The 60,948-nt window shown below is 49.9% G+C and overlaps 3 protein-coding genes and 1 non-coding gene across 4 annotated transcripts; 3 read left to right on the top strand and 1 right to left on the bottom strand.

Moving 5' to 3' along the window:
* Positions 1-5,877: 5,877 nt before the first annotated feature.
* LOC119920825 (olfactory receptor-like protein OLF3) lies at positions 5,878-28,372 on the top strand. Its single transcript, XM_038741048.1, has 9 exons — positions 5,878-6,097; positions 10,368-10,524; positions 12,444-13,407; positions 18,360-18,388; positions 18,541-18,600; positions 25,416-25,474; positions 25,623-25,725; positions 26,488-26,552; positions 28,356-28,372. Exons 1-9 carry the CDS (start codon positions 5,878-5,880, stop codon positions 28,370-28,372), a joined length of 1,674 nt encoding a protein of 557 aa, XP_038596976.1.
* Positions 28,373-30,324: 1,952 nt separating this feature from the next.
* On the top strand, positions 30,325-39,546 carry TCAF2 (TRPM8 channel associated factor 2). The gene is made up of 8 exons (XM_038741387.1): positions 30,325-30,376; positions 32,873-33,525; positions 34,181-35,166; positions 35,283-35,377; positions 35,919-36,132; positions 36,974-37,213; positions 37,421-37,758; positions 38,571-39,546. The coding sequence occupies exons 2-8, from the start codon at positions 32,894-32,896 to the stop codon at positions 38,823-38,825; spliced, it is 2,760 nt and encodes a 919-aa protein (XP_038597315.1). The 5' UTR covers positions 30,325-30,376; positions 32,873-32,893; the 3' UTR covers positions 38,826-39,546.
* A 5,865-nt stretch (positions 39,547-45,411) lies between these two features.
* Positions 45,412-45,552, bottom strand: LOC119921197. The gene has a single exon (XR_005448502.1). It is a non-coding gene; the product is annotated as a small nucleolar RNA SNORA7 (small nucleolar RNA).
* A 2,330-nt stretch (positions 45,553-47,882) lies between these two features.
* On the top strand, positions 47,883-48,927 carry LOC119921141 (olfactory receptor 10AC1-like). Its single transcript, XM_038741517.1, has one exon. It carries the CDS (start codon positions 47,883-47,885, stop codon positions 48,837-48,839), a length of 957 nt encoding a protein of 318 aa, XP_038597445.1. The 3' UTR covers positions 48,840-48,927.
* The last annotated feature ends 12,021 nt before the right edge of the window (positions 48,928-60,948 follow it).

The following is a 60,948-nucleotide window of genomic DNA, read 5'->3' as shown; positions in this document are numbered from 1 at the left end:
CCAACTTTAAATGCTCCTGCGTTTTGACTAACTTCCCCCAAACCACCACCTATACACTCCACTCACAAACTGCTCCTATTATTTCTATAACTTCCCTCTCTGACAAGCCTTTTGTCAGGGTGAACTTTGAATTCTCACCAGCAATGACACTTCTTTTGGAAAGATGCAAATTGTCCATTGATACTGGAAATAATAACAATAATAATAATAATAATCACGGTATTCGTTGAACATTTACTATGTGCCAGACACTATACTAAGTGCTGGGGTGGATACAAACAAATAGTGTTGAACACAGTCCCTTTCCCACATGGGGCTCATAATCTCAATCCTCATTTTACAGATAAGGTAACTGAAGCACAGAAAAGTAAAGTGACTTGCCCAAGGTCGCCCAGTAGACAAGTGGCGGAGCTGGGATTAGAATGGCGGAGCTGGGATTAGAACCTTCTGATTCCCAAGCCCATTTTTGACTGCTTGGTTTGGGGGATTCTGGAGGTTATTTAAATTAGTTTTTAAACTTTCAAAAACTCTTTGCAGTCTTCTTTAAAATAGTCAGATTTGTACTGCTAGTGAAGGCAGCAAGGTTGAAACTTTGGGAATTAATTTAAGGAGAAATCACTATATCCATTCATCAGGGACTGTGTCTACCAACTTTATTGTATTGTACTCTCCCAAACAGTTAGTACAGTGCTCTGCACCTAGTAAGCACTCAGTAGATTCCATTAATTGATTGATTGATCAAGTTATCTGCAAAAGTTCCTCAAATTGCTCTTTGATACTTACAGTTCTTGCTTCCCCCTCCACAAGTAGAGGGATGGATAGCTTCTCATATAATTCCAAGCTTGCAGCCTCCACAGGGAGCAGGGAAACAACTCCTAGAAGGAGAGATGTTTCTGTAAAATATTCATGCTGCCATTCTTCTCCAGTGTAATAATGGCCCAGGATCCCTTCAGAAATAACACTCGGCTTTTGCCCGGCTACTAAGGAAGTTTCTTTCTGCTCTGACTGGTTTGGTGTGTTTCAGCTTTGCACAAGGAAGCAATAGAGTGAGGTGTGATATATTGTCTCATTAGAAGAAGCAACCTTTTCCTTTATGAAAATCAGAGCAAGTCAAACAATGGGGGTAATTATGGACTGTAAAGTAGCTGCATTTTGGGGAGTACAAATTAGGAAAGATGAAGTCATGAAGACTCAAGGTCAGAAAGAAATACCCAGTATGGGGGTTGTGTTCCAGCAGAACCCCACGCTAAGGAAAAGTTCAAATTGTCTAACTCACCCCTCATCCAAAGCCCAGTGCCATTTCTTCCGACTTCACGTTGTGCTATGTCCAGATGCATGTTGTCAGAAGAGCATTCCCTAATTCAATCTTTGTGTTCAAATGACAGCACATAGTGAAACTCCACATGCTGGGGGAGGGACACAGAATGACTGAGAGATGAAGAGAACCAGAGACAGAGAAAAAATTGGCAGGCAGAGAAATGGACAGAAGATGATGATAGGGATGACAGCCCTGTTCTACAGGGGAAATAGGGTCTTGGATGCTTGGGGCCTGATTGGGGGGGGGGGGGGGGCTGCTGTTAGCTTAGTGACTTGGAGCGATTTGTATGAGAATTGGGAAACACAACCTGACCCAATCAAATGGATTCACTCAACTCTCCTCTCTTCCCCAAGAGAAAACTGGATCTCTGATCCCATTAGCTTCACTCTGTTCGTGTATGGGTCAGCTGGGAAGGAAATGACACAGATGTTTGGGTGGAAATGAAATAATCAAGGGCAGATGAGAGTAGAATCATGGGACATAGAAGCCCCTGATTAGCTGGGAGAAGAAGGCTTAGTGCAGGATCTAAACATAGTAAGGTGCTCAATAAATGCAATTGATTGATTGACCTCTCCAATGGCCCATTATAATGAGTCTCTTTGGCTACTGGGGAGGGACTTCCAGGCCAGAAGGAGGGTATGGGCCAGGGGTTCATGAGAGACAGAATAAGGTAAAGTGAGTAGGCTGGCATTAGTGGAGTGAAGTGTGCTGGCTGGCTTGTAGTAAGAAATCTGCAAGGTAATGTAGAAGGGGGAGAACTGATTGAGTGTTGTAACGAATGGTAAAGAGTTTCTGTTTGATGTGGAGGTGCGTGGGCATCTATTGGAGGTTTCTGAGAAATGATGAGATGTGTACTGAACATTTTTTAGAAAAGTGATCTGGGCAGCAGCGTGAAGTTCAGACTGAAGGGACAGTAGGCAGGGAGGTCAGCAAGGAGGCTGATGCAGTAATCAAGGTTGGATATGAAAAATGCTTGGATCGGCATGGAAGCAGTTTGAATTAGGAGAATAGGGTGGATTTTATGGATGCTGAGAACAGAGAATTGACAGAACTTGGTGACAAACTGAATATGCGGTTGAATGAGAGAGATGAGTCAAGGATGATCCCAAAATTATGAGCTCGTGAAACAAGGAGGATGGTGATGAAAAAGTCATGGGGAGGACAGGATTTGGGTGGGAAGATGAGGAGTTTTGTTCAGATGTGGAGTTCTGTTTTGGACATATTAATTTTGAGGTGTTGGTGGGACATCTATGTAAAGATTTCCTAAAGGCAGAAGGAAATGTGAGATTATAGAGGAGAGAAGTAAGGGTTTGAGAAGTCAAATAGGTAATCATCAGTGTACGGATGGTAGTTGAAACCTTGGGGTCAAATAAGTTCTCAAAGGGAGTGGGTGTAGATGGAGAATAGAAGGAACCTGAACTGAGCTATGAGGGACTCCTTCAATTAGGAAGGCGAGAGGCAGAGGAAGAGCTACTGAAAGACACTGCGACAAAGCCTCCAGTGAGAGAGGAGGGGAACCAGGAGAGGACAGTGTCTTTGAAGCCAAGGTTATCTAATGTTTCCAGGAGAATAGGGTGGTCCACAGTGGCAAAGGCAGCTGAGAGGTCAAGGAGGGTTAGGGTAGAGTAGAGACCATTGGATTTGGCAAGAAAGAGGTCATTGGTGACCTTAGAGAAGGCAGTTTCCATGGAGTGGAGGGGGATGGAAGCCAGATTGGAGGGAGTCAAGGAAAGAATTGGAGGAGAGGAAATGAAGGTGTAGACAACTCACTTGAGGAGTTTGTAAAGGAAGGAAGGAAATGGGGCAGTAACTGGCAGAACTGTGGGGCCAGGGGAGGTTTTTTTAGGATGGGGGTACATCAGCATGTTTGAAAACAGAGGGGAAGGAGTGACTGGAAAATGAGTGATTGAATATAGTGATCGGAAAGGGAGGGAAGGAAGGAAGGAGCAAATGTTCTGATAAAGTGTGAAGAGAAGGGGTCAGCATCATGGATGGAGGGGAAATGATTTTAAGAGGAGGAAGGAGATTTTCTCTTGAGATACTAATGGGAAGGATGGGAGAATTAAAGAAAGGGTAGGAGGAGGATGGGATAGTACAGGTTCAAGGGAGATTCTGGACAGATCACACCTGATGGTTTCAATTTTATCAGTGAAATCAATCAATCCTATTTATTGAGCTTTTACTGTGTGCAAAGCACTGTACTAAGCCCTTGGGAGAGTACACTATATCAGAGTTAACAGACACGTTCAGCGCTCATGATGAGTTTACAGTATAGAGGAGATGCTTGAGGAAACTTACTATGAAATAGGTGGTAAAGTCAATAAGGGCAATAAATTCAGGGTGGGGGAGCAGGGGGTTTGAGGAGGAAGTTAAAAGTCTGAAAAAGTTGGCCTGGACAAGAGGCATGGGAGTCAAAAGGATGAGGTATTGCTTTTGGGCACAGAAGAAGAAAGAGTTAGAGTAGATGGGGATGAAATTGAAATAGATGAGATCAGCCTGATGTCTGGATTTCTGCCAGCAGCACTCTGCGACTGGAGCTCAAGAGCTGGGGAAGCATACTGTGGAGGTGATCCAGGGCTGCGGGTTGGTAATACGAGATCTACCGAAGGACAGGGGAATGAGAGAGTTGAGTTTAATGGAGAGGCAGTGCTGAGGGTGTGGATTTTTGCATTAAGAAAAGGTGGGTTGGATATGGAGACCAAATTAGACAAGGCGTCTTTGGAAAATTGGAGAGGATCGAGATAATCAGAGGTCTTTGTGGGGAACAGCATAGATTTATGGGGAGGGTTGGATGGGAGTGAGCTGATAGGGATGTAGGGAGGTGACAGGTAAAAGCGACAGGAATGGGGTGATTAGAGGGAGGGGATTGAGGGGACATGGTGAGGTCAGATCTGTTTAAGAAAGAATTTTGGGGGCAGTAGCAGCTTAATCTGGAGTTTCTGAAGATTAAATGCAGGTTCTTCAGGTGACTGGAAAGGAACACACCCAGCAGTTCCAAGACAGAGAGATCTTTCAAAGGGGGAAAATCTTGATGAGCTATTAGTTGAATGTGTAAACTGTCAGCTGTCACCCCTGTGATAGATTGCTCCTCGCACCCCACCCCTCCCCACATTATCAAATGTGTATTCAGGCAGGGCAAGTTCTACACTAAAGTGTCAACTCGTGGGCGGGGAAAGTGTTTGTTATGTCGTTATATTGTACTTTCCCAAATGCTTAGTATAGTGCTCTGCACATAGTAAGTGATTAGTTAGTGCTATTGATTGGTAGGGAGAAGCCATTGTCCTCTGAGAACAATAATGATAATATTTGCTCTGCACACAGTAAGCGCTCAATAAATACGATTGAATGAATAATGATTGTGGTATTTTTTAAGTGTTTATGATATGCCAAGCACTGTACTAAGTGCTGGGGTAGATACAAGACAATGAGTTTACAGTCTAGAGGAGGAGACAGACATTAATATGAATAAATAATTGATAGTAAATAACTTAAAGATATGTACATAAGTGCAGTGAGGTTGGGAGTGAAGTGAATATCAAATGCCCAAAGGTCACAAATCCAAGTGCATAGATGAGGTGGAAGGAAAACCTTTCCTCATCTAGGAAAAAGAGGGCTTAATCAGAGAAGGCCTCCTGGAGGAGACGTGACCTCCACTGCACTTCATTGGCCACCGGTCCCTTCCTGAGCTGCAAACGCACAGGTGGGGGCTTGATGATTCTCCTCATCCTCTGTGGCCTGCACTGGCCATGGCGACTTCGGTCAGGACACTGGAGAAGCAGTGTGACCTGGTGGAAAGAACCGAGGCTTAGGAGACAGAGGACCTGGATTCTAATCCCGGCTCCACCACAAGTCTGTTGTATGACCTTGGGCACACCTCTGTGCCTCAGTTCCCTCACTCTTACAATGGGGATCGAGACTGTGAACCTCATTTGAGAGACAGACTGTGCCCAAACTGATTAGATTGTGTCTACTCTATACTCTAGCACTTAGAACAGCCTGGCACAGAGTAAGCACTTAACAGATACCATTAAAAAAGCAAAAAGAGCAGAGTTCTGAGCCAGTATTGAGAAGGGAGCCTGGTAGCACACAAGGCATGGTTATTAAAGAGTCGTCTTCATTCTGTGGATCTTGGGGATGGGTCTGAGCTCCTTGAGGAACCTATTCCCACTTTGGAACAAGGTTTCCTTTGTCCTGAGCTGTGCAACAACTGGAGGGTTAGGTCGGCTTTCCCCACCAGCCTGGAATGGGGCACGGGGGAAATTGATGAGCCCTCCATCACCCTTTGCTGTTCTGGCTAGGCCTGAGCCTGGCAGATCTTTTATCTCATGGGGTTTGTGCTAGGTGAATGCCACCTGTTTCTTATCACTGGATTGGCACCTCTAGACTGTAAGCTCCTTGTGGGCAGGGAACATATCTACCAACACGGAGAAGCGGCATGGCCTAGTGGAAAGAGCACAGGCCTGAGAGTCAGTTCAAATCCCAGCTCTGCCAAATGCTTGCTGTGTGACCTGGGGCAAGTCATTTAATTTCTCTGAGGCCCCCTGGACTCGCTGAGCCAGATGGCGATTACCTTCCGGTTCCCCGTGGGCCTCAGCAACAGCATGGACCACATCGCCTGTGAACTACTGGCTGTGGTCCGGCTGGCCGGTGTGGACACCTCCACCAATGAGGAGGCCATCACGGCGTCCAGCGTCATCTTGCTCGTGACTTCCAGCAGACTGGTTCTGCTGTCCTGTGTCCAGATTGCTGCCAATATCCTGAAGATCTGGTTCCCTGAGGGTCCGGCGGAAGGCCTTCAACTCGTTGTGCAGCCCACCTGACCTTGATGGCCCTGTGCTATGAGACGGCCTTCTTCCTCTATAGCCAGCCCTACTCCAGATGAGGCCCCTCAGTTGTGCATGCATGCACTCCTGATGCCCGTGCTGAATCCCGTGACCTACAGCCTGAGGAACAAGGAGACTGTAAGTCCACTGTGGGTAGGGAAGGTGCCTGCCAACTCCGTTGTATTGTACTTTCCCAAGCACTTTGTATAGTACTCTACTCAAAGTAAAGCAACATGGGAAGCAGCATGGCCTAGTGGATTAAGCACTGGCCAGGAAGCCAAAGGACCTGGGTTCTAATTCCCCGCTCCACCTCTTCCCTGCTGTGTGACCTTAGGCAAGTGGCACACTTCTCTGTGCCTCAGTTTCCTCAACTGCAAAATGGGGGTTCAATACCTGTTCACCCTCCTGTGAGCTCCAGGTGGGGCCTGATCAACTTGTATCTACCCTAGCATTTAGAACAGTGCTTGGCGCATAATAAGCACTTATCAAGTAGCCTTAAAAATTAAGTGCTCAATAAATGTGATTCAGCAATTGATGAAAGCGGTCAGAAAGAAGCTGCTGAGATGATTCCAGGAGCTGAGGTCAAAGCTGATTCTTCCCTGAGTCTCTGTCGAGTGTTGGCCCACTGAACTTTACCTTTCCCGGCCTCTTCCTCCCCATCCCCAGGAGACTTAGAGCACTGGGAAAGATCTCCCTGGGGTTTCTGGGACAGAAACCTCAGGAACTGTGAAATATCAGCGCACAAAGCCCACCTCCCAATTCAATTTCGTCCTGTTGTCAATACTCTCTGTCCTTTCCTGAAGAAGTAAATCCTCTCTTACCATTTTCCTTTGGCACGCATAACCCTGCTCCATGCCTTTAAGTTTTAATCGTCCATTGGCCTTTATGATGGCTAATGCCTCATTGAAATTCCATAGTGATAACATCAAACATTCCCTGAAATAAAATATTGTCAGTCCAAACAGGAAGGGATTATAGAGAAGGGTAAAAGTCAATATTTGAAGTCAGTGCTGACCTGTTTCAAACCAACTTTCCCATCTCTACCATCATCAACCCTCTACCTCCCCAAGATCGCTTTGAAAGCCACACAGATGTGCTGCCTCTGATCCTGGCAGAAAGCCTAAACACACATCCCTTTTTCCCTACCCCATTCGAGGAAAATCTCCCTGGAGTTTCTGGGACAGGAACTTCAGAGACCGTGAAGCATCAGCACACAATACCTGCCTCCCGATTCAATACTATGTTTGCTGTCAATATTCTCTGTCCTTTTGTGAGGAAACAAATCTTCTCTCACCATTTTCCTTTGGCACACATAGGTCTACTTCATGGTCCATGCCCAGATGGCAGTAGGGAATCACTCCAGACAGTGGTTCTGGCTAAAAAAACCCAAGTGCCTTCCTGGGAATCTTTTCCTGAGTCATGAGTCATGTAAAGTAACTGTCTATACTGCCCTCCTCCCAAACATCCATCTCACATAGGTCAGAAGGACAGGACAAGTGATGAGTAGGACAGGAATTGAATTAGGAATATTTGGCTTGGCAAATCAAAGGAATAAGTGGTCCCTGTAAACCAAGAAGCAGCATGGCTCAGGGGAAAAAGGCCAGGCTTGGGAGTCAGAGGTCGTGGGTTCTAATTCTGGCTCCACCACTTGTCCGCTGTGTGACCTTGGGCAAGTCACTTAACTTCTCTGGGCCTCAGTTCCCTAATCTGTAAAATAGCGATTAAGACTGTGAGCCCTGCGTGGGACAACCTGATGACCTTGTATCTACCCTAGCACTTAGAACAGTGCTTGGCACATGGTAAGCGCTTAACAAATACCATAATTGTTATTATTATATTCATCGAGTGCTAACTATGTGCAGAGCACTATATTAAGTGCTTGGGAGAGTACGATACATCAGAGTTGGTAGACATGTTCCCTACCCGCAAGAAGCTTATAGTCTAGAGCCAACTAACAGTCCCTTCCACCTTGAAACTGAGTAAAAGTCTCATACTCTCTGACCCTGGGACATATTGGAATCCCAGACCAGGACAACAACATTCTCTCCTTTGAGATAAAAATGATCTTAATTCTCACTTTTCCAGATCCCGGTTGATTCCTGATTGGGATTCCTGATTCCTAGTTGCGCTGGTGATGCTGATTATCCAGTTTCATTTTTTTTAAACCAATCAATCGATCAATCAGTGGAATTTATTGAGTGCTTACTGTAAGCAGAGCACTGTACTAAGCTCTTGGGGCAGTAAAATGCAGTAGTCTTGGTAGACAAGTTCCCTGCCCACAAGGAGATCACAGTCTAGTGAGGCCATCCAGTGGGGAAACAGGGGACTCTAGTAATGGGAACATTCAATGAGTGCTAGTAATGGGAACATTTAATGAGTGTCTGCTTAGTGCAGTGCTGTGCAGTGGGAAGTACAGAATAAAGAAGTGATGTGATCCTTTCCCACAAACAGCTTTCACTCTAATGAGGGAGACAAACATAAAAATGGTTATGGTCAGAGTATTTGAAATAAATCATTGCTTTCACATATGGAAATGACTGCTGAGTTCATAAGTGCTGGGATTAGTCCAATGACCTCCTGAGGTTTCCCCTTCAGTTCATCAATTTTCTTCTCAGTGAGTGCCAAGTCAAAAGAAAGTGGGAACCATGAATTTGGTGGGGGGGAAGACATTTATTATTAATAATAGTGATAATAATAATAATTGTGGCATTTGTTAAGGGTTTTCTATGTGCCAAGCACTGAGTTAAGCAATGGGGTAGATACAAAATAATCACACTGGACACAGTCCCTATCGCACAGTGGGCTCACAGACTAAGTATGTAGGAGGATAGACATTGAAACAATGCTATTTATTGAGCACTTACCATGTACAGAGCACAGTACTAAGTACTTTGGAGAGTATGATATAAAGAGTTAGTAGACATGATCCTGGCCCTCAAGGAATTTACAATCCCCATTTTACAGATGAAGAAACGGAGGCACAAAGAAGTGCAGCGGCTTGCCCAAGGTGACACAGCAGGCAAGTGAAGAAGCTTGGGTTAGAACCCAAGTCCTCTGACTCTCGGGACTGGGGTCTTTGTACCAGGCCACGCTGCTAAAATATCTTCGTTCTTGGGAAGCTGGACAAGGGACAGAGAAGCCCAAGGAAGTCTCTTTGTGGATGAGAGGGTTCCGTCAAAGAGCTCTGCCTGGGGGGTAGTATTTTAGCAACTTAAAGTGGGCCCAGGCCTGGAGGCCGATTAAAACCCAGAGCCTCCTTCCAACATGTGCGGTGAAGCCATGGAACCAACGGGTCTGAACAATAACATCTCAACGCAGCCCATAATTACTCTCCCGGGGCTCCAAAGGCCTCCAGGGATGATTTCCTGGTAGAATAATGACATCCAGTCCTTCCCGAGTACTTAAATATTTCCTGCGGGCTGCTTCCCTTTTGCTGTGAGTTGGGGATACTCCTCTCCAAAATGTGGGCTACTCCTCGGGGCTAATTGTGCCCCGAGAATAACAACTCCTGCCTGATCCTTCCTGGCGGGCACACCCTGCCCTGGTGGGGTTGGGCCAGGCTCTGGGGAGGCATCCTGCGTCCGTGGCTTATCGGGTGGGGAAAATCCCACCTCCCCCAGTCCTCAGATTTCTTTAGGCTCTCCTAGGAGCCCGGGGCTATCCTCCGATCACAGGGCCAGCCCCAAGGTGGCTGACCACCCAGAGCCTGGGATGGGTTAGGAAAGGGGGGAAGAGGCAGCCAGAGGGTGGGAAGGCCATCTCAGCTGAAGAAATGAGCGAGTGAGGTGGCTCTTCTTCAGACACAAACCTAGCCCCTTCAGCGTCGCCTGAGGAAGAAGGATGGTGTTTGACTTTATCTTGTCCAATGTCAAGGGCTGCCATGGGACTCTGGGGCCTTTGGTTTTGAGGGGTGGAATCCTGCCGCCTGCAGTGGTCAGTTCCTTCCTTTCTTCAGGAAATTCTCTCCTTAAGAAGGACAAGGACCCCACGTCCCCCTTCCCTACCCCAACAACTGTTCCAGAAAGCTAGCAGAGGATCAAAGTGAGAGAGGGGACGAGGCTTTCTAATTCCTGGGCATCCAATCTTGTCTTTGGGTGGGATACAGAGCCCCTGAGAAGGGTAAGGGATGAGTTGATCGTTTTGAACATGCTTGAAGGGGTGGACTTGGTGTCCCAGGATTGTGGACCGTTCCCGATACTGCCACCTTGTCCCTTGGCTCTGCACAGGAATGGAGAGCACGACCACTCAAGCCAATGTGTGTGTCAGCCCCGAGTTCCCTCCCCCATCGCCCCCTGAGGAGAGCAACAGAGAAAATCTGCTTCAGTTTCCTCTCAGAGAGGAACCCCTGACCCCCACCTGTCCTGATTTTTCCCTCGAACGCCTGTCAGATTTCAGAGGCTGGGCTGTGCGTGACTCACAAAAGGCAGCAGGGTGGCTCCAGAAATAATTCTTTTCGCGCACAACCTGCCCTCCTCCTCAGCCTCTCCGTGGGCTTTAAGAGCCAGAGCTGGAGTTTGGCGTGCCAGATGGAGAGCTGAGGGAAAAGCTGCCAAACTCAATCAGGGACAGACACCAAATCCTCACTTGGCGTGACCAAGGGAGGATTCTGGGAGTGCTAACCTTGGGCATCGTCTCACAGCCCTCCAAACAGGGGCTTGAGGTGCTTCTAAGGGATCTGCCTTATCCTCTGGGGCCAAAATAGGAAACAAAAACTCAATTTGAAAAAAACAAGGTGAAAATGGACCCGAGACGGAGCCTCATGGGACGAGAAGACCGGCTGAGGTGGGGGTCCCACCGAGAGAGAGGCTTGAAATGGAGCCTTGTTTGTGCTCGTCTTCTCTGCCTCACCAGTCAATGGTACTAGAGACAGGAAACCTAGACCAACAAGGAGGTGCCTTTCTCCTGTGTGGATTTGTTGCCTGGTGGAAAGTGTGTGTCTCCTCTGCCTGAGCCTGCCAGGTCCTTTAAGACAGGTCCAGACTCTCTCTGTTTCTATCCTGGGTGTGGTGCCTGCCCTCTTGGGTCCAGGGAGAGTGAGGAAGAAAGGAGAAGTTTGGTTCCTTCTCTCATTCCACTCGCCTTGTATGAGCTGACTCAGAGCCAGGTTCCCAAACCCTTCTGCCTGTGGGGCCTGCCAATATGTGGGTAAGGCCCGGAGTTGCATGGGGCTTTACAGAGAATGTTATCTACAGTGCTCTGCACATAGTAAGCGCTCAATAAATACGATTGATTGATTGATTGATTGATCTACAGAGGTGGTGAGGGTCAAGGGAGGGCCATAGGAAGCTCCACGGGAACTGGATAATTTCAGAATCCAAACCCATTCCTTGGAGACAGCCCAAGATGGTTGGGATTATGGAGGTGGGATTATGGATATGTGTATTCCCCGAAAAGAAAAACTCATTTTGACCTAGTGACAAATAGGGAGAGAGAATGGTCTAGGGAGAGCTGGTCTTGGTTTAGAAGTAGTACATATAAAGCATCCACTTGGTGTTATGGTCTGAATATTATTCCCGATTCAATATCCCTTTCCCTGGTGGGCATGGATTTACACCCCGCTGAAACTACCCCTCCCTTCTTCCTGCAGCAAGAAGTCTTAGATATTAAGATTCAGTTTTGAGGGATAGTTTTAAAGTAGGGACACAGGATTAGGGAGTTAGCCATCACTGCCATGCCATTAGGAACAGAGTCTGTGGAAGCAAAAGACGCATAAAAGACATGACATAATGTTGGGCTATTGGATGATCCAGAAATTACTTATCACTGAGGCTAGGGAGAGTCAAGGAGAGAACCATGGATTGCGGGGGAGGATAATGATCAGCCTGGCACTGCCCAACTCATCAGAGAAATCTAATCTGTTGGCATCTTCTATGTTTCTGGGGGAGCCATGGACCTGCATAATAGAAGAGCAGAGTCAATCTACAATAGCCCACCTCCTAATAATAATTTTGGTATTTGTCCAGCACTTTGAACAGTGCTTTTCACATAGTAAGCGCTTAATAAATGCCAATCATATATATTTACTATGTGCCACGCACTGTACTAAGTGAGAGATAGATACAAGATAATCAGGCCAGACACAATTCCTAACCCAAATGGAGATCACTGCCTAAATAGGTGGGAGAACAGGTAACAAATCCCCATTTGATAGATGAGGAAACAGAGCAACAGGGAAGTTAAATGATTTGCCCAAGGTCACCCAGCAGGCAGTTGGCAGAGCCAGGTTTAGAACCCAAGTCCAGGTCCAGGCTCTTTCCACTGAAACTCAATGCCTCTCACTCTCTCTCTCCTCGTGTATGCAGGGAGACCTACGGGCTCGTAGGAATGCCCAACCAGACATGGGGGGCGGAATTCATACTGCTGGGGCTCTCCAGGGACTGGAGGACCCAGGCTTCTCTCTTCGTGCTATTCCTGGTCATGTACATGCTGACTCTGATGGCAAACTTTCTCATCCTGGTCCTCATCTGGCTGGACTCCCGGCTCCACTCCCCTATGTACTTCTTCCTGGGCCATCTGTCCCTCATCGACGTCTGCTATGCCTCCAGTGTCATCCCCCAGCTGCTCGCCCACCTGCTTGTAGTGAGGAAGGCCATTCCCTACCTGCGCTGTGCCACTCAGCTCTACTTCTCCCTCGCCCTGGGTGGGATTGAGTTCCTGCTCCTGGCCGTGATGGCATTTGATCGGTATGCAGCCGTTTGCCGGCCGCTGCGCTACCCAGCCATAGTGACCAGGGGTCTCTGCACCTGGCTGGCGGCTGCTTGCTGGGTAGGGGGCTCCCTGAACTCGCTGCTGCAGACAACAATCACCTTTCGGCTCCCCATGGGCCACAGCAACAGAATCGACCACATCTCCTGTGAACTCCTGGCCGTAGTCCGGCTGGCTGGCATGGACACCTCCGCCAATGAGGCGGCCATCGTGGCATCCAGCGTCGTCTTGCTCGTGACACCCTGCGGGCTGGTCCTGCTGTCCTACATCCGGATCGCCACCGCGGTCCTGAAGATCCGGTCCCCCAAGGGCCGGCAGAAGGCCTTCAACACATGCGCGGCCCACCTGACCGTGGTGGCCCTGTGTTACGGGATGGCCATCTTCCTCTATAGCCAGCCCCACTCCGGACGCGGCCTCTCGGCTCTGCGTGAGAAGCTCATCTCTCTGTTCTATGCCCTCCTGACGCCTGTACTGAACCCTGTGATCTACAGCCTGAGAAACGAGGAGATGAAGGCGGCTGGACGGAAACTGCTGGGACGATGTCGAGAGCTGAGGTCAAAGGTAACACTTCCCTGAGTCTCTGCTGAATGGTGGCCTGCCGGCCATCACCTCCTCCGGCCTCTTCCCTCTGGACCCCAAACCACTTAGAGCAGTGGGCTAAATCTCCCTGGGATTTCTGAGACAAAAACCTCAGAGATAAGGAGAGCAGTAATACCATTCTCTTTCCAGTTAACACCCAACCAGAATGTCATTCTTGGTTTAAAAAAAGTCCATATTCAGACTCTGAAAAGAAATCAGCAATTTTGTACTTGGACATACAGCCCTGCTCCATACCTAAGACTCAGCCATCATGCGTGGCTCAGTGGAAGGAGCACGGGCTTTGGAGTCAGAGGTCATGGGTTCAAGTCCCGGCTTCACCAACTGTCAGCTGTGTGACTTTGGGCAAGTCACTTCACTTCTCTGTGCCTTTGTTACCTCATCTGTAAAATGGGGATGAAAACTGTGAGCCCCCTGTGGGACAACCTGATCACCTTGTAACCTCCCCAGCGCTTAGAACAGTGTTTTGCACATAGTAAGTGCTTAACAAATACCATTATTATTATTATTATTATTATTTGCCCTTTCCACTTTCTCCATCCAGACACTGCAGATACCAATCTCACAGTATTCATTATCGTCTTTCACCAAAGAAGGAAAATTATCCTTCCCATTAAAGAAGGGAAGACTGTACAACTATCTCCTTGAGGGCAGGGATCATGTCTCCCAGTTCTATTGTGTTTTACTCTCCCAAGTGCCTAGTATAGTGCTCTGCGCACAGTAAACACTTAATAAATACCATTGATTGAAGTAGCTCCTGTAGATAGTGATAGTAATGAAGTTGGGGTGAATTTGTGTCCACAGGCTACTCTTGGCTAAGAGGGGAAGTGGGTATGCTCTTGGTTCTGGGCATGTGGGCTCTTCCTGGGGACCAATAGATGTTCCAGATGAAAACTTTCAAAGTAGGTGTGCTCCCCTAGACCCTGGCCATAAGCTCTATGTTTATTTGAGCTCATTGTCTCCACTTCTTCACTAGCCAGCAAACCACCTCTAGTCCAGACTGGGCTGGTCTGGGCCACACTGTTATCTAGTGGAAAGTGCATGGGTCCTGAAGTCAGAGGGTCTGGGTTCTAATCTCGGTTCTGTCACTTGCCTGCTCTGCGACCTCAGGCTGATCACTTCACTGCTCTGTGCCACGGTTTTCTCATCTATAAAATGGAATTCGGTACCTGTTTTCCCTCCTGTTTAGACTGGAAGCCCCATCTGGGACTGAGATTGTATTTGACCTGATTTTCTTGTATCTCCCTCAGCACTTAGGATAGTGCTAAGCATATAATAAGTCCTTAACAAATGCCACAATTATCATTATTGTAATTATTATTTTTCTGTGAGGCCACCACTCCAACCTTATTCTCAAGAATGACTGGGATTCCCTACCTTCAAAGTGGATGCTTACAAGCTATACCCAATCAGACCCAAGGGAGGGTGGGACATTCATTTGCTTAAAGCAATAGGCAAGAGACTCCAGAGCAGCAGCTCATCCTCTTCACAAGTCAGGCTCATGACTCTTCCCTTCCCTCGGACTTTGAGGGTTGCAAAGAGACAACTTTGGTCAGAATTCACTCCGCTGATGATGGTGTTTATTAAGTGCTTACTGTGTACCAAGCACTCTGCTAAGGACTGGGGCTGATACGAGTTAATTGGTTTGGGCACAGCTCCTATCCCACATGGGCCTCACAGTTTAAGACGGAGGGAGTGCAGGTATTTTATCCTTCTTCAATAGATGAGGAAACTGAGGCACAGAGAAGGTCCCAGGTCATACCTCAGCCAGAATAGAATTGAGACTAGAACCTGTGCCTCTGGCCTCAAAGCCCCAGGCTCTTTGCATTAGGTCACGATGCCTCCTAATGCAACTTCAGCTTAGTCTCCATAGGCAGAGCACAGAGATTCATGAGAGTCCTTTTCACATTAACCCTACAGAAAAGACTTCCCCTTCAAAGACCCCTTTCTGGAAACACTAAAGAGCCCCATGTCCATGCTGAACCATCTCATTTTCTTCTCAAAAAAAGAAAAGGAAACAATGTCTTTCTCCTCATTTTCACACCTCATTTCTCCAGCTGCATCTTGGTACTCCAGGCCACAGGATGGATTTGCCAGTCACCACTCTTAGGGGTTAGTAGACCCATCTATTTTCCCCCTATTTGGACAGTGAGCCCCGTGTGGGACAGGGACTGTGTAATTAACTTGTCCCTTCCCCAGCGCTTAGAACAGTGTTTGACACATAGTAAGTGCTTAACAAGCATCATAAAGAAATTTCTCTGATTGGTTTCATGTCATGTCCTTTTCCAAAGAGCAAAGATCCTGGCTTCTGGTGGCATTTCTAAGCCTGAGATGGCCTTACTTAAAATTCCTGGAGAATAAGGAGAAGTGAGCAGCTGACCTCAGAGCACCTGGACACAGTTGCCTCTCCCACACCATGGAAACAAGCTTGGATTCTAAAAACAATTCCTCCTCATTGCAGAGCAAGACTTAGGTATCTGCTGCTTTCATTCCTTAAATTCAAGCTCATGGCTTAACATCCATGGCCAAATTACTCAGAATGGTGCTCACATTGTGCTAAGTGCATGTGGGAACTCAGAAGCAGCCTAGGAGTCAGAGGACCTGGGTTCTAATCCCTGCTCTGCCACTCACCGGCTGAGGGACCTTGGGTAAATCATTTAATTTCTCTGGGCCGCAGTTTCCTTATCTGTAAAATGGAGATTCAATCCTTGTTATCCCTCCTACTTAGACTGTGAGCTGCATGTTGGACAGGGGCTGTATCTGACCCGATTATCTCACCACTTTTCACAGTGCCTGGCACTTAGTAGGTGCTTAACAAGTACCAGTTATTCTCTGTAGCAGCATTCGCTGAGAACCCTTATTTCTGACTCTATTCACCAGAGATTCCGTTAAGGTTAGGAAGTAAACATTAATGTGTTTTCCCAAAATGGGAAAGTCAGATTAGGGAAAATATTTTTACTCATCTTAAAATGTTTCCAAAATTCCCTGCAGCTTTCAGTGAATAACATTTTGGGGTCTGGATAGAATTCAATGGAGTTTTCTGGATAAATTTAATTTATCTGGTTCCATTTCACACTTTGTCATAGTACATAACAAGTGCTTAATTATTGCCAAGCGCTATACTAAGCACTGGGATAAGTACAAATATAACAGATCAGACACAATCCTGCCTCACATGAGGTTCCCAATCCAGTAGATTTGATATTCTCCTCTTCAGGGAATTCTACAAAAGAAAATATTTCCTAGAGTACTGTTGATTGTCTGTGAACATCCTAGAACTCCATTATTTGTAGGTTGTTCTGCCCAGGGAGAGGAGGTTGGACTAGATGACCTCTTGAGGTCCCTTCCATCACCTGACTTCTCAAGTCAGTGTGATTCAAGTCAAAGAGAAGAGGAGGCAGGGGTGAACAACTTCCAGAGGACTGGAGAGTTTAGTAATTTAGGCCAAATAACATACTATTTACGCAACCTGGACTCATCCACAACTGATCAGTCTTCAATTTTGGAAGACTAGTAGTAGTAGTACTGAATACAGTGCACTGTACTAAGCACTTGAGAAGTCCAAAAAATGTATGAAACATGTTCTTTGCTTATAAGGAGCTTCTACTTCAGTTGGGTAGGTAGACATGGAAATATTTATAGGCAGTAGAACCAGCTAACTGGCAGGTCCTTTTTTTTCCCCTGAGTCTTGGTTCTCTAGACCAGTTCTGAACCCAGAACGAATCTGCATTGGGGTGAGTGATTGAAGAGACTAGGCTTGGATCATAGACTGGGCCCCCTCAGTCCGTGGTGTTCAAACCTCAGGGAGAGAGCAAGGAGTGAGATTTCCAGAAATCAGAACCCCCATAGGGTAAAAACCCATTTCCCCCAATCTTTTTCTGCCTCTGGAAAGGACTGGAAATTCTGGAAAATATGGAAATGGAGGTCATACTTATTTTCTTTCAGCTCTTTATGACTTTAAAAACATGCAATGTATTAAGAATTCCTAACGATACACAACATAGTAACTTTAAAATTGGAGATTTTATGGCTTTGTCCATATCTTAAATGTAAATACAGGAGTATTTTTCATTAGGATCTGTCATTAAGCTTGAGATGCTGGTATGGACTTTCTGGACTCACCTTTTTCCCATCCTGTTTCTCAGAGTATCTGCATGCGCTTGTGTGTGTGCGCTTATATGTGTGTGTGTGTGTGTGTGTGTGTGTTTGCAATTTCGTTCATATGTTTGAATGCATGTGCATGTGTTCGCATGCGTGTGTGTTTGGGTGTTTGTAACATGCACAGCCTTATCATCATCATCAATCATATTTATTGAGCGCTTACTGTGTGCAGAGCACTGTACTAAGCGCTTGGGAAGTACAAGTTGGCAACATATAGAGACAGCCATATGTGTGTGTGAGCATGTTTGTGCATATGTGTTTGTGCATATGTTTGTGTGTGCATGCAGGGGTATGCATACACATCTATGCATGTGTGTGTGTGTGTGTGTGTGTGTGTGTGTGCATACGTCCTCTAGACGGTGAGCTCATGGTGGGCAGGGAATGTGTCTGTTCACTGTTATATTGTACTCTCCCAAGCTGTTAGTACAGCGCTTTGCACACAATAGGTCCTCAATAAATATGACTGAATTGAAATGAATGTGTGGAACCAGATCCTTCCCACAGGAAAACTCCCTGATGTGGGTTCCCAGGGCTCTTCTGTATGGGAGAGACCTGGCTCTGGTTTTCTCCGAGATGTTTTGTGGAAGAGCCCCCAAGCTGGGTTCCAGCCACTGGCAGCCATCGGCCCTCCCTGCCTTACACAGTGAACCCTCAGGCCTGAGACAGTCGAGACTCCCCAGGGCCTTTCCCGGTCTCCCCACCTCCCAACAAGATCCCCAGACATTAGCCCTGTCTTCCTATCGCCATCCCGCCAGGAGTCCTTCCAAGCCAGCAAAGCTCAGGAGTGAGGAGTGTCCAAAATCCTCAGAGGGTCATCTCGTCCCTACCCCTGACTCCAGCCAGACTGATCCCAGACAGCCCAGAGACTCTCCCCGACCCCTGTCAACCCCAAAAAGGTCTCAAGTGCTCACCCCCTCTTCTCCCCCACCACTGCAGGATGACGCAGAAGCCACAAGCTGCATTTTTCCAACACTCTCCTCCCCGGAGGGAGTGGAGGTGAGTCAGCTTCCTATTTACTTCGGGAATTGGGCTCAGCTCTTCAGCGCTGTCCTTCCCTCTTCGTAAATATTTGATTAGATGGCCAAGGAGAGGCAGAGTTCCCCTGTTTGTCAGGGAAGACAAGGCCCAGGGCTGGGCAGGAGAGTTGCTGCAGTGGATGAGAACGTTTTGAGGCTGAGAGAAGGAGAAGGAGCAGCAGGAGGGAGAGGGGCAGCAGCCGAGGTCAACTCCTGTATATATGCATAAATGTCTGTACATATCTGTTACTCTATTATTTATTTATTTATTTTACTTGTACATATCTATTCTATTTATTTTATTTTGTTAGTATGTTTGGTTTTGTTCTCTGTCTCCCCCTTTTAGACTGTGAGCCCACTGCTGGGTAGGGACTAGCTCTATATGTTGCCAACTTGTACTTCCCAAGCGCTTAGTACAGTGCTCTGCACACAGTAAGCGCTCAATAAATACGATTGATGATTGATGATGAACTCCACCCCTCATATAGAGGGACCAACATGTCGGGGAGGTGGGGAGGAGGAGAACAGGGATTGGAAACAGTGTGGCCTAGTGGACTGAGCACTGGGCCAGGAGTCAGGACGCCTGGGTTCTCTTTCCAGTTCCACCACCTTCCTACTGTGTGACCTTGGGAAAATCATTAAACTTCTCTGTGCCGGTTTCCTCTCCTGCAGAATGTTGGTTAAATATCTGATCTCCGTCCCCCTTAGACTGTGAGCCCCCTGTGGGACATGGACTGTGTCTGATCTGACTACATCGAGTCTACCCTAATGCTTAGCACAGTGTTGGGCATATAGTAAGTGCTTAACAAATGCCTTATGAGGAAGGAACAGAGCACTGAGTGAAAGCAACTGATATCCTAGAATATAATCTCTTCCTCTCCCTCCCAACCCGTGCCTCGGCCTCCCTCTCATTATCCAATCACCCCTATGGTCCCTACCTTCCAGGGCTCAGATCAAACGTTTCAAAAAATCATCAATCGTATTTATTGAGCACTTACTGTGTGCAGAGCACTGTACTAAGCGCTTGGGAAGTACAAGTTGGCAACATATAGATACAGTCCCTACCCAACAGTGGGCTCACAGTCTAAAAGTCTAAAAAATCACAGTCACATAGCTGTTCTGTGCTTATCCAGCCTGCCCAGGTCACCTATTTTTTTTAAGGAATTTGTTAAGCACTCACTATATGCCAGGCACTGTACTAAGCAATGAGGTAGTTACAACTTAATCAGGTCGGACACAGCCCCTGTCCCAGATGGGGCTCGCAGTCTTCATCTCTATTTTACAAATGAGGTAACAGGCACCGGTAAGTGAAGTGACTTGTCCAAGGTCGACTGAACTCACCCAAGCCCTTAGTACAGTGCTCTATACACAGTAAGTGCTCAATAAATACTACTGACTGCTAGATTGTAAGCTCCTTGAGGTCAGGGATCATGTCTACTAAATCAATTTCCAAGCACTTACTACAGTGCTCTGCACACAGTAAGTGCACAATAAATACGGTTGAATGAATGAATTGGACTCTCCCATGCTCCTAGTGCCATGCTCTGCATGCAGTAGGTGCTCAATAAGTAATGACAAGGTGCATGGCTCAGTGGAAAGAGCCCGGGCTTGGGAGTCAGAGGTCATGGGTTCTAATCTCAGCACTGCCTCTTGTCAGCTGTGTGACTGGGCAAGTCACTTTACTTCTCTGTGCCTCAGTTCCCTTATCTGTAACGGGATGAAGACTATGAGCCCCATGTGAGACAACCTGACTGCCTTGTATCTTCCCCAGAGCTTAGAACAGTGTTTCACAGATAGTAAGCACTTAACAAATGCCATTATTATTATTATTATTATTATTATTATTATTATTATTGATTAGTTGAAGAACATGGCCTGGATTTGGATTGGATATCAGGGCAGGGAACACGGGTCATGCTTCTGCTACATTTTCATAAGTGCCTAAAACGGAGCTTCATATTCAGTAGAGAAGCAGCATGGCTCAGTGGAAAGAGCATGGCCTTTGGAGTCAGAGGTCATGGGTTCGAATGCCGGCTCCATCACATGTCTGCTGTGTGACCTTGGGCAAGTCACTTAACTTCTCGGAGCCTCAGTTACCTCATCTGTAAAATGGGGATGAAGAGTGTGAGCCCCACCGTGGGACAACCTGATCACCCTGTATCCCCCCCAGTGCTTAGAACAGTGCTTTGCACATAGTAAGCGCTTAACAAATGCCATCATTATTATTAGTAGTAGTACTAGTTACAGCATGGCTCAGTGGAAAAGAGCCCGGGCTTTGGAGTCAGAGGTCATGGGTTCAAACCCCGGCTCCTCCAGTGGTCAGCTGTGTGACTAGAGAAGCAGCGTGGCTCAGTGGAAGGAGCACGGGCTTTGGAGTCAGAGGTCATGGGTTCAAATCCCAGCTCCGCCAACTGTCAGCTGTGTGACTTTGGGCAAGTCACTCAACTTCTCTGTGCCTGTTACCTCATCTGTAAAAGGGGGATTAAAACTGTGAGCCTCCCGTGGGACAATGTGATCACCTTGTTACCTTCCCAGCGCTTAGAACAGTGTTTTGCACATAGTAAGCGCTTAACAAATACCATTATTATTATTATTAAGTCACTTCACTTCTCTGGGCCTCAGTTACCTCATCTGTATAATGGGGATTAAGACTTTGACCCCCACGTGGGACAACCTGATCACCTTGTAACCTCCCTAGCGCTTAGAACAGTGCTTTGCATATAGTAAGCGCTTAATAAATGCCTTTATTATTATTATTATTATTGAGGGATTGACACCTGCAGGGTCAAAGCCTTGAATCCCTGCGGAAAAAAATTGGCTGTGGCGTCGGACTGTTTACAAGGACTCATCACGAGAGATTTCTGGCCCTCTGGCTTTAGGCATTAATCTACAATCAGGGGGAAAGCTTATTAAGTCAGATTGCCATTTCACTTTGCCATGGAGATGACGAGGAACGATCATCAGTTCTTGCCTACTTCCCAACAGTAACCACTAGGGGGCAGCCGCTTGTCACTGACAGCTACCAGAGGGTTGCTTCATCACACTTTGACCACAAGGGGGCGACTGAATCATTGCACACCTCGTGTTGATCTAATAATAATAATAATAATAATAATAATAATAATAATAATAATGGCATTTATTAAGCTCTTACTATGTGCAAAGCGCTGTTCTAAGCGCTGGGGAGGTTACAGGGTGATCAAGTTGTCCCACGGACGGAGAAGCAGCGTGGCTCGGTGGAAAGAGCCAGGGCTTTGGAGTCAGAGGTCGTGGGTTCAAATCCCGGCTCTGCCGCTTATCAGCTGTGTGACTTTGAGCAAGTCACTTAACTTCTCTGTGCCTCCATTACCTCATCTGTAAAATGGGAATTAAGATTGTGAGCCTCACGTGGGACAACCTGATCACCTTGTATCCTCCCCAGCGCTTAGAACAGTGCTTTGCACATAGTAAGCACTTAACAAATGTCATTATTATTATTATTATTATTATTATTATTAATCCCCATTTTACAGATGAGGTAACTGAGGCACAGAGAAGTTAAGTGACTTGCCCAAAGTCACCCAGCTGACAATTGGTGGAGTCGGAATTTGAACCCATGACCTCTGACTCCAAGGCCCGGGCTCTTTCCACTGAGCCTTTTTTTATTTTTTGGTATTTGTTAAGCACTTAGTATATGCCAGGCGCCGTACTAAGCTACTCAGGTCAGATACAATCCATGTCCCTCACAGGGCTCACAGTCTTAATCCCCATTTTTACAGATGAGGTAACTGAGGCACAGAGAAGTGAAGTCACTTGCCCGGTCACACAGCAGACAAGTGCCAGAGCTGGATTAGAACCCAAGTCATCTGACACCCAGGCCCATGTTCCATCCACTTCATCCTAAGAAGCAGCGTGGCTTAGTGGAAAGAGTACGGACTTGTGAGTCAGAGGTTGTGAGTTTTAATCGCGGTTCCACCACTTGTCTGCTGTGTGATCTTGGGCAAGTCACTTAACTTCTCTGTGCCTCAGTTACCTCATCTATAAAATGGGGATTAAGACTGTGAGCCCCACGTGGGACAACCTGATTACCTTGTGTCTACCCCAGCATTTAGAACAGTGCTTGACACATAGTAAGTGCTTAACAAATACCATAATTACTATTATTATTAGGTCACTCTGCTTCTCACAGTGCTTTGCTCTTCAGGGTGCCACGGTCTTTAGAGAAACCCTAAGAGCCTCAAGTTCTTAGTACAGTGCTCTACAATCAATAAGTGCTCAATAAATATCATTGACTGATTGAGTCAAGGCAATCCGGAGGGAGGAGAAGATGAGGGCGGCAGGATTTTCCCTTCCTATATATACCCTGTGGGTAGATAGCCTATTGATCAGGATGTCACTGTTAAATGGCACGCTGTTAAACTCCTATTAGTTTTTGAAATCCATGGGGCTTCCTCATAGAGGAGATGTCAGGAGAGGTCAGGACAGGGACGGCCTAGGGAGAGAATTTAATATTAGGTTTTCCCTCTACCAGCAGCCCCAGCACCTAAAAGTTGAAAAACTCTGCTGAGGAATGGCCCCTCTGAGGGTCTGCACTGACAATATGAACTAGGAAGGGGGACCTACATTGCTGCATTCATCCATCCATCCATCCATTCACTCTTTCAATCATTCATGAGTGCTGCCACCCTTCAGGCCCACACGATGATGGTCCTTTTAGTGGCCGAATAGTCTGCCTCCAAGTTCCCCTGTCTTTTCCCCTGCCCTCTCCCCTGTTTCTGTCCTTGCCCTGCTCATTCATTCAATAATAATAATAATAATAATAATAATAATAATGGCATTTATTAAGCGCTTACTATGTGGAAAGCACTGTTCGAAGCACTGGGGTAGATACAAGGTAATCAAGTTGAACCACGTGGGGCTCACAGACTTAATCCCCAGTTTACAGATGAGGTAACTGAGGCACAGAGAAGTTAAGTGTCTTGCCCAAAGTCACACAGATGACAAGTGGCGGAGCCAGGCTTTGAACCCATGACCTCGGACTCCAAAGCCCGGGCTCTTTCCACTGAGCCACGCTGCTTATTGAGCACTTACTGTGCGCACAGCACTGTACTAAGAGCTTGGGAAAGTACAATACAGCAATAAAGAGAGACAATCCCGGCCCCCAACGAGCTCATAGTCTAGAGCAGGAGAGACGGACAGCATTACAAGTAAACAGTCATCAATATAAATAAAGGCGTCCTGTTGAGTCCCCCTTAGGGCCCAGCCCACCCACCCAATTCCCACCCGGGAGCCACCTCTGAGGCTAAGGAATGCTCAGGAGTGACCCAGATGGAGTCATATACATGGAGTACGTGTGCGTCTATGTGTGTGTATACATTTATATATAAATACATACACTATATATATGGTCAATATCTAGAAGGAGATTCTTTTTGGTGGTATTTGTTAAGCGCTTACTATGTGCCAGGCATTGTAGACTGTAAGATTGTCCTCTAGACTGTAAGCTCGTTATGGTCAGGGAATGTGTCTGTTTATTGTTATAGTGTACTCTCCCAAGTGCTTTGTACAGTGTTCTGCCCACAGTAAGTGCTCAATAAATTTGACTGACTTCATACTGACAGTACGAAGCGCTGGGGTAGATACAAGATAATCAAATTGGACACAGTTCGTGTCCCACATAGGACTCACAGTTTTAATCCCCACTTTACAGTTGAGGTAACTGAGGCACAAGGAAGTGAAATGCCTTGCCCAAGGTGATTAGGGTCCATGTCCTTCGGACTCCCGGTCTGTGCTCTATCCTCTAGGCAACGCTGCTTCTCAGGTTCTGTGGAAAAGATAGGATTTCAACTTGTTTCATAGCTGCCTGCACTCTGTACTTTTCTACTGAGAGGAATCAATCAATCAATCATATTTATTGAGCGCTTACTGTGTGCAGAGCACTGTACTAAGCGCTTGGGAAATACAAGTTGGCAACATAAGAGGAAGCTAGTCCCTGCCCTTGCTCTTGAGGAGCTAATGGGAGGAGGAGGAGGCAAACAAAACTTGTTTCCAACTGGGTATATCAACAACAGAAACACATACAAGTTAAGCACAGAGCTGAACCAAAATGCTGGAGGTTACTGGTGTGAAAGGTGATAAGGAAACAGAATGGCCTAGTGGAATGAATACCGGCCCAAGAGTTAGAGAACCTGGGTTCTAATCCTGCTGTTACTTGCTGTGTGAACTTGGGCAAGTCACGTCACTGCTCTGTGCCTCAGTTTACTCATCTGAAAAATGGGGATTCAGTACCTGTTCTCTCTCTTACTCAGACTGTGAGCCCCTCCTACTCAGACTGTGAGCCCCTCCTACTCAGACCGTGAGCCCCACATAGGTCAGCGGTAATATCCGACTTGATTTTCTTGTATCTACCCAGTACTTGGTACAGAAAGAAACTGAGGCACAGGTAAATTAAGTGACCTGTCTAAGGTCACACAGCAGACAAGTGGTGGGGTCAGGATTAGAACTCAGGTCTCTTGAGTCCCAGTCCTGTGCTCTTCCCACTAGACCATGCTGCAATTGTGTCAGTTCCACAATGGCTGGAGTTTTAAGTTTCCAGAGGAGGCAGAAATGAGACCAGCTAGCAGGAGATGAGGTGATCAAGGCAACCCCCTGGGCAGATTTGAGTGGGAAATATCCCTTCATTAGTCCAGTAGTAAGGTTCTTCAGGAAGCAGCAAAGCTAGAACCAGAGATCATGATTCACAGGGCGAGAGAGCAAAATTCTTCCACCCCTCCCTCTTTCCCTTTATCCCTCCTTCCGCTTCCCTGTAATCCCCAGGCCTTATTCCTCCACCGCACTGGACACCTCCACTATAAACCACCATCCACATGGATCAGGTAAGTGCCCACCAGTGCCTTCAACAACAACAACAATCGTATTTATTGAGCGCTTACTATGTGCAGAGCACTGTACTAAGCGCTTGGGAAGTACAAATTGGCAACATAAGCATTTTGATTTTGAGTATTATTCTCCGTATCTTCTCAGACAGTGATTACTTTTCCATTCTATGTGTGCTTCGAGAGGGCCTGCCGCCCTTTTTCTTAGGTGGATTCGACAACTTTTCCTGGGGCCCCAGCTCGGATCTTCAGTAGGAGTCGTGGGGAAAGGTCGGTTCCAAATGTGGGGCTTTAGCAGGCAGAGGCCTTCTCAGGACAGAGCCTAGGCTCTACGTGCAGGGCTGGCTGAAGCAGGGAAACCTGCTTTCCTGAAAGAAGCCATCTCCCTCAGGCTCCTTTTCATACACCCTTGGACTGGGGAAGTCATTCATTCATTCAATCGTATTTATTAAAAATAATAATAATGGCATTTATTAAGCACTTACTATGTGCAAAGCACTGTTCTAAGTGCTGGGGAGGTTACAAGGTGATCAGGTTGTCCCATGTGGGACTCACAGTCTTTATCCCCATTTTACAGATGAGGTATCTGAGGCCCAGAGAATTTAAGTGACTTGCCCGAAGTCACACAGCTGACAAGTGGCGGAGCCAGGATTTGTACCCATGACCTCTGACTCCAAAGCCCGTGCTCTTTCCACTGAGCCACGCTGTATTTATTGAGTGCTTGCAGTGTGCAAAGCACTGAACTAAGTAGATGCAAGATAGTCAGGTCCTAACGGGGCTCATGGTCTAAGTAGGAGGGAGAACGGGTATTGAATCCCCATTTTGCAGAGGAGGAAACTGAAGCCCAGAGAACCCAGGTCCATTAGGCCATGCTGCTTCTTGATACATACCCATACAATCTGTCTCCCTCTCTCTCTCACACACACACATACGTATTGTCAGAGAGCGGGTTCAGCCACGTGGCACCAGTGCCCGGGTTTACCTTATTATGCCCCCAGCTTGTTTGGCTGTAGCACAGAGGAGCCTTTGTGCCCCCCACCCGCCAAGGCTGCTGTGTCCTGGTTGGTGGCTGGGGAAGGTAGGGCCAGGTGAAACCAGCCAGAGCAGAACCTTATCCATTATATCTGCTCTGCCTCCTGCCTAGGCCAGAACCCAGAGAGCCATGCTGAGCCCAGCATGGTTACTCCCTTTGCTGATAGCACGGACCTTTGATGGGGAATCTGGTCTTCCTACAACCCAGCCTACACACTTTGCTCTTCCAGTGCCAACCTTCTCACGGTACCTCAGTCTCGTCTATCTCACTGCCAACCTCTTGCCCACATCCTGCCTCTGGCCTGGAACGCCCTCTCTCCTCATATCTGACAGACAATTACTTTCCCCTTTTTCAAAACCTTACTGAAGTCCAGTCTCCTCCAAGAGGCCTTCCCTGACTAAGCCCTCTTCTCTTTTTCCTTAACTCCCTACTGCATCACTTAATTAATTAATGATGGCGTTTATGAAGTGCTTACTATGGGCAAAGCACTGTTCTAAGCACTGGGGAGGTTACAAGGTGATCAGGTTGTCCCACAGGGAGCTCAGAGTCTTTAATCACCATTTTACAGATGAAGTCACTGAGGCCCAGAGAAGTGACGTGACTTGTCCAAAGTCACCCAGCTGACAATTGGCGGAGCTGGGATTTGAACCCATGACCTCTGATTCCAAAGCCCGGGCTCTTTCCACTTAGCCACGCTGCTTCTCTATCATGCTTGACTTGCTTCCTTTATTCAACCCCCGTCCCAGCCCCGCAGCACTTATGCACATATCAGTGACATTTATTTATTTTAATGTTCGTCTCCCCCTCTAGGCTGTAAGCTCGTTGTGGGCAGAGAATGTGTCTGCTATATTGTTATATTGTACTCTCCTAAGTGCTTAGTACAGTGCTCTGCACACAGTAAGTTCTCAATAAATAGGACTGACTGACTGATTGACATCCCACTCCCCCAACCAATCAACCAATGACATTTATTGAGTATTTAATGTGGGCAGAGAACTGTACTAAGCGCTTGGGAGATTACAGAACAATAGGGTTGGTAAATGCAATCCCTGCCCACAAGGAGCTTACAGTACATAGGGGAAGACAGGTATTAAAATATATTACAGAAAAGGGAAAATAGAGAGTAATAATGATAATTATAATGATATTTGTTATGCACTTACTATGTGCCGAGCACTGTTCTGTGCTCTTCCCCCAGGGCAAAGCGGCCCCAAAACTGCTGTCATTGGGAAGCAAACAAAAGAGAGCCAAAGCGACCTGTTGGCATCCCTCTTCAGAGGAAGGGGGGGCAATTGCTGCTGAGGGCACCATTTGGGCAGGGGTAGGTCCCAAGATTCAGGACAGCTTCAGTAGGAACTGATCATGGCCTAGTGGGCGGAGCCCAATCTCACCTCTGCCGTGGGACTTGACCAAGTCACTTAAGTTCTCTGTGCCTCTGTTTCCTCCTCTGTGAAATGAGTGTTCATTGCCTGTTCTCCCTCCCCCTTATTGTAGTGGATTGCGCACTGTGGTTGGCACATAGTAAGCACTTAAATTCCATTTATTATGCTTCCACTTAATAGCATCCTTGGCCTCGGGAGAAGCCCCCACCCCCAGATCTCAGGCTGGAGGATGACTGGTTCTGCTGCCCGCTTTCATCCCAGGGTCTGTTCGCCTCCTCTGCCGCCAAGCCTGAGTTCCACTTCTTCTCTGGGCTCTGGATTCCCCATGGGGCTTTTCCTGTCTCTGACATTCTCGCCTCCGGCCTTCCCCTGGCTTATCCAGAACTTCCACTGGGAGAGGGGGAGCAGCCACCGCAGGACCCTGGCCCACCCTGCCCTCATGGCCGCCCCACCCCGTCTCCTGCAGGATTGTCTCGGAAATAGCCCCGAGAGCTTATAGAGTGATCTTGGGCTGATGGCCAAAGAGGAAACTAGGCCGAGCCTGGAGCTCCCAGCTCTCTGGGGCTCAGAGTTCTGTACGGTTGGTGTTGTCGAGAGCAACGAGAATGGCATCAAACCAGACCTCAGGGCTGGGGCGGGGCTGGAGGCTGAAAATACCAGTTTGGCCGCACCACTCTTGCTCCGATTCACGGTCCCGTGGGAGAGAGCCTTCCCCGGAACCCTGACGTGGGAGCGGCTCAGTGTCATTCCCCCTAGACTGAAAGCTCTTCAAGGGTAGGGATCCTGTCGATGAACTCTTTTCTCCTTTACAGTGCTGAGCCTTTAGGAGATGCCCGATAAATACCTGGGGGGAGGGGGAGGGCTGTAATAATAACAATAATTGTGGTATTCATTTAGTGCTTCTATGTGCCAAGAACTGTACTAAGGGCTGGGCACATAGTAAGAGTATATACTAAGAGTCAAGATCATCAGAGTCCCCATGATGCTCCCAGTCTAAGGAGGAGTGAGAATGGGTATTGAATCCCCATTCTGCAGATGAGGGAATTGAAGTACAGAGAAGTGAAGCGACTTGCCCAGGGTCCCGGAGCAGACAAGTGGAGGAGCCAGGATTAGATCCCAGGTCCTCTGATTCCCAGGCTTGGGTTCTTTCCATTAGGCCACTCTGCTTCCCTATAGGTCGAGGTAGGAGTTTTTAGGGTGTTTTAGGGAATCTATCTGGAAGTCTTCCTGTTCAGACTGGGCCAGGCCAGGCAAGAAGGACTACGGTGTCCTCAGCTGAGGGGAGGTGTGGCTCTCTGGGGATTTGGTGCTGAATTCGTCCACTTCCTAGAGGGTTATCCAGGTCTCCAGGCTGGGCAGAGTGCTTCCCGCTGTTGTGGATGGAGCATGGGCCTAGGAGTCATAAGGTTGTGGATTCTAATTCCGCTTCTCTGCTGCGTGACCTTGGGCAAGTCACTGAACTTCTCTGTGCCTCAGTTACCTCATCTGTAAAAGGGGGATTGAGACTGTGAGCCCCAAAACAACAATAATAATAATAATGGCATTTGTTAAGTGCTTACTATGTGCTGAGCACTGTTCTAAGCACTGGGGGGAGGGATACAAGGTGATCAGGTTGTCCCACGTGGGGCTCACAGTCTTAATCCCCATTTTTACAGATGAGGTCACTGAGGCTTAGAGAAGTGAAGCGACTTGCCCAAGGTCACACAGCAGACATGTGGCAAAGTCGGGATTCGAGCCCATGACCTCTGACTCCAAAGCCCGGGCTCTTTCCACTGAGCCACGCTGCTTCTCTAAGGGACAGGGTCTGCGTCCAACTCGATTTGCTTCTGTCGAACGCCCGGGCTCTTTCCACTGAGCTACACTGCTTCTCTAAAGGACAGGGTCTGCGTCCAACTCGATTTGCTGCTATCCACTCCAGAGCTCAGTACAGTGCCTGGCACACAGTAAGCACTGTAACAAATGCCATTATTATTATTATTATTATTATTATTATTATTATCATTATCCCCACTTCTCTCCTAATTCCGGAGGACGCAGGGGAGCAGGATGAGGTGGATTGGGGGGCAGGGGGCTGCCTGAAGGAGGGCCTTCTCCCGGCAGCTCGGGCCGTCTTGTTGGGTAGGGCCTGTCTCTATATGTTGCCAACTTGTACTTCCCAAGCGCTTAGTCCAGTGCTCTGCACACAGTAAGCGCTCAATAAATACTATTGATTGATTGATTGATTCCAAGCCACCCCGGAGAGCCGGGACTCCGGGGTTCCCGGGATGGAAGCAGTGACACGATCGGAGGGCGGAGCTCAGATTCCCAGCTTGGGGTGGGAATGAGCCCGGACCCGTCCCGCCCCATCGCAGCCCCGGGCCGAAGAGAAACGGAGGCAGGGGATTTCTGTCCCTGCCCTGATTCCCTCCTCCCCCTCTGCTGTCCACCCTCCGGCCAGGCCCGGCCCGGAGCCTCCAAAGTGCAGCTTCTCTGCCCACTGTCGGAGAGGTGGGTGTGGGGGCTCCGGGGTCCTGGAGGTGGGGGCGAGTTGTCAGTGTGTGTTTGTGTGTCTTTATGTGTGTGTCGTCCGCCGCGGACTTCCTGGCTGCCCCCTCCTCCCTCCCCTCCTTCCTCTCCCCTCCTCCCTCCCCGGACTCTCGTTCCCATTACTAAGCGCAGGACTGGGCCAAGATCCCCAGCTTAGTCCAGTGCTCTGCACACAGTAAGCGCTCAATAAATACGATTGAATGAATGAACCCCCCTTCCCAAAGATGTGTTGCGGAGTGAACAAGATTTTTAAACTGGGGGTGCGGGGAAACGCCCGAAATTGAGATCACCCCGTTCTTCCTCAGGCACATACAAACCAAACACGCAGGCAGGGAAATTCCCCTTTCGGGAATTTCACAGTGGTCACTGCAGTTTGCAGGCACCGCCCTCTTCTCCATGTGCACTCACGCACGTGCCCACCTACACACCCACACAGCCCCACATAGTAAGCGCTTAACAAATACCATATTATTATTATTATTATCATTATTATTATTATTATTATTATAACACACTGCAAAGTCTGTGAAATTTACAGGACCAATCAGCTGTAAGCTCGCTGTGGGCAGGGAATGTGTCTGCTATATTGTAATAATAATGATGGCATTTATTAAGCGCTTACTATGTGCAAAACACTGTTCTAAGCACTGGGGAGGCTACAAGGTGATGAGGTTGTCCCACGGGGGGCTCACAGTCTTAATCCCCATTTTACAGATCAGGGAACTGAGGCACAGAGAAGTTAAGTGACTTGCCCAAGGCACCCAAGCCCAAGGCACCCAGCAAGGGGCTTTGGGACGCAAACCCCACCCAGGCCCGAGCCAGAATTAGCAGCAAAAAGCCATTCTAGGCTGCCCTGAGTGTAGCCGACTGGCCATCTTCATTCATTTATTCATTCAGTCGTATTTATTGAGGGTTTACTGTGTGCAGAGCACTGTACTAAGCGCTTGGGAGAGAAGCAGCGTGGCTCAGTGGAAAGAGCACGGGCTTTGGAGTCAGTGGTCATGGGTTCAAATCCCGACTCCGCCAATTGTCAGCTGTGAGACTTTGGGCAAATGACTTCACTTCTCTGGGCCTCAGTTCCCTCATCTGTAAAATGGGGATTAAGACTGTAAGCCCCCCGTGGGACAACCTCATCACCTTGTAGCCTCCCTAGTGCTTAGAACAGTGCTTTGCACATTACTCTATCATTATTATTATTATTATTACTCTATTTTATTTGTACATATCTATTCTATTTATTTTATTTTGTTAATATGTTTGGTTTTGTTCTCTGTCTCCCCCTTCTAGACTGTGAGCCCACTGTTGGGTAGGGACCGTCTCTATATGTTGCCAACTTGTAATTCCCAAGCACTTAGTACAGTGCTCTGCACACAGTAAGCGCTCAATAAATACGATTGAATGAATGAATAAATGAATAGTAAGTGCTTAATAAATGCCATCATTATTATTACAATATAGCAGACACATTCCCTGCCCACAACGAGCTTACAGCTGATTGGCCCTGTAAATTTCACAGACTTTGCAGTGTGTTAACAATAATAATGATAATAATAATAATAATGGTATTTGTTAAGTGCTTACTATGTGCAAAGCACTGTTCTAAGCTCTGGGGGGATACAAGATGATCAGGTTGTCCCACATGGGGCTCACCATCTTCATCCCCACTTTCCAGATCAGGGAACTGAGGCCCAGAGAAGTGAAGTGACTTGCCCAAAGTCACACAGCTGACAAGTGGCGGAGCTGGGATTAGAACCCATGACCCTCTGACTCTCAAAAGGGCTCTTGCCACTGAGCCATGCTGCTTCTCTAGAGGGTAAAACTTTCTATAAAGGGTGAAACTTTGAACACTTCTCTATAGTGTTCACAAAGGTAGGACAGAAACAAGTTTTTTACTAATAGAAATTCTTTTCAGATTAGTAGGAAGTGGTGGTTGACAGTCAGCATTTCCTCTACTAATCAAGGCCGACTCAACCTGAACGTGATAACAGAGTTTCTTTATCTAGAGTTGGTACAGCATCCTAGCTTCACACTTGAATGAAGAGCACAGTTCATTCATTCATTCAGTCATATTTATTGAGTGCTTACTGTGTGCTGAGCACTGTACTAAGCGCTTGGGAAGTACAAGTTGGCAACATATGGAGACGGTCCCTACCCAACAACGGGCTCACAGTCTAGAAGACTGTATATTGTATATGCCTTAATACAAACAGCAGCAAATTCTGCCTGAGGTAATTATGGGGCCCTGCCTGGCTCTCTCCATTATAAGGATCTGGTGGGCAAACTTAGGGAAGTAGTGTGGCGTAGTGGATAGAGCACAGGCCTGGGAGTTAGAAGGATGTGAGTTCTAATTCCGGCTCTGTCACTTGTCTGCTGTGTGACCTTGGGTAAGTCACTTCCACATGCAAAACAGGGCAAGGCCTCTGCTTCCCCTTCCTGAATCTGCTTTCCCTCCTGCAGCCAAGGGCCGGAGTGGAGGTGATGAGTCCCCAGGATATGGAGCCCTCGGCCATCTTCGCGACGTTGGTGGATGGGCTGGAGCGCTGGGACCTCCCCGGGCACTGTACCCCTTGCGAGCTGCTGCTGGTGGGCGAGGTGGCCCTCCCGGTGCTGGTGAACGTCTGGGGCCAGGTCCTCGTCGCCGCCTCCCGTTACGGCCGGGGTCGCCTGCTGGTCGTGGCCCATGAGGGCTACCTGCGGGAAGCCCGGCTCGCCCGCTTCCTCCACAACGCCGTGCGCTGGCTCCGCTCCTCGCCGAGGGCCGCGGTCGGGATCGGCAGGGGCCTGGAGCCCCTGGCTGAGATCCTCCGGGGCGCTGGGGTGGAGGTGCAGCCTGGGGGGGCCCTTGGTGATACCCTGGGGGTCCACTGCACCAACGCCTACGGGCTGGAGAAGCCGGAGGAACTGGTCCGGTTCCTGAAGGCCGGAGGGGGCCTGCTCGTCGGGGGCCAGGCCTGGCACTGGGCCAGCCAGCACGGCCCAGACAGGGTGCTTTCCGACTTCCCTGGCAACCGGGTGACCGGCGTAGCCGGTGTCTTCTTCACTGCTGCGCCCGCGGAAGCGGGCCTCCTCAAAGTGTCCAAGAAGGTCCCTAAGATCCCACTGACAGTGCGGTAAGTGTGTGTGTGTGTCTGTGTGTGCACACATGCACACACGATTCTGTCCCCACCTCCCCGCATTGCCTCCCCCACTTCTGGGCATGACTGTGAGACATGGGGCAGGGGGAGCCTTCATCCTGACCATAGGAGGAGGGAAGACTCTGTTGGGGGGCTGTAAGGGGTGGAGAGGCGGGAAGAGGAAAGCCAACACCCCTCCCTAGGAGGATGTTGGAAGAGACTCCCTGCCATCCGGCTGGGGAGGGGCAGCAACTCATGGAGGCCTTGGCCAAGACAGTGTGACCATAGGATTGACCCAACCTTTCCAGTGAGAGCAGGGCCATTCTGTCACCGATCTAATAATAATAATAACAATGATAATGACATTCCCAAGCGCTTAGTACAGTACTCTGCACACAGTAAGCACTCAATAAATACGATTGATTGATTGATTGATTGATTAAGTACTTACTATGTGCAAAGCACTGTTCTGAACAGGAAATCCACCTGGGGGCATGACTGGGATCCCCCGGCCCAGGCAGAAGGCCTCTCTGACTTGAAGGTGTAGCTCAGGGTCCCCTGTGCCATCAGTCCCACAGCACAGCCAACATGGAGCCGGTGCTGCCCGCCTCAGGCAGCCAGGACCCACTCTGTCACACCCCTTTCTCTTCAGGCACACCCAGGACTTCACCGGGGACCAGCGGCAAATCCTGGCCGGTCTGTCGGAGCTGGATATCAAGACCGGAGGCCTTCCCTCGCAGCTGCTGGTGCACGGGGCCCTGGCCTTCCCCCTGGGGCTGGACCCCGCCCTCGGCTGCTTCCTGGCCGCAGCCCGCTCTGGCCGGGGCCGCGTGGTCGTGGCGGCCCACGAGGGCCTGCTGACGGCCCCGCGGCTTGCTCCCCTACTGATCAATGCCGTGCGCTGGCTGGATGGCGGGAGGGGCGGCCACGTCGGGGTCGCCTCCGGCCTGGAGGGCCTGTGTCCCCTGCTGGCCCCCACTGGGCTGGCCTGCGGGCCGGGGCGGCTGGATGAAGGCCTGAGTGTCTTCGTGTGCAAAGCCTACAATGACGAGGCGGCCCCCAAGATCCTGGAATTTGTGGCAGAGGGAGGGGGCTTGCTGATCGGGGGCCAGGCCTGGTGGTGGGCATCGCAGAACCCCGGCCAAGATGCCGTGGCCGGTTACCCCGGCAACCACATCCTCAACCCCTTGGGCATCTCCATCCTGGGCCAGAGCCTGGAGGCCGGGCGATTCCCGGTGGCCGACCATGGCCCGGGGCAGTACCACTTCCGCCAGGCGCTGGCTCAGTTTCAGGGGGAGCTGGAGGGGCAGCAGGCCCTAGCAGAAGGCTGGCGCCAGAAGCTGGGGCGGGACTGCGCGGCATTCCTGCGACTCCCGGCCCAGGAGGTGCCCGCCTACGCCTCCCTGCACCGCATCCTGCGCAAGGTGGTCCGGCGGACGGGACTCCCGGCCGTCAGCCGCCAGCATCCCGTGCTCAGCGACTCCAAGGAGGGGGCCTTGCTCCGCTTGGCTACAGAACTGGCGCACTCGGGTGCAGACTGCTCAGCGCTGGCCCAGGGGCCAGGGGGTGGAAGCTGCCTTGCCAGGCTCGGGCCGCCAGGACCCCTTGTCACCGTGGAGATCGATGGCACCAACCCAGGTGAGGAAAGGGGGTGCCCTGCCTACTCCCACCCTTTGAGGGGGAGGTGTCTGGGTGAGTGGGGGCGGGGTTGGCAGAGCCAAGACTGGAGCTCAACCTTCCCACGTGTCTTGCAGGCGACCCAGTGTGGGTGAGCACGGGGTTGTATCTCCCCGGGGGCAACACCTTGACCATCACCCTCCCCTGTGACATCACGGGAGCTGGCCTGGAGGTAATTCCTTCATGCCCCAGCCCCTTCCCAACTTCCAACGCGGCCCACCATTGTTTGTTTGTTTGTTTATAGTATTTGTAAGTGCTTACTGTGTGCCAGGCCCTAAACGAATCACGCGGTTAAACGCAAGATAATCAAGTTGGACACAGTCCGTGTTCCGCGTGGGGCTCACAGTCTCAATCCCCGTTGTACAGATGAGGCACGGAGAAGTGAAGTGACTTGCCCAAGGTCACACAGCAGACAAGCGGCAAAGCCTGGATTAGAACCCAAGTCCTCTGCTTCCCAGGCCTGTGCTCTTTCCACTAGGCTATGCTGCTTCCTTCAACTGTTTCTGGTTCCTCCCAACCACTGAGGGCCTGGGCTGCTCTTGGGATGGGGTAGCGGGGCTTAGGCAATGGCCAGCTTACTGAGCAGAGAAAAGATGCATAGAGGTGGGAAGAGAGCAGGAGCCCCGAACCAGGCCGACCCTCGGCAGCCTCAGCCCGAATCACCCCCCGGGGGGCACCGAATCCATGCCCACATCCATGCCCACCATCCACAGGTGCAGATCGGCTGCCACTCTGACGACCTGAGCGGAGCCCAGGAGCTGCACCGGGCCCCGGTAGTGATCCACCGCTGCTGTGTAGACAAGCAGGAGCGCGCCGTCCCCTGCCTCTGGGGCGGGCTCATCTACATCATCGTGCCCAAGGGCAGCAAGCTGGGCAAGGTGCCCATCACGGTCGAGGGGGCCCTGCCCGCCCCGTACTTCAAACTGGGTGAGATAACAGTCGGCACAGGGACTAAAGGAGGGAGGGGTCACTGATGGGTCTAAAGGAGAGAGGGTCATCAGGGTCATTTAGGGTGACGTGGGCTGAGGAGGGGGAGCGGGCTGCAGCTTCCTTCCATATGGGAAGATGGTGATTGACTCTTTTTTGTATCTGCCGAGGACAAAATCCAAGGAAATGGACTGCAGCAGGAGGGTTTTAGGTTAAACTAAAACTACAGCAGGAGGACTGATAAACACCAGGATGACTGCCCCTGTCTCCAGCTCCGTGTCCAGGGAAGACTGAGTCCTCCCTCAGACAAGCCCATTGAGGCTGCCTTGGGGGTCAGAGTAGAAGACAGGGAATAGAGCGTGGAGGACCATGGTGGGTGGGGCAGGGTGAAAGCTCCCCCTGGGGAAAAGGGCAAGCTCAGTAAAGCCTGTGTCATTGTTATCGGCAGCAAATCAGTGTTGAGAATCCAGGTTTCCTCGGCCTTACAAGTTGTCAATAGGAAGTACACATGGGGTGTAAGGGAGGTAGAACAGATGCAGAAAATCTGTTCCAGACACAGAAAGTGAAAGAGAACAGTTGAGACGGGTTGCTGTGATCTCTAGAGAGTGGGTGGTGGTAATCGAGGAAAGCTTCCTTTAGGAGTGTTTTTGCAGTGTGATTTGCCATGGAGTGGGATGGAAATATATCGAATGCCAGAGGTTCAGGTCAGAAAGAAGAGAGAGGGAGGGACTAAGTCCTCATCCACCTGCGTGGGGCGGTATCCCTTTTGGGGTTTCATTCCTGATGGGAAATGAGGAGATAGCAGACCCCGGAGCCAGCATGACCCCATCCCCTCCCTCAGGAGAGACATCGCGGGAGGAGTGGGAGGCCAGCATCTGTCACCGGCCCACCCCCTGGGGAGAGCTGGCGACCAACAACATCATCCTGACGCTGCCGTCTGAGAGCCTGAGGGGCCTCACGGACCCGGAGCCGCTGCTGAGCCTCTGGGACCAGATGATGGAGGCTGTGGCCAAGCTGGGAGCGGTGCCCTTCCCCTTCCTCAGGCCTGAGAGGATCGTCACCGACGTGCAGATCTCTGCCGGTGAGCCTCCGGGGCCGGGGGGTACGGCTGGGCTGGAAGAGGGTCGGTCACCCGACTGATCTGGCCCTGGGGTCATGGGCTGCCCTGGGGGGTCCCGGGCTGGGCCGGCCCCCACTTCTGTCTCCCAGGATTCAGTGGGAAACTCTCTGGGTTCAGGGGTCTGTGACGCTCACAATCGGTACCCCTCCTCTTCCCGCTCCCCTGCAGGCTGGATGCACTCGGGTTACCCCATCATGGGCCACGTGGAGTCCGTGCAGGAGATGGTCAGTGAGAAGGGCATGAGAAGCCAGGGCCTATGGGGCCCCATCCACGAGCTGGGCCACAACCAGCAGCGCTCGGGCTGGGAGTTCCCCCCGCACACCACCGAGGCCACTTGCAACCTCTGGTCCGTCTACGTGAGCGAGTCGGTGCTGGGCATCCCCCGGGCCCGGGCCCACCCGGCCCTGCGGCCCACGGAGAGGAAGGAGAGGATCCGGAACTACCTGGAGAAGGGGGCCCCCCTGGAGGAGTGGAGCGTGTGGACGGCGCTGGAGACCTACCTGCAGGTCCTGGGGGTCTGGGGGGGTGGGCCTTCGGCACTGAGATGGGGGAGGGGCCACACACCTGGGATTGGCCACAGCCCGGGGGGGTTCCAGAAATGCCAGGACAGTTCAGACAGTCCTCAGGGACAAGGAAGGCGTCACTGTCGGCAACTTCTGCATGGCAGCTTTGGCTGGGCCAGTCATGGGCCCTGTCTTCGAGGAGCTCCCCGTCTAATGGTGGAGTCGGGGCAACCCAAATATGTAATAATGATAATAGCTGTGGCATTTCTTAAGCTCTTGTTATGTGCCCAGCACTGAACTAAGGGCTGGTATAGACAGGATATCAGCAGATCAGATGCAATCCCTGTTCCACATGGGGCTCACATTCTAAGAGGGAGGGAGAACAGGTATTTTGTACCCATTTTACAGCTGAGGAAACTGAGGCCCCGAGAAGTTCACAAGGCTGGCAAGTGGTGGAGTCAGGATTAGAACCCGAGTCCCCTTACTCCCAAGACAGGGCTTTCTAGTTAATGAAAATCGACACCAAGCATGGTTGAAAGAGGCAAAAAATGATGTTGATGATCCCAAAACAGTAGAACCACCTAATTGCCTAAATAGCCATCTTTCTGTCTAGCTCTTCAGTGTGCAGGTCTGGAAGGTGGGAGGGCAGTGGAGAGAACCCCAGTGCCAGGGGCTGGGATGGGGGTGACCATAAACCCCCCATCCTGGAGGGTCGGGGCGGGAGATTCCAAATTTGGAGACCGATGGGGGCCGGGAATCCCTCCCCCAAAGTGGGTGCTAAGACCCGGCCACCTCTGTTCCCCTTCTCCTCACAGCTTCAGGAGGCCTTCGGATGGGAGCCCTTCATCGCCCTCTTTGCCCAGTACCAGGGTCCGGCAAAGGTGCCCGGGGACAACGCAGCCAAGATGAACCTGTGGGCAGAGAAGTTCTCCCACCAGGTACAGAGGAACCTGGCCCCTTTCTTCGAGGCGTGGGGCTGGCCCATCCGGAAGGACGTAGCCGCCACTCTGGCCCCCCTGCCCCCCTGGGAGGACAATCCCATGCGGCTGTACCTGTTCACCACCAACTGAATGCTGGATGGGCCGTGAGGGGTCCCCGCTTCTCACCATGGGGATCTGCAGGCAGGGTGTTAACCAAGCACCGTACTGAGCACTTAGGAAAGTACCACAGAGCACAAGACACGTTCCCTGCCTCAGGAAACCTCCGCTCTAACAGAAGCCAGGATGTCTCCCCCACTCATGACTCTGCCACTGGTGCTTCTTTGGGAAGCTTAGAATGGGCGGGGAGAGAAGATCCAGGCATGGCCTACGGGAACAACCTACCAACCCTTTGGGAGCGGCTGCCGTTGGAGAGAAAACGAGGTGGGGAATCCGATGATGAGGGTCCAGCCTGGTGGGCTCTGCCTCCTCCGGATTTGCCTAGTGGGGGATTCCGGCTGGCAGCCCATGGAGACCCAGCCTGGAAATCTGGCTGTGCTTCTGCCCAGCCATTCCCACACTGTATAACCGGGCCACTGGCCGAGTCCTTTCCTGGCCCCACCCCTACACCATGCAACCGGGCCACCAGCTGCGGTCTCTCCTGGCCACCACCTCCACAGAGCTGGTGGATTGTTTATTCTGAAATCATCAAGGTGAGTGGGATTGAAGGCAGTAGGTCACTGGGGTCCCTGGTCTGCTGAGGCCAATTGCCCCTTCCCTGCACCCCAGTTTGGCAGTGGGCCTGAACTTCGTCCCCAGGCGCTCAGTGCTGGCTCTGCCACTCAACTTCTGTGGGCCTCAGTTTCCTCATCTGTAAAATGGAATTTAATACCTGTTCTCCCTGTTCTTAGATTGTGAGCCCCATGGGGGGTAAGGCCCGTGTCTAACCAGATTAACTTGTATCTACCCCAGTGCTTAGAACAGTGCTTGACACTAGTGTCGAGTAGACTGTAAGCTTGTTGTGGATAGGGAATGTGTCTGTTTATTGTTATACTGCACTCTCCCAAGGGCTTAGTACAGTGCTTTGCACACAGTAAGTGCTCAATAAATTTGATTGAATGAATGAGTGAATAGTAAGTGCTTAACAAATACCATAAAAAAAAGGAGTGGCCAGGCCGTGGCTAGCCAAGAAGAATGACCATTCTGGGGGATTGCTGTGTCCTCTGCCAAAGCCCCCGCTGGGGAGGGAGGTTGGGCCATTCCTTACTTTGATGTCTTCAAGAATCAGTGTTGTAATGGCAACTTTCCAGTTAGCTCAGGACAGGAGGTGCACTTTTTTGAAAGAGAGAATAATCAGGAAGCTGGCTGGACCAGGGGGCCTGGTCACCCCAGGCCTGGGGCAGGGGCAGGGAGAGGTGATGGGCAAGGGGAGGGTGGGACTTGGGGGGGTGCTGCAGGAGGATATGTGTAAGAGAACAAACTTCCACGTTGAGAAGCAGCATGGCCTAGCAGAAAGAGCATGGAACTGGAAGTCAGAGGTTCTTCTCTTGCCTCTGCCGCTTGCCTGCTGTTTGAACTGGGGCATGTTTCTTATCATCTCTGTGCCTCAGTTTCCTCATCTGTAAAATGAGGATTCAACACCTCTCCTCCTTCTCACAGGCTGTGAGCCCTATATGGGACAGGCTGCGTCCTACCTGATTAATTTGTACCTACTCCAGTTCTTAATAATAATGGCATTTATTAAGCGCTCACTGTGTGCAAAGCGCTGGGGAGGTTACAAGGTGATCAGGTTGTCCCACGGGGGCCTCACAGTTTTAATCCCCATTTTACAGATGAGGTGACTGAGGCACAGAGAAGTTAAGTGACTTGCCTAAAGTCACACAGCTGACAATTGGCGGAGCTGGGATTTGAACCCGTGACCTCTAACTCCAAAGCCCGGACTCTTTCCACTGAGCCACACTGCTTCTTAGTACCACGCATCAAATAAAGAGAGAACTACCTGCCTTGCTGCGCTTTCTAATGTGCTTTCCCAGCAACCCCACAGTGTCCCTGTGAAAAAGGACCTGCTGGGACACTTCCCATTTATAGATGGGGAAACTAAGTAATTGTGAGGGAAGGGTCTTGCCTAAGGCCCTCACCCCAGGGAAGCAGGGTCTTTCTCCTCATGCCCCCTCAGCACTTTCCACTGGTCCCTTGCAGGTGTGGCTGTGTGTATTGCCTCTCTTAGCTCCAGACTTCGGCCAGAATCCAACACTGTCTCCTCAGCTCCCTGCCTACCAGCCACTCCCCAAGCGGAAGGGAAATGGTTGCTGTGAGGGAGTGATGATCGTTTTTCCCCGAGAAAACATGACATCTCCAGGTCAAACTTGGTGATTCAAACCCCAGTTGGGTTTTAATGAAGCCCAGCTGGCTCCTCCCAGGGGCCACTACATGTGAGCCAGCCCTGCTCCTCTTCCTCCTCTCCCTCTAGCCCTCCTGGGGCGGTAGGTGGGGGGGCAGAGGAGGCAGTTGCTCTAATAAGCCACCCGTCCCTTGGGTCTCCTAGTGCTAAACGAGACCAGGCAGTGTGCAGGTGAGGCCACCACCTTGGTGGTGAACTTTTTAATGAGGACCACAGAGGTTTCATGAGAGTCATAATTACTGTTCACCACAGTGCCGGGCAGAGCCTCCTCTCCCCTGCCTGACCCTACCGGTTGATGCCCTGGCTCATTCTTTCCACAGTCTCCGGCCTTGGCTGCCGCTGTAGGACCCCGGTTGTGCTGGGGAGGGGTAAACTCCAGACCCCACTCCACAGCTTTGGCCCTCTGAAAATGGTCCCTCCTTCCTCAACCCCTCACTGCGTCCCCTCCTCTCAGCACAGGACCAGGGGGCTGCATGGTCACCCGAAGTCCTGCAGAAACAGGGTCAGGATGACAGAAGAGAGATGTCTGGTCTTCTCCCCTCAGCCTTTGTCAGTGAAGCAAGCAGACTTCATTGGTATTGGCTGGGGAAGCATGAGTTTCTGGGCTCCAAGCGGGATGAGTAAGAGTCCAGAGATCTTTGAGGTAGAGGGGATGTGCCTTAGGCCTCTTGTTAGAGACTGACGAGATCTTAGTCTGTACTGAGCAGCAGTAACTGTGTCAGAGGCCTGCCCTGGGCATCAAGGAAATGGCCATGCGTGGACTTCTGTGCCAGTAAGTCAATCGTATTTATTGAGCGCTTTATTGAGTGTTTGTGGAGCACTGTACTAAGCACTTGGGAGAGTACAATATAACAGAGTTGGAAGACATTCCCTGGCCACAAGGAACTTACAATCTAGAGGACTTTACAGGGACACAGTGCAGGCAGACAGTTGGACTAGTAGGTCTAAAGCACAAATAATAATAGTGTCTACTCTGAGCAGATACAAGGTAACCAGATCAGACCCAGATCTGAGGCTCAGTCAAAGAGGTGGGGACAGTAGGTATCTAATCCCCATTTGGCAGATGAGGAAAGTGAAGCCCAGAGAGATTAATGACTTGTCCAAAGTCATACAGAGGAAACCAATCTGTCTGTCTATCTTTCTCGCCCTCTGGACTGTAAGTTCATTGTGGACAGGGAATGTGTCTACCTATTATGTTATACTGTACTCTTCCAAGCTCTTAGTACTCTCTAAGCTCTGCACACAGTAAGTGCTCAATAAATATGATTGATTGATTGATTGGTTGATTGGTGAGCAGTTCCTCTGGCAGGATAAAGCTCCAAAGCAGGCATGTAGGAAGCTGCCAGTTTCCCAATGCTCACAAGATAATAATAATATTAATTGTGGTATTTTCTAAGTGCTTACTATGCGCCAAAGACTGTACTAAGTGCTGAGGCCGATGCAAGATAATCAGGTCCCACATGGGGTTCACAGACCAAGTAGGAGGGAGGACAGGTTTTGAATCCCCTTTTTTCAGATGAGGAAACTGAGGCACAGAGAAGTGATTTTTCCAAGGTCACACAACCGACAGGTGGTGGAGTTAGGATTAGAACATAGATGGTCTGACTCTCAAGCCTGGGACCATTCCATTAAGCCACAAGATAAATCACAAGACAATTCCTACTTCTCTCAAACTATATTAACATTCAAAGCAAACTCCGCCACCGAGCCCCATCTGCTGGGTTCCTTCCTCCCAGAGCATACACCTATGGATAAAGCCTGATTCTTCCATTCTCCTAATGATGATGAAAAGAATAATAGCAATAATAACAATTGCGGTATTTGCTAAGTGCTTACTGTATGTCAAGCGCTGTACTAAGCACTGGAGTTGATACAAGGTGATCTAGTCACACACAGTCCCTTTCCCAAGTCAGGCTCACAATCTAGTCGAATCCAAATTTTACAGATGAGGAAACTGAAGTGCAGTGGAGTGAAATGATTTGCCCAGGGTTACAGAGCAAGCAAGTAGCAGAGCTAGGATTAGAACCCAGATCCTCCAACTCCCCAGCCTGTCCACTTTCTACTAGGTTTCCCTCCTCCAGCCTGAGTGCAGAGAGATGTGTCGTCTGCTCCCTCATCACCATCACCACTACCAAAGGGGCCTCCTTCAGCCTAACCAGCTTCTTCTCAGAGCCTCCTGGCATCCCACCACCAGCTCTGCCTGGGGCTTGGCGAAGAGTCTGCTGAGCAGAGACCCTCTCATCCATCCATTCCTACCCCAGGAGGGGCGGGGGGAAGGGGAGGAGAGTTGATGCTGCCAGAGTCATCATTAGAATCAATTAATCAATCAATCAATCAATTTATTGAGCGCTTACTGTGTGCAGAGCACTGTACTAAGCGCTTGGGAAGTACAAGTTGGCAACATATAGAGACGGTCCCTACCCAACAGTGGCCTCACAGTCTAGAAGGGGGCTCACAGTCTAGAAGGGGAACATGTTAGAAAACAACATCCTTCTTTATGAACAACCTCTGTGGGTATCGTGAGCCAACTAGGTCCTTCCCAAAATCCTCTGCCCTCAACTTCTCAGCCCTTGGGGCCCCAGTGAGCATTTTGTCCCATTTCAAGGGAGGTGGCAGAGCCTGGGCCTTGTCCGATCAGAGGTGCCAATTTCAAGGGGGCAAAGGGGCTGACCACCTCTCAATGGACTTGGGAGGACATTTCCTTAACCCCAACTGATCTGGGTACAGTTAACCGTGAATTCGACTGCCAGCTTCTTAAAGGCAGGGATCGTGTCCTCTAATTCTATTGTACTCTCCCTCCTGTTTAGCACAATGCTCTGCACATTGTACCATTGACGGAAACATTTCCTTTTTAAATGCAAGAAATCTGACTGAGGTGGTGTTTGAAAACAACCTCCAGTCTTCCGGGGGTTCTCCACTTACAGAGGGGGTCAGCACTCAATAAATACGAATGAATGAATGAATGAATGAATTTTACTTGTACATATTTACTATTCTATTTATTTTGTTAATATATTTTGTTTTGTTATCTGTCTCCCCCTTCTAGACTGTGAGCCCACTGTTGGGTAGGGACCATCTCTATATGTTGCCAACTTGTACTTCCCAAGTGCTTGATACAGTGTTCTGCACACAGTAAGCACTCAATAAATACGAATGAATGAATGAATGAATGGGTAACAGTGAATTTAATTGCCCAGATAGCCAGCCTCAGCCATGGTTAGATGGAAGAAGTAGAGCTGGCTTAACTCCCCACCTGTTTCCACCTTATGCAGACTTTACATTCTCCCCTTCTAGACTGTAAGCTCATTGTAGGCAGAGAATTTGTCTGTTATATTTTTATATTGACTCTACCAAGCGCTTAGTATAGTGCTCTGCACACGGTAAGCACTCAGTAAATATGATTGACTGACTGTAGGCAGCCAATCCACTGCTCTGATAGCCTGACCACCATCCCACAGGAGTAAGATTCATTCATTGTCAGTCATATTTATTGAGTGCTTACTGTGTGCAGAGCAATGTACTAAGTGCTTGGGAAGTACAAGTCGGTAACGTATAGATACGGTCCCTAACCAACAACGGGCTCACAGTGTAGAAGGGGGCCAGAGAGGGAAGATTAATAGCCAGGGGCCTGAAGCGTTGGTGAAGATGCTTTGATTCATTCATTCAATCATATTTATTGAGCGCTTACTGTGTGCAGAGCACTGTACTAAGCGCTTGGTAAGTGCAAGTTGGCAACATATAGAGACAGTCCCTACCCAACAGCAGGCTCACAGTTCAGATGAAAAATTATGGTACTTGTAAGCACTTGTAACGTGCCAAGCACTGTACTAAGCTCTGGAATAGATGCAAGATTATCAATTAGGTTGGGTACAGTCCTCGTCCCATATGGGGCTAAGAGTCTAAGTAGAAGCGAGAACAATTATTAAATCCCCACAGTGAGTCTTCTTGTCCCAGTTGATGGAGTTACCAGTATATTTCAGTTAGGTTACCTGTGTGGGTAGAGAAGCAGTTCATTCAGTCGTATTTATTGAGCACTTATTGTGTGCAAAGCATTGTACTAAGCGCTTAGCAGTGTGGCCTAGTGGAAAAAGCATGGACCTTGGAGCCAGAGGATGTTGTTGTTGTTGTAGTCTTATGCCATCGAGTCGTGTCTGACCCGTAGTAATGCCGTAGACACAGCTCTCCCAGAACGCCCCACTTCCTTCCCACTTCTGCAGTCGTTCTGGTAGTGTATCCACAGAGTTCTCTTGCTAAAAATACCAAAGTGTTTTAGCAGTAAACGAGTCTCTGCCCTTGACTTTCTACTATGCAGCTTCTGCCCAGCACAGGTGAGTTTTGACTTGTAGCAGATTGCCTTCCACTCACTAGCCACTGCCCAAGCTAGGAATGGAATGGGTATGCCTCTACTTGACTCTCCCTCCTGTCTCCCTCTTGACTGGTAGAGTACCGGAAACTCTCCAGGTGCGACCCTGAGAGTGGGAAGCCAGAAGACCTGGTACTAATCTTGGCTCCACCACTTTCCTGTTTTGTGACCTTGGACAAGTCACCTTCTCTGTGCATCAGTTCTCTCACCTGTAAAATGGGGATCCAATACCTGTTCTCCCACCTTCCTAGACTGTGAGCCCCATGTGGGACATGGACTGTGTCTAGCCTGATTGCCTTGTATCTACCCCAGCACTTAATAAAGTGCCTGAAACTTGGGAAGCATTTAATGAATGCCATTAAAAGAAAGAGGAAACTGAGGCCAAGAGAAACTGGAGTCCCACAACAGGCAAGTGACAGAGCTGGGATTGGAACCCAGGGCTTCTAATGCTAGTGCTTTTCCCACTAGGCCACGCCCCCTCGAAGATCTGAGGGTTTTCCCAAGATCATTAGTGGTGAATTAATCACCTGCTCCCCTTTTCACCTCTCACCCTGGAAGAACCCATCCCCTAGAGGGCTATAAAGTTAAAGCCAAGACAGACTGCACCACAACCCTGCCACCACGGGCTAATCTCTATCTTCCTGTCTTTCTTCCTCAGCATCTCTGTCTCTTTCTACCCCAGCTATCCCCTCCTCTCCCCTTCTGATCCAAGCTGGACTTGGTGTTTGTGGTTTAACTGAAGGATCCTCACCTCATCCCTCCTGTTCCCAACAGCAGGATCCCAGACACCCCACAACTCTGTTCGGTTCCCCCCTGCCCATCTCCGTGCTCTGAGGTGAGCCTCCCTTTTGCCAGTGGAGACTCGATCTACTTTCTGAATCCAGGTAAGAAGGAGGCCGGGGGAGTTGCAGTGGGAGAGGGGGACTTACAGGTGTAAGGACAGCAGGATTCCAAGCCTTTCTTTTCCCACCCCAAAATCTTAGCCATGGGAGAAACAATGTGGGATGGGCTTCTGGCATCCACAGCATCCACCCAATCAAACCTTCCCGGGACAGAAGAGCCGAGGCCACTGGAGATAGTGGGGACCCAGTTCCCCAACCTGATTGGGTGCGGCCTGGATCCCATTAGATTCCTGTGTTCTGCTCCCAAATTTCCTCTAGTCCATGGGTCAAATCCATCCTGGAACGAGTCTGCTTCTTTTTGCCTCAGTCTCCCATTCAGAAATTGGGGAAAAGGTGGAATTTCCAAGGGGTCCAGAGAGCCTCCAAGGGAGTAGGAGAAGCTGAAGTTTGTTGAGAATAGTAATATATAATTTTTAGATTATATAATAATATATTGATATACAATATAATATGATTGTATATAATATATTATACAATGATATATTATATAATAATATTGTTATATGATCTATAGTTGTATGTAATAATAATATTATTATGGTATTTGTTAAGCACTTACTATGTGCCAAGCACTGTTCTATGCGTTGGGGTAGATACAGGATAATCAGGTTGTCCCACGTGGGGCTCACAGTCTTAATCCCCATTTTACAGATGAGGTAACTGAGGCACAGAGGAGTTAAGTGGCTTGCCCAAGGTCACACAGTCTGTTAACCTGAGTGTGGAGCTTAGTGATTTGCAATCCATCAGCGCTTAGTAAATACCATACCCTCCCAAGGACCTCCCGGCCTTTTCTGTCCAGTCTCACACCCTATTATTTTTTAAATGATATTTGTTAAGTACTTGTTATGTACAAAGAGAAGCTGCATGGCTCAGTGAAAAGAGCACGGGCTTGGGAGTCAGAGGTCATGGGTTCTAATCCCGGCTTCGCCGCTTGTCTGCTGTGTGACCTTGGGCAAGTCACTTAACTTCTCTGAGCCTCAGTTACCTCATCTGTAAAATGGGGACTAAGACTGTGAGCCCCACGTGGGACAACCTGATCACCTTGTATCCACCCAGTGCTTAGAACAGTGCTTTGCACATAGTAAGCGATTAACAAATGCCATCATTATTTATTACAAAGCACTGAGGTAGATTGGAAACAGTCCCTGTCCCATGCCTGGGCTCACAGTCCAGGAGGGAGGGAGAACAGATATTTTATCCCCATTTTATGGATGAGGAGCCTGAGGCCCAGAAAACAGCAGACAAGTGGTGGACCTGAGATTGGAACCCAGGTCTCCTGACTCCCAGTCCTGTGTTCTTTCCTCTAGGCCACGTTGCCAGATTTGCTCTGCCCTGAACTCAGAACTGGAGCCTTTCCCAGTCTCTGGGTGGGAAACAAAAAAGGCCAGACACAGCTCCCGGGATGGGGATGGGGAGGGCAGGTGGTCTCCCTGGGCTTAATCGGGACCAGAGACCTCTGAACTCTTCCCATCTGCCGCTTCTCTGTCTTCCCCCAGCAGGTACCTGGCGGTGGCCCAGAGCACAGGGCGAAGTGGCCAGGGTGTATGGATGGCAAGAACCAGACAACGGGCTTCCTCCTACAGGGCTTCTCTGAGCTGCCACGGTTCCGGCCCCTCCTCTTTGTGCTGCTGCTGGTAGGGCATCTGGCCACCCTGACTGGCAACTTGAGCATCCTGGTGGCCGTGGCCTCGGCCCCACAGCGGCCGCCCATGCTGCTCTTCCTGGGCCAGCTGTCGGGCATCGAGCTGGGCTATGCCTTGGTGGTGGGGCCTCGGTTGCTGGCGGACCTGGCGGGCCCCGCATCCCCAGCTGGGCGTCCCATCTCCTTCCTGGGCTGTGCCGCACAGATGCAGATGTTCGTGGCTCTGGGTGGGGCCGAGTGCTTCCTGCTGGCATCCATGGCATTCGACCGCTACATGGCTGTGTGCCTCCCACTGCGCTACCCGGCGGTGGTCACCCCGGCGCTGTGTGCCCGCCTGGCGGTCGGCTGCGGCCTGGGAGCCCTGGCCGTGTCCCTGGGGCTGACGGTGACCGTGGCCCGCCTACCCTTCTGCCGTTCGCGCCTCCTGCCGCACTTCTTCTGTGATGTCACAGCGTTGCTGCAAGTGGCCTGCACCCAGGGCCGAGTCGACGAGCTGCCGCTGCTGGCCGCCAGCGTGCTGCTGCTGCTGCTGCCCTCACTGCTCATCCTGGCCTCCTACGGGGCCGTGGTGGCCGCCGTGCTGAGGGTGCCTGCTGCCGCTGGCCGCCACAAGGCTTTCTCCACCTGTGCCTCACACCTGACGGTCACCGTGCTTCACTACGGCTGCGCCGCCTTCACGTATGTGAGGCCCAAGGCCAGCTACCGGCCTCGGCGGGACAAGGTGCTGTCCCTGGTTTACACCAACCTCACACCCCTGCTCTACCCGCTCATCTACAGCCTGCGCAACCGTGAGGTCACCGGGGCCATCCGGAAGAGGCTGGGGCCTAGGAGGGCTGGCCAGACTCTGAGCCGCCCGTGAGCAGCCCAGGAAAGGGACCGGAGGTGCATGGTTCCCGGGGTCCTCTGCCTCCAGGACGAGGGTGCCCAAGGATGAGTGGGATGGGTCTTCATGCTGCACAGTCCTCCCTGATAGAGGTTTTCCAGACTCCTTGGTTGACCTGTTCTGTGTCTGATCATCCCACCAGACAGGAAGTTCTTCATTGTGTCTGACCCAGCCCTCTCCTGTTGCTATTCAGTCCCTTAGAGTCCTAGGGAGCAGGGGCTCTCTCCTCCACCAGGATCCCCCCAGAGACCCTTGGTTCTGAGGAACGGAGCAGACACCCCACAGACCCTGACGGCACAATTTTCAGGACAGAAGAGCAGACATGGGCCTGGCCCGTAACCCTTTGCCCCTCCCCTTCCTGACTCCAGCCGGCCTGGTGAGCTAGTGACACCTTCTGTAATCCCTTTTCCACCCCATCTAGGTGGCGGAAGCACCTTGGGAGTCAGGGAAATGGAATCTTGTCACGCAAGTAAGCAGCAGGCAGGGTCAATGGGGAGCAGGGTGGTTGGGGTGTGCTCTGAGGGCCAAAGGGGATAAGCTACACAGCGTCCTGGCCTCTGGCCCTATGCACTGCCCTCCGTGGCCCCGGCCCCTCAAACAGCCCTCACTGGCCACCACCTCACACTAGTTTCCATACTCTCCTGGCTAGCCAGTTTAGGCCCACTTTGCCCACAGAGAGTGGCGGGCTGGGCCACCTGTTAGGCGGGTGATAAGTCTCTGGCTGCTCTTTGCTGGACGGCTTGGTCTCAGACGCGAACCTCTAGTGGCAGTCGGGAGCCCCCGGCTCTCCTCCCCAAGGCTCCTGGGGTACCCCACCTGCAGCCTGGGAGAAACCAGTCAGGGTATGACACTCAGATTCGTTAATCTGACAATTTCAGGGAACTGAATTGCTGCTTCTAGTTGACTCACAAAATTAAGACGGGAGGACCAGGAGGGCGTGTATTAGTTGGCCACAGCCTGGGGCAGAAGGCCGAGATGGTAGCAGATTTGTCCAGAGCCCTGGGACGGCCAGCTTAAAAAGTTGGGGAAAGAGTCTAGGATACGGGGCCCAGTGTGGAGTTTAGTCCAGGGCTGGCCTGGTCCAGGAGGAAGCAGGAGGGTCCCAGTTTGATGAACCCCACCCTACCACACTTTAGACCCCAGCCCCCTCCTACCCTCCAACCCCCGGTCACCCTCTGCCACACAGAAACTCCAGGAGCCACACCCAGGCACACCCCACTCCCTGTGTCTCTCCAGCAGTGACCCTTCCCCTGTGGGCAACCTCACAACAGGAGCCCCATAACAGTACTGGACACTCAGGGCCTTGAGTCCAGCAAGAAGCCCTTTGGAAAAGCAGAAGGAAAACCTGGTTCTCCTGAGGCTGTCTTGTTGTTGGAGAGACAACGGGAGGTGGAGGAAAGATCAGGGGTTTGGGAGATGGAAGACCCAGGTCGAATCCCAGCTCCATCATTGGCCCTGCTGAGTGACCTGGGACAAGTCACTTAACCTCTCTGGGCCCCAGTTTTCACATCTGTAAAATGGGGGTGAGAATGTGAGCCTCTGAAGTGGGACAGACACTGCGTCCAATCTGATAATCTTGTTTCTATCCCAGTGCTTTAGCATGTAGTAAAGCATGCAATAAAGGCCATAATTCATAATTAATGAGAACCACAGGACTTTTGAGTCAAGCTGTAGACTTGGGCTACTAGAGCTAGATAGAGTTATCTCTACTTTTGAGTCAGGCTGCAGACTGGGGCCACAAGAGCTAGATAGATTTATCTCTTGCTTCCTGGCCCTATGACCTTCCAGATCAGCAACGGAATTGACTGAGGACCTCTCACAAGCTGAGCTACAGATGAGACATTCAGGAGCAGACACAAGGTAAACACATGATTCCTACCCACAAGGAGCTTACAATCTAATATGGAAATCGGCAGACATAAACTGACCAGCACACCCCTGTAAAGAGTGAGAAATTGTTGTGGATCCAGCAACAATCAAAAGGTTTTAGTGGACTCTTACTCTGTGCAAAGCATTGTTCTAGGCACTTGGGAAAGTACAATAGAGTTAGGAAACATGATCCCTACCCTCAAGGAGCTTACAATTTAATAAGGAAATCAGCAGTCATAAACTGACAAAGACACCCCTGTAAAGAGGAAGAAATTGTTATAGCTCAATCAATCAAAGGCTTTATTGAGCTTTTACTTGGTACACAGCACTGTACTGGGTGCTTACGAGAGTACAATAATGTTAGTAGACATGATTCCTGACCTCAAGGGGCTAACAGTCTATCAGGGGAGATGTAAAATAAAATAAATATAGGTAAGGGGAAGCAACAAAGTTTAGATATGCAAGTAAATACTACCTTCGGAGAGGAAGAGGGAGATAACCAAGTGCTTCATATAGATACCAAGGAATAAGTAAATAGAAGAGTGCTGAGGTGGCTGAAAGAAAGCTATTGCAAGGAGGAGGGAAAATTAGTCAGGGAAAGGCCTCCTGGGTGAAGGGACCATGAAAGGGTTTTAAAGGAGAAGCCTGAAGAGGTTGGGAGTAGCTGAAGAAGAGGTCATTCAAGGGAAAGGGAAGGGCATGACCCAGTTGGGTCGGAGGTGGGAAGGTTAAGAAAGAGCTTTGCTTGGGAGGAGCAAAGAGCCTGAGGTGGTGGAGTAGCTGGAGAACATATGTTTCTTTCTTTCTCCATGGTATTTATTGATCACCTTCTGTGTGCAAAGCATTGTACTAAGCACGAGGGAAGAATGGAATCCACTGGGCTGGGTGGCGGGGGGACACTCTATCCTCCCACCTGCCATTGATGAATTCATCACTAAGAGTCTTTTGGTGGATAACAGAGTGCCGACATTGAAGAGGATGGTACTGACCAAAACCAACAGAGTCTAGCAACAGCTGGGGCATCCTGTAGGTCAGTCAGTCAGTCAATCAATCTTATTTATTGAGTGCTTACTGTATGCACAGCACTGTACTAAGTGCTTGGGAGAATACAGTATAACAATAAACAGATACATTCCCTTCTCATAATGAGTTTACAGTCTAGAGGGGCACCTCCTGGACCTCCTGGACACCAGCCACTTGAGCCAGAAGAAGGCAAGGTGAGTGAAGGTGAAGATCCTGGAGCGGTAGAAGAACCAAGACAGGTATTGACTGCAAAGAAATGGAAGGAGGCTCCAGACAGGAAGACCTTCAGAGAGGGGAAGTAAAACTCACTGTCTTTCACCCTGACTCCCCTGTAGGAAGAAACAAGAGGTGCCCAGGACGGTGAGGATGAAATCACACGGTGACAAGGTCCCTCGTCTACTCCAGACCAGCACCATAGCCATAAACCCATTCCCCGGCACCCCAGCCAGTGTCAGAAGGATGAAGAGAGCCAAGGCCACAGTGGCAAGGGTTGCCATCTTCTCTCTTTCCCGACACTGTCACGCTCAGGTCTAGGTGATCCTGAAAAGATCTCTGGACCGTAAGCTCATTGCAGGCATGGAATGTATCTGTTCACTGTTATACTGTACTCTCCCAAGCATTTAGTACAGTGTGCTGCACACAGTAAGCACTTAATAAATGCGACTGACTGACTGATTCTTGCCTCCTGTTGGGAGGTTTGGCTGGGATCTGAGAGAGAGGCCTGGCCCTCTGCCTCTCAGAGCACACAGGCACAGATCTGTACCACAGCTGGAGGTTTATTCATTTGCAGCTCTGGTCCAACGTATGTAAATTCCCCCCAGGCTCAGGTACCACTGTTGTTTCTGCATCTCTTCTATTTCTACTCTTAGAATTTGACCAATTCCTGCCAGTGCCTACAAACCCTCTGAGTCCATCACCACCTGCTGGTCCCCGCTACCTCCGTGCAAACCGTCTATTCTCCCTGCTCTCTCCCCACACAGTCACCTCATAAGAACATAAAACCACCAGCCATAAAACTGCCCGTTCAGCGTTTGGTCTCTGTCAGTGGCAACGTGATCCCCAAGGTGGCAAGGGATGGTGACTCCTCCTGGCAACCACAGTTTTGGGGTTGTTCCCTCAGGTCCAGGACATGCCACCTCTCATGCAGCATCAGGCAGGCACCATGCAGGGAAAGAAATCTCCCTCTAGGGAAGGTAGTAGAGGTATTTATTGAGCCCCCAGTGGCTGGAGGGGCCTGGGAAAGTACAACAGAAGCATGAGTCATGTTCCCAGCCTAAAAGGGACTTTCATGGCTAATGACCCTCGAGGAACAGTTCGGAATTCCCTAGGGCTAGAAGCAGAGGAAGAATGGCTATAAGCCACAAGATCACTTACCACATCACAGCCTGAATGTCCACTGGGGCTCTGGGAACTCGGTTGCCACGGTCACGGTCACCCAGTCATCAGTCCAGAAGTGTTGTTACAGGGATATGGCTAATATAGAGACCAGAGGGCCACTTTGGCTGGTGACATACTTAGTCTAATATCAAGATAGGGAAATGAACCTAAGAGGATGGAAGAGGAACATCTCAGACTCACGCAGGATTCCCTGGATTCCAGGAGTCCCTGGGCCGTGGTTGTTTGGTCCATTTCTTCTCAGCTCTACCACCAGGCCAGGCCCTTCCCTGAACTTCCAGACTGTGAGGCCGAAGATGAGTATGCTGTGATATGGGGCAAAGTTTATTGACTGACAATGTTGAGCTGCAGCCATGGTGGCAGCAAGAGGGCTGGGGGAGATTTCTGCAGTTTCCCTGTCTCTTCCATGGCTACTCAGAGAGCTGAGGTGGAGTGGGAGAGAAGCAAAGAGAGAGTTGACTCAATCAGAAGCCATTCTCCTAATAGTAATAATAATAAGGGTATTTGTTAAGCACTTACTATGTGTCAAGCACTGTATGAAGCACTGTGAAGGAACAAGGTAATGAAGTCTTGCATAATAATAATAATAATAATAATGGCATTTGTTAAGCGCTTACTATGTGCAAAGCACTGTTCTAAGCGCTGGGGGGGGTTACAAGGTGATCAGGTTGTCCCATGGGGGGCTCACAGTCTTAATCCCCATTTTACAGATGAGGGAACTGAGGCCCAGAGAAGTTAAATGTCTTGTCCAAAGTCACACAGCTGACAACTGGCAGAGCCGGGGTTTGAACCCACGACCTCTGACTCCAAAGCCCGGGCTCTTTCCATTGAGCCACACTGCTTCAGTTACCATCTCTATGCAGATAATTCGCAAACCTATACCTCCAGCCCTGACTTCTCTCCCTCTCTGCAATCTCACATCTCCTCCTGTCTTCAAGACATATCTACTTGGATGTCCTGCCGACAACTCAAATTTCACATGTCTAAAACTGTATTCCTTATCTTCACACCCAAACCTTATCCTCCCTGTCTTTCCCACTACGGCACACACCAATCAATCAATCAATCAATCAATCGTATTTATTGAGCGCTTACTATGTGCAGAGCACTGTACTAACCGCTTGGGAAGTACAAATTGGCAACACATAGAGACAGTCCCTACCCAACAGTGGGCTCACAGTCTAAAAGGGGGAGACAGAGAACAGAACCAAACATACCAACAAAATAAAATAAATAGGATAGAAATGTACAAGTAAGATAAATAAATAAATAAATAAATAGAGTAATAAATATGTACAACCATATATACATATATACAGGTGCTGTGGGGAAGGGAAGGAGGTAAGATGGGGGGTTGGAGGGGAGACGAGGGGGAGAGGAAGGAAGGGGCTCAGTCTGGGAAGGCCTCCTGGAGGAGGTGAGCTCTCATCAGGGCCTTGAAGGGAGGAAGAGAGCTAGCTTGGCGGAGGGGCAGAGGGAGGGCATTCCAGGCCCGGGGGATGACGTGGGCCGGGGGTCGACGGCGGGAGAGGCGAGAACGAGGTACAGTGAGGAGATTAGCGGTGGAGGAGCGGAGGTTGCGGGCTGGGCAGTAGAAGGAGAGAAGGGAGGTGAGGTAGGAGGGGGCGAGGTGATGGAGAGCCTTGAAGCCCAGGGTGAGGAGTTTCTGCCTGATGCGCAGATTGATTGGTAGCCACTGGAGATTTTTGAGGAGGGGAGTAATATGCCCAGAGCGTTTCTGGACAAAGATAATCCGGGCAGCAGCATGAAGTATGGATTGAAGTGGAGAGAGACACGAGGATGGGAGATCAGAGAGAAGGCTGGTGCAGTAGTCCAGACGGGATAGGATGAGAGCTTGAATGAGCAGGGTAGCAGTTTGGATGGAGAGGAAAGGGCGGATCTTGGCAATGTTGCGGAGCTGAGACCGGCAGGTTTTGGTGATGGCTTGGATGTGACACCACCTCACAGTCTAAGTCAGAGGGATAATTGGTATTGAATGCCCCCAAATAAGTTAAATTACTTGCCCAAGGTCACACAGTAGGTATTTGGAGGAGCTGGGACTAGACCCCAGATCCTCTGACTCCCCATGCCCATGCTGTTTCCAGTAGGCCCCGCTGCTCCTCTGGAAAGAGGCTAATTGTTTCTTCTGTCCTAGAGGCCCAGCAAAGCAGGAGGAGGTGAATGGTGCTACAGTAGGTACTCCATGTTGTTTGGGTCCCTGAAAGATGTTGGCCAGGACACCTGGAGCAGTTCTGATTCCAGATTATCTTTCCTTTCATGCTGGGAGCAGGCAAACCCTGGGCAGGCAAATCAGAAACAAATGAGCGAAACGAAAGTAACAGAGCCCACAGAGATTTACGTCCATTTTCCCTGCACAGAATTTACAGCCCCTCCCTCCTGCTCCAGTTGACTGGGGCAGATCCCAGAATACCCTCCGCCCTGCCCCCCGCCCCACAGCTGTCCGGCAGGCACCTCTGCTCACTCATCAGAATCTCAGGGAGCCGAAGGGGAGCGGGACCGGAGCTGGGGATATGGTGGCCCCACTGACCGTCTTCTTTTTCAGCCTTTACCTGCTGGTGCTGCTGGTGGGGATCCTGGGTGACGGACTGTTGGGCAGAGAATGGGTCCGACGCAGGAAGCAGTCTCCGTGTGACATGATCGTGGCCAGTCTGGGAGCCTCCAGGTTTTTCATGCTGTGGATGTCGGTGCTGAATGGGATCTGTATTTATTTTATTTATTTTACTTGTACATATCTATTCTATTTATTTTATTTTGTTAATATGTTTGGTTTTATTCTCTGTCTCTCCCTTCTAGACTGTGAGCCCACTGTTGGGTAGGGACTGTCTCTATATGTTGCCAACTTGTACTTCCCAAGCGCTTAGTACAGTGCTCTGCACACAGTAAGTGCTCAATAAATACGATTGATTGATTGATCTGCATCCAGATCTCCCCCAGATCAAAGTGCTCCATTTATGTCTTCTATAGCGGGTTCCTCTGGGTCCTTCTGAACTTGTTCTCCTTCTGGTTTGCTGCCAGGCTCAGCGTCTTTTACTGCTTGAAGATTGCCTTCTTCACCCAGCCACTCTTCCTCTGGCTGAAGCGAAAGATCTCAGGGCTGGTGCCCTGGCTCCTCTTGTGTTCTGTATTGGTTTCCTGTGTCTCCACTCTCCTCTTCATTATCCATTACAGCACTAATGCCACCTGGAAGAATAAATCAAGGAACAGCACCGAGACTGTGGCGAAGACCTTCCAGTCACTCAAAATCCTGACCTTGGTCTTCATCCCATTGTGTGTCCCGTTCCTCCTGCTCCTCATCTCCTCCATCCTGCTGACCACCTCCCTCCTGTGACACCTGAGGATCATGCAGCATCACGGCCCCAGCCAGTAGGACTTTAGCACCAAGGCTCACACCCGTGTGCTCGCAATACTGGCCTCCTTCTTCTCCTTCTACATTTGGAACTTCATCTCTCTGATCAACTCGACCTTGACCATTCCATTTGGCAGCCCCTGGTTACAGCTGTTCCAGATGATAACTTTCTTGGGAACAACGGGCCACCCTCTCTTGCTGATGTGGAGCAACCCCAAAATCGGGGGAGCCCTAGGGAGGGGACTGCATTACATCCCAGCCTGCCAGACACCATGTGGGACAGCACAAACTTTTCTCCAAGTAAGACTGGATTTAGTATGGTCTGGATTACCCAGAATCTCGTGGTTTTTCAGTTAGGGAACAGGGAGGCAGCGCGGCCCAGTGGGAAGAGAACAGGCCTGTGTGTCAGAGGATGTGGATTCTAATCCTGACTCTGCCATTTCATTCATTCATTCAATCGTATTTATTGAGCGCTTACTGTGTGCAGAGCACTGTACCAAGCGCTTGGGAAATGCAAGTTGGCAACATATAGAGATGGTTCCTACCCAACGGTGAGCTCACAGTCTAGAACAGTGGGCTCACAGTCATCTGCTGTGTGACCTTGGGCAAGTCACTTAATTTCTCTGTGCCTCAGTTCCCTCATTTGCAAAATGGGGATTAAGACTGTGGGACATGTGGGACAGGGACTGTGTTCAACCCAATTATTTTGTATTTACCCCAGCACTCAGAACAGTGCTTGGCATGCAGTAAGTGCTTTAGAAATACCACAATTATTATTATTATTTTGTCTATTTGTCCAGATTGTCTGGTTTGCAGCTAGCCTCTCCCCTGCCCAGTGCCATGGAGGGATGTAGTTCTGGTGTTGGGTATTTGCTAAATGACACCAATGACCAACCTATTTATCAGCACAATTTTTCCTGTCTTTTCTGACTCTCATGCTGAAAATGATTATGATGTGAGATGAGGACTTGTTAGGTGGCCGGTATTCTTGAGCTGCAACCATGCTGGTAACTGGGGGAGATTTCTTCAGGACCCTCGTCCCCTCCCCGGTGGCTGAGCAAGCTGGGGTAGAGTGGGAGAAGAGTGAGGATGAGCAGCGGGCAGAGAGCTGATTCAATCAGAAGCCATGTTCCTGGAAAGAGGTCAATCATCACCTTTCTCCTCAGGGTCCAGCCCAGGGTGGGGAGTTGGGTGGTGCTGGAGGAGAGACTCCCTGTTGCTCATGACCCTGGGAGATCTTGGCCAGGACAACTGGAGCAGTCCTGAACCCAGATCTTCTTTCCTGGGTCCTCTTTCAACCCGGAGCAGGCAAATCTCAGACAAGCAAATGGGAAACTAATGAGAGAAACAGCAGTAACTGAGCCATCCCAGAGATATTTTGCTTCAGCCAAAGGAAGAGGGGGTGGGTGAAGGAGGAGTATGTATGAGCAGCTGGGAAAGATGAGGAGCCGTTCTCCTGGGAAAAGGTCGATCATCACTTCTCCCCTCATGGTCCATCCCGACACGGAGGGGAAGATGGTGCTGGAGAAGGGACTCCATGATCTCAGATCATTGTCCCTGGTCAACTTTCATGCCAGGCACAGGAAAATCCCAGACAGGCAAATCGAGAACTAATGAGGAGAGCTGTAGTAGCTGAGCCCATTGAGTTTTACATCCATCCTCCCCAACTCCTGAGCCTGTAGCCCCTCCCTCCTGCTCCAGGTGACTGGGCAGAATCCAGAACACCCCCCATTTAGCTGCTCATTAAATCTGTTCTCTTGTTCAGAGCTCGGGGAGCCGAAGGAGAGCGGGACTGGAGCCGGGGATATGGCGGCCCCACTGACAGTCTTCTTTTTCAGCCTTTACCTGCTGGAGCTGCTGGTGGGGATTTTGGGTGATGGATTCATCGCGGGGCTGTTGGGCAGTGAGTGGGTCCGATGCAGGAAGCTCCCTCCGTGCGACATGATCGTGGCCAGTCTGAGAGCCTCCAGGTTTTTCATGCTGTGGGTGTGGTGCTGAATGGGATCTGCACCCTGGTCTTCCCCAGATTTTATTATTCCCCCATTATCTTCTATAGCAGTTTTGTCTGGGCCCTTTTGAACTTGTTCTCCTTCTGGTGTGCAGCCAGGCTCGGCGTCTTCTACTGCTTGAAGATCGCCACCTACACCCACCCCCTCTTCCTCTGGCTAAAGCAAAAGATTTCCGGGATGGTGCCCTGGCTCCTCACAGGTTCCATGTCCTGTTTCCTGTGTCTCGATTATCCCCTTCGTTATGTATTACAGCATTAAGTCCCCCTGGAGGAACAACTCAGAGAACAGCACTGAGGCTGTGGTGAAGACCTTCCAGTCACTCAAAATCATTCCTGAGATCTTCATCCCATTGAGTATCCCGTTCCTCTTGTTGCTCATCTCCTCCATCCTGCTGACCGTCTCCCTGCGGAGACACCTGAGGGCCATGCAGCACCACGGCCCCGGCCTGCAGGACTGCAGCACCAAGGCTCACATCTGTGCCCCCGCAATGCTGGCCTCCTTCCTCTCCTTCTACATTTGGTACTTCATCTCTCTGACCTTCATTTCGACCTTCATCACTCCATTTGACAGTTCCTGGACGTGGATAGCCCAGCTGGTGACTTTCTTGGGGACAACGTGCCACTCCCTCTTGCTGATGTGGAGCAACCCCAAAATCCGGGGAGCCCTAGGGAGGGGACTGCATTACATCCCAGCCTGCCAGACATTGTGTGGGACAGCATAAATTTCTCCTTCAGTAAATTCAGGTCCTCTGGTAATTTTACAGATTTGACCATGTCCGGCCTGGATTACCCAGAATCCTATGCTTTGCTATAAGGCAACAACTGGTTCTCTATGATGTTCATTTGTCCAGACTGTTTGGTTTGTAGCTAGCCTCTCCCCTGCACAGTGCTCATGGATGGTGGTGGTTCTGGCACCGGGTATTTTTTTAATAGTATTTGTTAAGCGCTTAGTATGAGCCAAGCAGTGTTCTAAAAAAGCACTGGGGGAGATACAAGGCCATCAGGTTGTCCCACGTGGGGCTCACAGTCTTCATCCCCATTTTCCAGATGAGGGAACTGAGGCCCAGAGAAGTGAAATGACTTGCCCAAGGTCACCCAGCAGACAAGTGGTGGAGCCGGGTTTAGAACCCATGACTTCTGACTCCCAAACCCAGGCTCTTACCACTAAGCCACGCTGCTTCTCATTTGCCTCTGCCATCAGGGAGCATCCTACTTGGCAGCACAATTTACCCTGTCCTTTCTGACCCTTGCATTGAAAATGACAATGCTCAAAGATGGGACCAAGATTAATCAATCAATTAATCAATCAATCAATCATATTTATTGAGTGCTTACTGTGTGCAGAGCACTGAATGTTGATCTGCAACTTTGCTGGTGGCCAGGGGAGTTTTCCGCAGTACCCTGCTCCTTTCCCTGGAGACTCAGCAAGCTGACCTGTGAGCTAGACTGTAAGATCTTTTCTAGACTGTAAGCTAATTGTGGGAATTCATTCATTCGTTCAATCATATTTATTGAGCGTTTACTGTGTGCAGAGCACTGTACTAAGCGCTTGGAAAGTACAATTCGGCAACAGGTAGAGACAATCCCTACCCAACAGTGGGCTCACAATCTAGAAGCGGGAAACAGACAACAAAACAAAGTGTCTACCAACTCAGTTATATGGTACTCTCAAATGTTTAGTGTAGTGCTCTGCATACAGTTAGTGCTCAGTATAGACCATTGAGGGATGGATTGATTGGAGAATATAAGCACTTAGTACAGTGCTTTTCACACAGAAAGCGCTTAATAAATACGATTGAATGAATGAATGAGACTAGTGGGAGAAGAAAGAGGAGGAGTAGCAAGGAGAAAGCTGAGTCCATCAGGAGCCATTCTCCTGGAAAGAGGCCAATCGTCACACTCCCGTCTCGGTTCATCCCAGCACAGAGAGGATGATGCTGGAGAAGGGATCCATGATCCCAGACCATCTTCCCTGGTCACCTCTCATGCCAGGAGCAGGCAAATCCTGGCCAGGCAAATCGAGAACTAATGAAGAGAACAGAAGTAGCTGAGCACACAGAGATTTACATCCATCCTCCCCAACTCCTGAGACTGCAGATCCTCCTTTCTGTTCCAGAGGACTAGGGCAGAACCAAGAACACCCCCCGTTTGGCTGCTCATTAGATCTGCTTACTCGGCCGGAGCTCAGGGAGCCGAAGGGGATTGAAACCAGAGCTGGGGATATGGCAGCGCCACTGACCATCTTCTTTTTCAGCTTTTATCTGCTGGTGCTCTTGGTGGGACTCCTGGGTGATGGATTCATCGTAGGCCTGTTGGGCAGCGAGTGGGTCCGATGCAGGAAGCTTTCTCCGTGCGACATGATCACGGCCAGTCTAGGAACCTCCAGCTTTTTCACATTCTTGGTGTCGATGCTGAATGGGATC

This window comes from Tachyglossus aculeatus (genome assembly GCF_015852505.1).
Source record: "Tachyglossus aculeatus isolate mTacAcu1 chromosome 12 unlocalized genomic scaffold, mTacAcu1.pri SUPER_6_unloc_1, whole genome shotgun sequence".
Taxonomy (NCBI): Eukaryota; Metazoa; Chordata; class Mammalia; order Monotremata; family Tachyglossidae; genus Tachyglossus; species Tachyglossus aculeatus.
The sequence above is the reverse complement of the archived record's forward strand: the minus strand, read 5'-3'. Positions and strand labels throughout refer to the sequence as shown.

Coding starts and splice junctions, on each gene's coding strand:
- LOC119920825 (XM_038741048.1), top strand. CDS start 5,878: ATGGCGATTACCTTCCGGTTCCCCGTGGGCCTCAGCAACAGCATGGAC. Junction 10,525..12,443: donor GATTTTTCCCTCGAACGCCT/GTCAGATTTCAG, acceptor TCGTGTATGCAG/GGAGACCTACGGGCTCGTAG. Junction 25,475..25,622: donor CCACCATCCACATGGATCAG/GTAAGTGCCCAC, acceptor GTATCTTCTCAG/ACAGTGATTACTTTTCCATT.
- LOC119921141 (XM_038741517.1), top strand. CDS start 47,883: ATGGATGGCAAGAACCAGACAACGGGCTTCCTCCTACAGGGCTTCTCT.
- TCAF2 (XM_038741387.1), top strand. CDS start 32,894: ATGAGTCCCCAGGATATGGAGCCCTCGGCCATCTTCGCGACGTTGGTG. Junction 33,526..34,180: donor AAGATCCCACTGACAGTGCG/GTAAGTGTGTGT, acceptor CTTTCTCTTCAG/GCACACCCAGGACTTCACCG. Junction 35,167..35,282: donor GATCGATGGCACCAACCCAG/GTGAGGAAAGGG, acceptor CGTGTCTTGCAG/GCGACCCAGTGTGGGTGAGC.